We start from the raw sequence: 72,089 nt of genomic DNA on the forward strand, positions 1-72,089 counted from the left end.
TTTGATATACTGGGCTGTAAATACACCTGTGCTCTGATCTGGGGAAATCTACCACTTCTGCCTCCCAAGGCTATTCCCGAAACAAAATTCCTTTTAAACAGACCAGGAATAAAAGATGAAATGCCTCTACTTGCAAGATGTGCAGGAAAACAGAAGACTTATGGAAAATTGTCTCCCAACCACACTTTATGGAGATATATTTTTACAGTTCCAATAATCAAGCGTTCCTGATGAAATGAGACTATTTTATTTTATCTATGATACGAAGGGACTGAATATGCAAGTGGACAGTGGCCAGATCATATATGAAAATGGACTCTCTCTTACTCTCAACCTTTTCAGGAACCAGCCATGGAAGCCAAACCACAACTTCTGTACAAATCAGCTGCAAATGGACAGGACATGGTCAATGACTGCAAACTTTCCTATTTTGCTTCCCGGCTTCCAACTCAGGACCAAACAGAGAAAGCCAAATAAGATCCCCAAAGCAACTGTATAAGAAGCACCACTTCTAGTTCACCAGCCTCCAGTTTTCCTTTGCCACCGACCTACAATCAGGTATCCTTAAACCTTTCTTTTCCTGTTCACGATAAAACCTCCCCACCCTCCTGCCTGCCTTGAGTCCCTGCCAAATGCAAGTGATGGACATGGCTCTCCTGTGACGGGAAGCTCTGTTTTCATCTCTGAGGTCTTCATTTTTCCACAATTTTTAAACAAATATAAAAATTAGAACTGGATCCAACAGCTTAATTTCTGTACACGAGACCTAATTAAGTCCTTATGGCTGTGTGTTTGTGTGTGTGCTTTAAAAGATCTGAATTACAATTCAGGCTGAAAATCTAATCTAAATAGTATAATCCTTGTGGACTTGTATATATTTTTAATGTAGTGCTAGTGCTCACCATTAATGAAAAAGCAAAAATCTCAGTTTTTTTAAATTGCATATTTAATCTCTAGACACTTATAAAATGCCATGAAGCCAGAGATACTCACTATGAATAGCTTTAAAAAATGCCTCTAACATATAAATATTTAAAGATATTTAAAGTTGTATTGCTTTTATAACCTTACCATCATGAAATGGTTTAGATGAGATAACCGCCGATGCTGTTGTTCTTTAGTGCAAATGAAGGACGAGTTTTGGGAGCAATAGCTGGTTTTATCAATAGTGATGACATTTTGCAGCAAATGGAGAGCCCATATAAAATGTACAAGCTGAAAGAAAGGTAAGAGGCAGCAAGATTTTCAAATAGGTTCTTACTGTAAAGACCAAAGAAATGTGGTACAGAACTTGCTCTCATTATGGTTTTCAAGCATGTTTGTTTAATAGATAAATGAGAATATTTTTAGAGGCAGAATTGCAAATCCCTTAACTAATTGTAAATTCAAACACTGAGGGGGCAGGGGGAGGCACAGGGCCGGGAACCCACTGGCTTTTGTGCGAAGTTCAGTGGAAATTTCACTTATGTCAAGAAAATCACCTCTGTTAAACACAAATACAGATAGCTCCGCTCCCTCATCTACAAATGCTTCTACCCACAAGGAAACATCTCCACCAGAAGTAAAACTACCAATATAATTGGGCTAATTAGAGTTGCACACTAAGGCATTCTAGCTACGACTGTCTAAACGTGGACTGATGAAAAAGGTTCAAATGGCTCTTGCGCATGATTCAGAAAACATTAAGAAATGAAAGCTTAGAAATAAAGTCATTTCAAGATCCATATCTACAGCATTCCTGACGTGGGATGATCAGCCTCAACTTCCTGCTCAGAAAGCTCATTTCACTTCCAAATAACTATCTGCCTAATAATGAGAAAAAAATGGCCATTCTATAGTATCCACCTGTTACTATAAATTATTGATAAGCATGTGGAAAGTAAGAGGTCCTGAGTACGGCTCTGACAAAGCCCCTGCGCCCCCTGAGCAGCACTGCCCTTTCCTCCCCACCCCACCCTGCTCACAAAGAACAGCAGCTTGTTATTAGAACCCCATGGTTAGCACGTGGAAGGGTAGCAGTGTTCTGCAAAAAAAAAAAAAAAGAGAGAGAGAGAGAGAGAAAAAGAGAGAGAGATATGTACATTTCCTAGAAGGTGGGGAAGAACCACTTCCATACACTAACAGAGATGATTCTGTATCTAGCTTAGGTTCTGGAAAGAATAGTGATATGCCAAGATGAGGTAGATGGTGAGTTAGGGGTCGTTTAATGAGTTCACTGTAAATCATGTTGTGCTTTAGACAAATCTTATATCTAAGTCTTTTTGGCAGTTGGCTCTATAGGAATGGCAAGATATGTGAAACTTAACCAAAAGATGTGCATCAACACAAGAGCAATCACTATAGAAGTGATCGCTGGCCTACAGGAGTGGTGCGATCAGAGAGGGGTTATGGGTACAGAAAGCTGAAGAGAAGCTGTTTCATTGGAGGACTCCTAAGAAGCAATGCCTTGTACTGACTATCGTAGCCAGTGATGGAACTAGAGTCAGGTACACAGTGCAGCCCTGAGTGATGCCGCCAGGCTCACCTGAACTAACACCACACAGTGCCCGGTTAGAGACCATGGCCTGTATTGTAAGCCAAAGACCACTCTGTTTCTGTATTTAGGCAATCCTTGAAATTCACCTAAAGTCTGACTAAAGTGTATCTTGGGTAGATTTTTTTTCATATATCAATAGATTTGTTTCCTTCTTGTGTCTGTGTTATGAAAAGAAAAGCTTGCTCTTGATCAAGGGACAGTGTAGGATATAGAATATAGACTTGGAAAATAAAACTAAAAGCAAAAAACCTCCACAACATGGTGATATAGCATGCAGAAAGAAAAAAAGTATTTATTTTTATACTTCTAGAAGAATTCACTGCTGTTTCAAAATCTTGTTCTAGAGTAATAGAAGCCCAGTGGTCAGATAAAAATGCTAATTAAATTGGCTTTTAGCTCTGGCACTGGGAGGTCTGAGATAATTATCAGCCATTGTCTGTCACATCAAGTGAATTACATTTAACCTTAAGACTATCCGAGGAAATCCACATTCTTAGGAAGCTGCTTCAGGTCCAATTCTATTCCTTTTTTTTCTTTCTTTCTTTCTTTCTTTTTCTTTTTCTTTTTTTTGATTAGGGATTTTCAAAGGAGTTCCATTTGATCTCTTTCAGGACACTCAAGTTTTATTCCATAAAATGGCCTCTGTAATGTCGTTGCTTTTCTTTTTTTTTTTTTTAAGTAACTTTGTTGGGCATGGGAGACGGGGGAGGGCAAAGACTGGTCAGTGTTTGTGATACAATCTTTGGCTGACTTTGGCTGATGTTTAAAAAGTCTGAGCAGTGTTTATTACCTGTCTATACCATAATGCTATAGACAGGTAACAAATGGTATACCATCTGTTAATTCTGTATTGTTGAACAGCTGCCTATTAACATTTTTATGTTATCATGTGTGTTGTAGCAATAAAAATACCTTACTCTTTACCCCAAAAAACAAATGCTTCTAAGTAGAATCGCTGTATATAAAAAAGCTTCATATTTTAATACTGTTGCCAACTAAAACAGTAGTAGAGCATGAAAGAACAACTCTCTGAGATCAATATATATTTAGGACAGATCACTTATTCAATAATTTGCATTTGTTTGGTCTCCTGAGAAAGCAATTATATCTAATTGTATTTTTTATCAGCTACTTTTCCCTTTCTTCTATTTTTGTTGTTGATGTCCTATTTTGGTCAAATGTGCATAGATTACCCAAAGTCCATGAGTTCAAAAGTATGAAGAATGGTGTAGAAATAGATCAGTGATTAATGATGATATATTTAAAACATGACACATTAGGGCCATGCTTATGCTTTGAAGGTATAATTTAACTTTTTTCATATCAAGTTATTTGGAGCCCACTTATAAATCTTGAGTAGTTGGTATTGATTTTATTTGACATTAGAATAGTGTTTCTGCATCTCTGACAACTTAAAAGTAGAAGTTTAAGTATAGTTATTATTTATAATGCATTTTCATAAATTAAATGCTATTACTACTTATCTTGCTTCATCATTATCTCAAGCTATGGTAGCATTACTATAAATGCAATTCAGGAACACATTTATTTATGCCACCTAATTGTATACCTAAAGCATTCTTCAAGATTTAATAATTTTAGAAATTTCATTATGTGGTAGATGCTGCTAACCGGTTCCAGAATTCCAAGTTCTTTTCTTCCTTAGTAATAAAAGTGTAATATAATTAGAGATGACAATGAGCTTTGTTAAAAGATTAGATTCTTATATGTCCTCCATTAATGGAGCCCAGAAACCAACTCTGAATTGTCTATATCTGGCTTTGTTTATACAAGAATGCATAACCCTTTGTGTTAGAGCCAAATTATTTGTTATGCTTTTTTATACACAGCCAAGCCTAAATTACAATATAGTGATATTTATCCCCAAATCCAAACTGTACTCAGGAATAAGACTGATAATTTGTCTCCATTGTCTATAGAACATCTATGAGTTGCCCAGCTGTAAATCCTGAAGTAGAAGAGACGAGACTGGCCAATTGCCTAGGATGGCAGGTCTGATAAGACATCCCAAGGAAGCCCATGCTTTTCTTCCGCTAGATACTCCTTGTTTAAATTTCCTATTAGTGTGTAACACATACTATCAACCAGTGGTTTAAACCAGTGAATCGTTATTATCTCACAGTCTCTGTGGGTCAGGAGTCTGGTCATGGCTTTGGTGTGTTCTCTGCTTCAGGGTCCCACCTGAGAGCTACAAAGTGCTGGCCACATCTGCAGTCCAATCTCAAGGTTCATCTGGAGAAATGTCCAAGTTCATATGGGTCCTTAGAGAATTAGTTTCTGTTGTCTATAAGCCAGAGGCTGTTCTCACTTTCTGGCTTTGCCTTGGCCAGTGGCCACCCTTGCTACCTGGCTACATGGACCTCCCTAACATGGCCACTTACTTCAACACAACCAGGACAAGAGAGATTCTCTAGCAAGACATGTGTAGAAATCTTAAGTAGCACAATTACTGCAGTGACATCCTATAATTTTTGCTGAAATTTAGAGGTTAGAAGCAAGTCACAGGCCCTATGCACATGGAACAGAGGGGCTGCAGGAAGGTGTGGATGTTGGAAGGCAGAGGTCAGTGTGGGTCATCTCAGAGTCTGTATGCCACGGTGCTCTGGGACATCTAAACACATCTCTCCTATCCCCGACATGTTTCTTCTTACCTTTAGTACTTACTGTATGTTTAACACTTCTTGTTTTTTGTAGAATGTTATTTGGCAACAATGTCTTTGGACTGTATTATTTTCCAAGAAGTCATAGAATCTCACCTGGCTTTGGTACAATCTGCAAACATAAAATGTGCTTTTCTTCTTTTTTTTGAAAATATTTTAAAACAAGTTACTTTTATATCTTGACCTCTTTAAGAATCAATCTAAATCCTAATTTTTTAAAATTAATCTTTATTATATTTTTTCCATTACCATTTATTTCCCTTATACCCCCTCCCCCTAGCAATCACCACACTGTTGCCCATGTCCACGAGTCCTCTTTCCTTTTTGCTCAATCCCTCCACCTCCTAATCTCTAGCTCCATTAGCTGGCATCCTTCAACCAAACCACCACAGATATTAAGTAATTCTGATCTGAGTGTTTTCTTCTATTGTTTACAATTGAATCAGCTCAAGAAAATGAAAATCACCCTTAAATTCATTGTAACCATTTAAAAATAAATAGTATATGTATAGTGTACTAGGTAAAAATATTCATATAAACATTTTCCACTCTATTGTTTTACAATGATATTAAATACAAAATAAACAAGAAGGTGAACACTTTTCATCCAAGGTAACAGTTATACAATGAAGTTAATAATGGAAGCCAAAGTTTACTTTTGTTCCTAGATAACACTAAACATTTAAATCTCGGTCTGGAATATTACATACAGAGGTATATGTATATATTTTCTAGCACAGTCCCCACATTTGGAATCCTGGTTGCTGTGTATTTTTGATGTGTTTTAAATATGTGAAACCTTGTTATCCTGTTTGGAAAATTAGTGATAATTGGAAAAAAAGAAGTAGGGATGTTTAAAAAATAGACAGGATAGAGATAGAGAGTTTCACAATGCAACTTCGAAAGGGATAAGAAACGTGGAGCTGAGCGTGCTGCTGTCTTAGGATGATGCTCTCCTCGCTGTTAGGGGAGAAGGAGTGAATCTGTATGTGAAGAAGCCGACCTTTCCACGTGGTTTGCTGCTGCAATGTGCTAAGATCTGGCAAGAGGCAATATATAGTAACATTTACAAGAGCAGATTATGTGGAATACTGAGCTGAAATTTTCACTCCAAATTAACTTGCTGGATGACTATGCAGGATCATTTACTATATTTGAACCTCAATTTCCTCATCTGGAAATTGATACTAAGATTCATATGCCTCAGGGGTGTTGTTGAGCATTCAATGAAATCGTGTCAATAAAGTACCAAACCAGTTCCACAAACCATGGATAACTAAAACAGAAAAAGTAATAGTGTGCATGGGTGTGTATGTATGTGTTTGTGTTTTAAATAACTTTTTTAAAAATTAATTTTTAAAGAAAGAGGAAAGGAGAGGGGTGAGAGGGGGAGAGAGAAAGAGAGACAGAGACAGAGAGAGAAAGAAAGAGGGAAGGAGAGATAATTTTATCCCACTTGTTTATGCATTCATTGGTTGATTCTTGTATGTGTCCTGACTGGGGATTGAACCCACAATTTTGGTATATCAGGACAACACTGTAACCAAATGAATTACCAGTGGGTTTATTTTTGATAGGTAGGGATGGTAAATGAAAACTCATCCCTGAGTATTACTCCTGTAGTTATCCATAGTAACATACCTAGCAAGCTTATTTTCTTGTTAATATTGAAGTTCATTATCATGTATCCCTAAAGCTGATAAAAGACTAAAAATGGAGTCTACCTATTAGATATTGCATTTGAAGCACTCAGCACATTTATTGTCACTAGTAAGCCCTCAATAAATAATAATTCCCTTCTTAACTATCCCCTCTCCACTACTGAAATTCAGTAAATATTTCTGGACACAAATGGTCTTAATTATACAGTGAAACATTTCATTTTTTTTTGCCCAAAATGTGCTCTTAAATTTTCCAAGGAAGAATCCTTGTCTAATTTACTCTTATTATAGTAAAGCTTTCTTATGGATAAAAACATGAGATGACATTCTTTGGAGAAACACTGTTTGAAATTAAATTTTGTAGAAAAACTCATAACTTGACAATTGACAAAGTTTGTAACTTGGATATTAGGTGAATTCTACTTTCAAAATTATTCAAAGAACATATTCAGCATATTTATTAGAAGCATTTGAATTATTTTAAAAGTCATATTGCATAGCCTTATCTCAGTTGCTAAAAATAACACTCAGAAATTTTATAGAAACCAGAATCTGATTAAACCTGCTCTTCAAAGCTGTTTCTTTCCATCGCGAAATTGCATTAACATTTTATAGTTTGGAAACTTAGTCAGTGGTGTACATTTATTTTTTTCTTTCTTGTCTTTGCATGTTACCAAGTATATTATTTTAAAATCATGTTATACTGAAATTAAATTATCCCTAACCTAATTCATTTATAATAAATGTGGCATAATCTTTGAATTTTATAGGCATGTATTATCTAACTGCAAATATCAGTAATATGTCGAGTGTATCTCTTTGGAATAAAAAATGAAATTGAATATGTTTTCTGGTACATTTGTTTTTTTTTTTTTATCAGTATGTGTGTAGAATGTGCCTGAGCACAAATTTCCAACCTACATGTTGAGGTTATGGAAGAAATGTGCTAAGTAAATGGTGCTTATCAAATTCGCAATATCTTGCATAAATGACTGTGGTAACACATGGTAATACATGTATGAATTGCTTGTGGTGTTTGGAATACTACAAAAATCATGAGAAACCTTATTTCTCTAACTAATCCTTGAAAAATTTTGGAAAACATAGAAAGCCATACCCGATGAAATAATTCAGCAAGAATCTCTCAGGCAGCTATCACATAGAGAAATTGCATTAAATTTGTAGTCAAGAGTCATGAGTTAAGTGAATACAAAATGTGGAAAAATGATGGGAGTTAGATTCTTTTTGTTTATTTTTCCGGTGATTATTTTCCTGAAGGAGCATTAGCTTACTTCCATTGTATTATTGTTACTACTAATAATCTGGACTCAGATATTTATGTAGACACTATGAAAACCTGAGAAGGATGTAACAACTTTGAATCTTAGTTCTACAATAAATCAGAAAAAATGATATTTACTGTAAAGTTTGTTTTGAGTATTCATTGAGATATTATTTAGTCAATATTTTTATAAAAAGTCCCCATCATTCTACCAATACATCCCATATCAAGGACACTCCAAATCTCTATGTGTCTCTATAGAAAGCATGCTTTTTAGTCATCTGAAATTTGATTTCCCATCAGCATGTGATTGAACTGATCATCCTTTTATACCCAAGACACTCTCGTCCATTAAGCATCCAAGACACCATACTTTTCCTATTTTTCCTCTGCTTCTTGAATCCCACCATCTCATTCTCCAGAATCATTATAATTAACCTAGAGAATAAATAGAACTTCTGGGCTGTCTTTCTTCTCACTTTGTTGTGTCATTTCCTGTGTTATAATGTATCAATGTAATGATGACTCATCAATGTATATAACTTGACCAGACCTAACCTCTGAGCATGAGACCTGTGTACCCAAGTATCTACTCAGAATTCTCACTCTATGATGTTTGATTTCATCTCAAATTCAATATGTCCCACAATTAAAGTCCTGATCTTGTAAATATTTTTCCCAAAATAAAGTAAATAAGAGGGCATCAATTAAGCATTATTGTTTGTTTCTAATCTAATGTTTCCTGTGTTGGTGAGTTTTACCAACAAGACCTAAGCCTAGGAATTATCATCAACACTAATTTGTCTCTCCTCATATAACTATTTCACTATCAAGTTCTAACAATTTTATGTTAATATATTTTCTACTTACCTACTTTTATGCCACCATCCCCCTAGTTCAAGTTACTATTTTCACCCATCGAGTATCCCCTGGTCAAGGCTCTTAGTGTCTGCTCTGGTCCCTCTCCAACCTGTTCTTCAGACTGTCACTGCTGTTACAATCTCAGGACACAAATCTGATGCCATCACACCCCTTCAACATCACTCTATTGCCTCTCCGTTGTTCTTAGAAAAACGCTGAAAGCACTCAGTGTTGCTGAACCCCTGCCTAGCTGCCAGTCTCATGTGGTGTCGGCTTTGTCTTGCTCTCCAGTCTTAAAAGTTTTCTCATGTGTGCTCCTGCTGCAGGGCCTTTAAACCTTTTGCGCCTAGCCTTGAGTGTTCTCGCTAACCTCCCTCTCTGCTGCTCAGATCTTACTCCTCTGCAAAGGCCCCAAATACCTTTTCTGCAGGAAACTTGCTCTGCTACTCCCATCTGTTCTGGTTGTTAGTTAAAAGCTATCATATTTAACACCCCTTTCCTTCTTAACACTCTACTCAGTCTCATTGTATAATTGTGCCCTTTTTTTCTGATTATTTGAATAATGGCTGAATTTATCTGTAGACTCTTCTGCTGTCACTCACTCTGCAGTACCCAGAGTATGATAGCCTAAATAAATATTTTAGAAATATTGTTATTAAAACTAAAAGGCTCCACAATATCTAAACCAACTATAACATTGTTCTTTTATGCCTGTGCACTGATTTATTTTTGTCCTTATCTACTTTCTTGATTCACATCAAGTTGATCAAGCAATTATTTTGTGAAGTGTTCTTGATAATAATTAGAGTCAATTTGTATGGCACTTCTTTGAAGACGTACCCATGCAACTCAAATAAGTATGATTTATATATGAGGGGGTGTCCCTCAAATCAGGATTATCTTCTGGAGTGTGGTTTACCCTGTTAGTACAGGTTTACCCTGTTAGGGGAGTGTTCTAGGAACCCATCTATATCAGTGCACCAGCTGGAGTTGTTGTGAGAGGCTGCATTTGGCTTCAGTGAATCTTTTTTGAAGGCTTTTTCAATGCATTTACTCATTTCATGATGGGTGATTTATGAACACACCTGCCCACACCATGCTGAGTGTTCAGCAGTTTTTAACCAAAAACAGCATGACCTCCATGTCCCACCCTCCCTAGTCACCCAATTCACCTCCTGAACACCTTATTTTTTGTTTCCCCAGATGAAAAAAGTCCTCAAAGGGCAATGTTTGGCCGATGTGGAAGAGGTGAAACAAAACACGGCAGAAGCATTAAAAGGCATTGACACCGATAGGTTCAAACACTGTTCTGAGCAGTGGAAAAAACATCTTGATAGGTGTATTGCATCAAATGGGGAGTACTTTGAAGGTGACTGAAGTTTAATCATATAAGAACTAATACACAATTTTTTAAATAAGTTCCAGGTTTTGGAGGTTCTCCTTTTATGCTTCTTTTCTATATCTTTAATTCACTTTGCTTTAAAAGAAGGCATTTAAAAGAAAAAGTACCTTGGCTTGCATTATACTAATATATGCAATACAAATGAAATACCATCATGCTACCTTGTCCTTTAGGGCCTATAGGGAATGAAATCAATACTACCATTAGCTTAAGTACAGTCAAATATTCTTCCCAACTTCTGTTGCTTGCTCTCACCTGCATTTTCAATTTCATAACACTTTTCTTTCATGTACTTTCTTTCTGCATATTTCTGCAAAACTCATATAATCATCTAGAATTATTAGAGTCACTATCAGGCTGAATAGGTTTAAAATTAGAATAAAAGATATGATGTGTAACGGGAACATGCAATCTCACTTTTCTTTTTCACTCTGCCTTTACATCCTGTTCCCACAGAAAAGTAGGTTAATGGAATTACAAGAATTCCAGCATAAAGCAGGATTCAGCGCTGTGAGGAATAATTCCGTTACTGACAGCAGTGTGGCACACTTGACGAGAATGGTCCTGGAATTATACCACAGGCTGGAAGAGGCAACGACTTAGAGTGAGGAGACACTGAGCTGCCCGTTGAAGTCCAAGGGGATGATAAGAGAAATAGCCTAAGAGAAAATAGTAAATTGAAATATTTCAGTCATGAAAAAAATGAAAGGAAATTTCAGAGGCACAGAATAATTTAGACAAAACAATATGCATCAAAGTGAATGTTAAATAACCAAAAGAATGAAAGAGAAGAGACATTAAAATACAAAAAAACAAAACAAAACAACTTTCACCACTTGAGATAAAACCAATATGCTTAGGTTGAAAGAATCTACCAAGGGCTGGATAGAGTGAATTTAAAAGGATTACATCTCTAGATATATGTTGGAGCAAAAGTCAGAATATTGGTCATGGAAATGAACTCCTAACCCTTTTCCAGTGGCTATTAACCAGTTTTGGTTTTTAAAAACATGCAAATTAGATTATCATCACACTTCTTATTGGTGATGTCAGGTAGAAGAGAACAGTAAAGAAACACAATAACATTCTGAATAATAATTTTAAAATTGCCCAATTTCTAGAGGGTTTTAAATACTTTTGTTTCACATTTTACTTTAAAATTAACTATCAAAGACATGGTTTATTAGTTTAACAAATTAAAATTTAATAGTTGTCTTAGTTGGTTGGAGCATAATCCCATATACCAAAAGGTTGTGGGTTCAATCCCTGGTCAGGGCACCTGCCTAGGTTGCCGTTTTGTTCCCCTGTCGGGGGTGTATTGGAGGCAATTAATCAATGTTCCTCCTTCTCCTTCTCTCCCTCTCTTGACAAAATCAATACAATCATATCCTTGGATGAGGATTGAAAAAAATATTTTAATTGAAAAAAGATACAAAATATCAAAGCAAAAAGGAAATATTCATTTAACTGCATAAATTTTAGAAACTGGCATAATAAAATACTGTATTAATATAATTAAAAGATAAATAATACACATAAGGAGGATAGTTGCAATATTTATACCCGGAAAATGACTACAAGTATAACACTTTCATAGATTATCAAGTTGGATTAAAAGTTGGAACTATCTGTGCACCCCAATGTTCATAGCAGCACAATTTACAATAGCCAAGTACTGGAAGCAACCGAAGTGCCCATCAGCAAACGAGTGGATCCAAAAACTATGGTATATTTACACAATGGAATTCTACGCAGCAGAGAGAAAGAAGGAGCTTATACCCTTTGCAACAGCATGGATGAAACTGGAGAGCATTATGCTAAGTGAAATAAGCCAGGAAGTGAGGGACAAGTACCATATGATCTCACCTTTAACTGGAACATAAGCAATAGAAGAAAAAAGCAAACAAAATATAACCAGAGACATTGAAGTTAAGAACAATCTAACAATAGCCAGGGCGGGGGTGGGGGGTGGGGGCGGGGATAGTGGGAAGAGGGTATTACAGGAACTACTATAAAGGACACATGGACAAAACCAAGGGGGAGGGTGGAGAGGGGGGAGGGAGGTGGGTTCACATGGGGTGGGGTAGAGGGATGGGGAGAAAAGGCATACAACTGTAATTGCATAACAATAAAAAAAAAAGTTGGAACTAATTTGTGGTATAATTTGACATAAATAAACATACTGTTTAATCCATAACTCATCAAAATCATGGGAATACCCATCACAGGGCACGGCTGCCTAGAGGACAGTATGGGCACACTATGCAATGCTAAGCAGGAATGAAAAACAAAAGATGGACCTGTATCTGCTGATGTAAAGAGCTTTAAGATTTTAAATAAATAGCAACAAGTGGCAGAACAATGTCTACAGTATTTCACCACTAATACAAAATACACTAACACACATAAGCTCTACTTTCTATGGGCTCTACAGAGTCATGTAAAACATTAAAAATAAATTCTGAAAGGATACACAGAAAAATGATGTTAATAGTTATATATGGGGGATGGTCTTAATTGAAATGTAGTAGTAATTAAAGGGAATATGTACTATATCTGTATTGTTTAAATATGGTAATAATTAAATGTCTTAATAAATATTAATGTTGTATACTTGAAAATTAAAATAAGATTGATTGGATTACAAACAAAAAGCTAAAAGCTGAAAGTGAAATTTATTGGCTGTCATAAGGGGGGCTCAATTTGCTTTAACTCTGGAGAGAAAAACAGTTTCTAATTCTTATAACTAAAAGTACAAGGCTCAGAAGAACAAGACCCAGAAGAATAAAAGAGAGAGGAGCCAAATAAATGAAATCAGAAATGAACGAGGAATTGACACTACAGAAATACAAAGGATAACAAAATATTACATAAAATCATATGCCCACAAATGGACAAACTAGACAAAATGGATGCATTTTTACAAAATGTACAGTCTTCCAAAACTGAATCAGGAAGAATCAGAGAATCTGAACAGACAGATTATAGCAGCTGAATTTGAAGCAGTAGTAAGAAACTCCCAGAAAACAAAAGTCCTGGAATGGATGGCTTCCCATCAATAGAGAAGTAGATTTAAAAAAAACCTATTATATAATGTATAATGGAATATTCTTCCTAGGCCATACAAAAGAATGGAATCTTATCATTCTCAACAGCATGGATGGATCTAGAGGGTATTGTACTCAGTGAAATAAGTCATTCAGAAAAAGACAAATAACATATGATTTCAGTTACATGTGGAATCAAAAGAACAAAATAAATGAACAAACAAAACTGAAAAAGACTCATAGATACTGAGAGAGATTTGGTGATTGCCAGAGGGGATAGAGGATGGGGCAGTGGGTGAAGGAGGTGGAGAGATTAAGACATAGAAATTGGCAGTTCTAATACTCATGTAAAGTGTAGCACAGGGAATACAGTCAATAATATTGTGCTAACCACGTGGGGGGCCAGCGGGGTACTGGCAATACGGAGGGAACACTATGTAAAACATGATTGTCTAACCACTAAGCTACACAAACCTACACCAATACTAAATAAATAAATACGTAAATAAAAATTAAATGAGAGGATAAATGTGAATATGTATCTTAATATAAAGTATTTGAACATTCAATCATTCACTAGTTTGACAAATATTTACAAAGTACCAGGCACTGGACTATGGTTTCAAGAAAGAGGATTAAATCACAAAACCTGTCCTTTTAGGATTTACAATTTAATTATTAAGTCAGTTATGTACTCAGAATAAAATATAACACGGTGTATGCATATGTCTGAAATATATTAAAGATGTGTAGTTGGCCTAGTGGTGACTATTTTTCTGAGACTTCTTTGGATGTGTGAATTATGGGCTAAGTCTTAAGGAAGAAGTAGGGTGAGAGAAAAGATGATGTAATAAGCAGAGAGTTTTAATGTCGTGTCAGAATTCCCCTCTCTTTTCTCCTTCTGTGCCTTCAGTCATACTCTGTCTGTTTGGAAAGGCCTTCCCTCCGTTGTCACCTCAGTCCGCACTTGATAGTCCCATACAGTTACTCAGGGCCACTTCACATGGAAGCTCTTCAAGACCACACCCCAGAATTAGGATTTCCTCTCACCTCATCTCATTGCCCCTATAAATGGTTCATCCTTGATGTATGAACTGTGCATATGTCATATTATTTTAGCATGATCATGTTAGTTATTCTCATGTCACAAATCCTTGCCCAGTTCTGTACTCAAACTGGGGACTAAATAATACTTGCTGTGCTGAGTTTTCCTCATTTAGTGACCTAAACTTAAAACATGATCAGGCCCCAAATAATATCGTCCTGTGTGACAGTCAAGGTTTGAGTCGAAGGAAGGATACCAGGTAAGAGGGGATCACTGTGGATGTACCTGATTGTTCATTTTAGCAATTATGTAAAGAAGCAATGCCATATGTATTGAAAATAAAATTAAACCTGGCTGCTGGTGTGTGGCTCGGGTGTGGTCTGAGCATCATGCCATAAACGGAAAGATCATGAGTTCAATTCCTGGTAAGGGCACATATCTCAGTTTTGGGTCCATTGCCCAGGCAGGATACAATGATCAAGTTCTCTCTCTCTCTCTCTCTCTCTCTCTCTCTCTCTCTCTCTCTCTTTCCTTTCTCTCTCTCTCCCTTCATCCCTCCCGCCCGCCCTTCTTCCTTTCTCTCTGGAATCAGTGAATATATCCTCCGGTCATGATTTAATTTAAAAAGCTAAAACAGGCTGGTGCTTAATTAACAACCACACCTAAAACCAAAACAAAAGAAAACTAAGCAAACAACTAGAACAGAAACAGAACCACAGAAATGGAGATCACATGGAGGGTTATCAATAGGGGATTGGGAGGGGGAGAGAGGGGGGGAAAGGTACAGAGAATAAATAGCATAAATGATAGGTGGAAAATAGACAGGGGGAGGGTTAGAATAGTGTAGGAAATGTAGAAGCCAAAGAACTTATAAGTATGACCCATGGACATGAACTATAGGGGGGGAATATGGGAGGGAGGGGGTGGGCGGGATGGAGTTGAGTGAAGGGGCAGAAATGGGACAACTGTAATAGCATAAGCAATAAATAAATCAAAAAAAGATTGATAACAAACAAACAAACAAAAAGTTAAAACAAAGTAGAAGCAGGTGTTTCTCTTCGCTGGCATATGCAGTGTTTTCTGTTTAGTAAAGGTTAGAAGGGACAAGAAACAGAATAATCTAAATTCTTTCTAGTGGAAAGTTGCTTGTTCATAGTATCATGGGGGCCACGTCGTGCCATGTCTTATCCAGGACCATTAACTGTCCCATCAAGTGGTACTTCAGAGTTGTCCTATTGCCATTCCCATTGTGTCACTTCAGGATCCACATTGGATAGCTTTTACTACCATGATTTTTTTATTCTATAAATGATATAACGTGGTTGGCTTAATAATCACTGAGTACTTATTTGTCTTATTATTGAGTAAGGTGTATTTTTAACAAATTATGATTCTTCAGAATTAAGTGACTTCCTATATTTTCAGACCTCTCAAGTATGTAGTTAATGTTTATACATGTTATTTCTAATTTTGGAAAGGTGTCCAGATACCTCTAAATAGTGAAGTTGAAATTGCTGCAGTCACATTTTTGGACTGTGATATTCAATGTAATAATTTCCTGAATAAACAAAATGAGCAGAAAAAATCATATCTCTGTTTAATTCAATGACTACATCTTACCAGAATAAAATATAATGCCCAAGAAATTGCTTACAAAATTTCACAAATCACTTAATACCTGAAATAAATAAAAGGTATACTAGATACAGAAGCACTGACATTATTCTTACTTGTTAAAGAAAAATCTTCATAAATCTTTTAAACAACAAAGAAAAAATGTATGGCATTTTGTCTTCAAAGAAAACTTAGGAAAGTAGGCCTTGAATCAATTTATTTTTGGAAGTTGAGCTAAATTAATTCTATTCTAAACTTCACCTGTGCTCTGAGTGAAAAGGAAAAGCTGCTATCTGAAATGAGGTCAAGTTCATAGCTGGCCCAAAGGCAACTGTTCTCAAGTATTTGAGTTTCATTCCTGCACCTGCAGTGTGATAGGGCTGTGCTGCTGACTTGCCAGACCAGCTGCCCTGTGTTGGATGCCTCTGCTCACCTTGTTACCACAGCACATCTCAAAAGAAGGCCAAGACCGTGAAGGGAACATATTGTCCATGTGACCTTGGTTTACATCACTGTTTGCTCACCAGAGTGATGTTCTATATCTAGGCTCCTGGGGTATGTAAAAAGATGGTTCTAGAGCAAATATTGCAGCATAATTCATGATCACATGGCTTTGTAATGCCATCCCCATTTTAGCAACACTGGGGAGTTCTTCAAAAAGGCATATGCCGACTTTGATGAATTATTTTTTGTGGATTCACAGATACGAATTTAGGAGACATTTAAACAAAAACAAAATGTGCTTTATTCCTCAAATTACTATATAATGATAGAAATCTCAGAGCCTAGCTCCAGCTGAAGGTGTTTGTGTTGTGAATATTCACAAGGTCAACTTGTCAGGGATGAATGACCAGTAGTGACCCCTGCTGTCCGAAAATGTACACTGCCCTCTGATCCTGCCCTCCTTGTACCAGAGACATTATCGTGGTTTACTTTTTAAATTTTTTAATCATTTTTTATTTTTTTACAACTGACGTATAATATTATAATAACTTCAGGTGTAAAGCCCAGTGATTAGAGATTACATAACTTACTAGGTAATCATCCTGACAAACCTCACACCCATCTGACACCATACACAGTTATTACAATATTATTGACTGTATTCCCTATGCTGTACTTTACATCCCCATGACTATTGTTACTACTAATTTGTACTTCTGAAATCCCTTCACCATTTTCACCCAGCCCCGCACTCCTCCCATTTGGCAACCATCAAAATATTCTCTGTGTCTATGAGTCTGTTTCTGTTCTGCTTGTTTCTGCATTTTGTTTTTTGGGTTTTTAAAAAAAATTTGATTCAATTGTTGCTAGACCTGTATTTATGGCCATTTTATTGTTCATATTTTTATTTTTCCTCTTCTTCTAGAAGACCCTTTAACATTTCCTACTTTATTGATTACCTTGCTCACTCTTCTTCATTAATGTTTCTCACTCTTTCTGCAAGAAATGAGGGCACCCAAGGAATGGTTCAAGGTTCTCTAATATTTCTCTACCTTCATGAAGACTTCTTTACTGATGATGTTAGTTAATAAAATTGATTATTTTTAAAAATATTTTATTTATTTTTAGATAGAGATGGGAAGGAGAAAGAGGGAGAGAAACATCGATGTGCAAGAGACACACTGATCGGTTGCCTCCTGCACGCCCCATCTGGGGACACCGCGAACAACCCAGGCATGTGCCCTGACTGGTAATGGAACCAGCGACCTTTCGGTTCACAAGCCAACACTCAATCTACTGAGCCACACCAGTCAGGGCAATACAATCGTTTAAAACACCCAAACTCTTCCATCCCCCCATGTGTATTGGTGTCAAATAACAGTTTACTTGTATTTTTCTCTCCAGAAATTGTAGAAAATAATATTTCGTGTAATTACTCAGACATCTGAAATTAGTTAAATGGAGATTCTTCAGCATTATTGTCTCTGGGTTTTCTCATCCAATCTATGAGATGCTAGAAAGAGCTTCCTTTTCGTGTGATACCTGTTTCAAAATGAGGGCTTCCTCCTGGAATTGCCTTCTCTTAGTGTTTGCTCTGTGTTCAGTGGGGGCTGTTCTCCTTGGCTTTGATTTGGTGCTTCACTAGCCACACTCCTTCAGTGGGGGTGAGGACAGAGGAGGAGGAGAGAGAAGACAAGAAACAGAAGTGGAAGGGAAGGGAGCGGTATAAAGTGAGATTGTACAAACCTGCAGCTTATGCTAGCAAAACTATTTCCAGTTTATACACTGACTAAAAACATTTTTCACTGTCTATAATCCTAGCTCTCAGAGTCTGACTACTTTGAATGCTCCTTGGAAAACTTTTTTCCCCTATGCATAAATTTCTGAGACTGTGACATTCTGTGCAGCATTTTTAAGCATAACTAACCTCTTTATCCTCAACTAGCAGCCAAGGATTTTATTGTAAGTCAGTTTATTACCTTTACAACTAGGCCACACTGACACAGCATGTGTTTACAATAATATTGTATAGAATGATAATGATAAAAACCATTTCTCCTCTCTAGCCAATACTAATGAAGTCCCACATTTTACTGTGTTCACCGATTCAGAGAGCTGCAGTTGATCTTTATACACTCTACTGAAGTGAGCACAAGTAGAAAAAAATGCTGTGGCTTGTTGTTCCCATCTGAAAGAAATTAGAAACATAATACTAACAGAGCTTAGTAGATAAGAATTGCTAGAGCAACAGCTAATGAATGCCCTGCTTTGCCTCCCAGGGAGTCATATCACTGTATTTCACTCCTCATTAAATAAAAATAATGGCATGTAAATTGTTCCAATTTGTATACCGGGTGATTATTTCGTAGCTCCGTCTGAGACCAAAGATTGCTAGAATAATCTTTTGGTATTTGTAGATGCGCACACTTACACGTACGTGTACCCAACACGTACACAGCTCCCTGAGATAACTGCCAAGAACGAATGTGCAAAGTGCTTTTTTAAAATAAGCACAGAAGGTTTAAAATATCTCTCTTCAATTTCAATGCATTTACCAATCCAGCTCTTTTTCTTTAAAGAAGAGCTGATTTATACTGTAATGAATTGATACGTGGTCGATAAACAGGCTTTTTGAATTCCTTTCTTTTGGAATGTGAGAGACTACGAGGATCTTTTATAGAAGCCTTGAAAAGTCAGATTTCTCCCTATTCGTGTATTATCCCCCCTAAATTTTTATTTTCTTTAAATTTCAGATGATCAAACAAAATTGTAAATACGCCCTAATTTATGTAGCTGCTGGAATATATAGGTCTTAGATCTTACCTCAGCAGAGCTTTGATTTATAATGGCCTTAGTATTGGTTTAGTTCTCACAAGCTTTGACAAATATGGAAATGACATAGCTCCTTAGGCATTTCAACACTAGAAACATGAGTTATTATTTGAGCAGGAAACATATTCACACAGCGCTCTACTTGCCGCTGAGGAGCACTGTGGCCCCCGTGGGGCTGTGCTCGCTCACTCACTGTGGGGTCAGAGTGCGGCGATTCTCCCACCGTTCCCCACGCTCCACGCTTTGGCATGTTGCCTCGCAGTCAGAAATGTTTTCTTTAAACAAGTGTATATTACTTTGGACTGATGCTGGTAGCCCTTTTTTGGTGGCAGGGGAGGATGCTGGTAAAGATTTTTTTTAATCCAGATATGCAAGGTTAGGAAGCCTTTATAATTTCTGAAAAATAAATGAACAGGACCAGCACATACTTCAAAAATGACAGTAATTGCACGTTTCTGCCGGTGTGTGAAAACGCTCATAGACAACTGGGGTCATGGTCTAAGGTCGCAGGCAGGCCACAGTACCACGCTGCTTACCGGTCAGGATCTGAGTGTGAAACGTGCTGTGCTAGAACCCTGGATGTTGTATGTCCATCACGGCTAGTTCTTACGACACCCTATAAGGTCTACTTTATTATCATTTCAGAGCTGAACAAATTGACACGGGAGATTTGGCGAAGGGATGGATTTATGTAGCTAATAAGTGGAATCTTATAAATAAAGTACAAACCTTTTTAGACCCCAAAGTCCTGCACTTTCTGTACTAAAATTCTTCTCTTTCACAAATTTATTTCCGTAAAAATTTGCTGAGACCATGTATATGCAAGACACTATATCAAAGAGTAAGAGTTATATAAGATCATCAGATATATCCCATGTATATAAAGAAAACGTACTGTGAGAGTACATTTAAAAGTAATTTATTTAGGGCAAAAGAAGCAAAGAAAAAATAAATAATTTCTGAACAGGCAGATAAATTCTAATTCTGAATTCACGGCCTGTTTCAGTGAGTTTCATGTGAGCCCAATCTAAAAAGAAAGAATTATTGCTATAGGTCAGATAGGTGGAGAGGCCATTTTTGGCTACAGAATATTTGTGAGTTAATGCGTGAAGGCAGTGGAATTGAGAATATATAGAGAGAAGGCCCATGCCTCAGTTTGGCCCAGTGAAAAATATGTAGTAAGAATAAAGACCAGGATAAAAAGATATAACCAGATTTGTTACATCCAGAGAGGACTGTAATTAATCATCTTATGGATACTTAATGTGACTTCAAGATGTTGTGAAAATATTTTTTAATCTTCATCCAAGGACATACTCTCATTGATTTTAGAGAGAAAAGAAGGTATCAGGGGAGGCAGAGAGAGAGAGGGAGGGAGGGAGAGAGAAAGAAAACATCAATGTGAGAGAAACATGGATCAGTTGCCTCCCATACATGTTCTGACTGGAGATCGAACCCACAACCTAGGGATCAAACCTGCAACCTTTTGGTATATGGAACAATGCTCCAACCAACTGAGTCACCAGGTTGGGGTCTGGTTTGAAAATATTTAAATGGTCACAATCTTGGTCTGTGATCTTCAGCTCTCATAGTCTCCATCACACCCTCTTATATGACATCCAGCTTCATTTGGCCAGTGTACCCTGACTGGGATGTGACAATGACCTTGAAGACTCTGAACATTATTCTGTAAAGTGACTGTGGAGGCCATAGAAGTTACATGATCTCAACTGGTTTGACATAGGTAATTCACGTAACGGTATGGAAGATATGTAGGGCTACTAAATACATTAACATTAAGGAAGCTAGTCCAATAATATGGGTTTCTTTTTTAAAATTAAAAAGTCATGAACTAGACTAGTGGTACCATGAGTGGAAAATATAATACTAATTCCAGAACTCAGCAGAGTAGACTGAACAGGACTTTCTGTTTGTGCATTAAGAGAATGAGCAAAATAAATGAAAATCATTGAGAAAACCCTTAAAAGGGCAAATGGATGCACACATATAAACACCACAAACTACTTTTGATTTATAGGAAGATATCTCGGATGGATAGCCTGTATTCCACCAATGCCTCCTAATTTTTTAAATCAAATGGAATGTGTTAATTAACATAATGAATTGCTTGCTGTAGCCTAGGACTTTAAAATAGCTATCTTGAAATAAGTACTTTCTACCCCTTGGTATCAGGCTGGCAATTTTTATATTTAGAGTGAACTGCTGTTTGTATTATATAAGTTCTTTAATGTATCAGTTATTTTTATATACATATAAATAGCAAAAATGCAACCCTTTATTGGAAATTTTCATTCAAATTCTGACTCAGACATAATACAAATTCCGTTACTTCAGACCGAGATGTGCTGAATGTCCTGCACTTTGTGTAGGAATCTAAATCTGTTCAGAATAAATGAACATTAATACTTCTCCACTGGCTCTGGTCTCAGCAATTAATCTTGAGGATATTAATCAGTATTAATTTTGTGCTTTTTATCCAACTACTCCTGTGTTGATAAAATTTGAATAACGGGAACTTCCTAAGTTATTCATGAACTCAATTTATTGCCTTCTTTTTAAAGTGCATCACTCGGGTTGCTTCCAGATGTTGGATGTTATAAATAACATTGTACTGACAGAGGGGTGCATATATATTTTTGAATTAGTGTTTTGGGTTTCTCCAGATAAATTCTCAGAAGTAGAATTGTTGGATCATAAGACAGTTGCAGTTTTAATTTTTTGAGAAAACTCTACTATTTTCTACAGTGACTGTACAAGTCTGAATCCCCACCAACAGTGCACGTGGGTTCCCTTCTCTCCACATCCTCGCCAACACTTGTTTGTTGACTTATTGATGATAGTAATTCTGACAGGTGTGAGGTGGTATATCATGGTTTTATTTGCATTTCTCTGATGATTAGTGACATTGGACATATTTTCACATATCTATTGGGCATCAATATATCCTCTTTGGAGAAGTGTCTATTCAGGTCCTTTGCACACTTTTTAATGGGATTTCTTTTTGGTGTTCAGTTGTGTCCATCAATACATGACTGGATTAAAAAAAGCTTTGACACATATACACAATGAAATATTACTTGGCCATAAATAAGAACAAAATGTTAGTATTTGCAACTGCATGGATGGACCTAGAGGATATTATGCTTAGTGAAATAAGGCAGGGAAAAATTTATACTGTGTTATTTCATTTGTGTGTGAAATCTAAAGAACAACATAAATAAACAAAGCATAAACACACTCATAGATACATAGAACAGATTTATGTTTGCAAGAGCGGAGGTGTGTTGGGGAACTGGGTACAAAAGTTGAAGGGATTAAGAAGTACAGATTGGTAGTTACAGAATAGTCATGAGGATGTAAAGTACAGCATAGGAAATATAGTTAATAACATTTCAATAATTCTGTATGGTGTCAGTTGGGTACTGGAAATATCATTGTAAAGTATATGATTATATAACCACTATGCTGCACATCTGAAACTTATAAAAATAACATTGATTGTAAACTTTTTGAAAAATATAAAAAATAATTTAAAAACTAATTAAAAAATAGTAGGTAGAAATGCTATTCTTAAAATAACTAGTTGTGAAAACAAATGAAAAAGTCCAGGTACACATCATATAATGCTAAGTGATTTTTGTCCTTTTTTTTCTTTTGTTTTTAATAAATTTTAATTTTTCAATTATAGCTGATGTACAATATTATACCAGTTTCAGGTATACAACCCAGGATTAGACATTTATATAGAACTTCTGAAGTGATCACCCCAATAAATCTAGTATCCATCTCACACTATACATAGTTATTACAATATTATTGGCTATCTTCCTTATGCTGTAATTTACATCCATATTACTTCTGTAATTACCAATTTGTACGTCTTAATCCCTTCACTTTTTCACCCATCCCCCCAATCCTCTTCTGCTCTGGTAACTGTCAAAATGTTCTTTGTATCTGAGTCTGTTACTCTTCTGCTTGTTCATTTATCTTGTTTTTTAGATTCCACATATAAGTGAATGTATAAGGCATTTGTCTTTCTCTGTTCAACCAGCACAATACCCTCTAGGCCCTTTCACGTTGTTGAAGATGGCAAGATTTCATTCTTTTTTATGGCTCCATCATATTCCATTGTATGAGGTGGGCAAAAGTAGGTTTACAGTTGTGACTACATGAAACAGTTTATTCTTACATTATCATTTATTAATAATTGGATTATTAATACAATTGTAAACCTACTTTTGCCCACTCCTATAAATATGCACCACTTTTTTATCCACTCACCTATCTTTTTAGTAAAGTTATTGGGTTGACATTGGTTAATAGGGTCATACAGATTTCAGGTGTGTTTCTATGATATGATATGTGTATTGTATTGTGTGCCCACCACCCAAAGTTAAATTGTCTTCCATCACTATATATTTGGCTGCTTTACCTTCACTATCCTGCAACTCCCTTTTCTCTGGAAACCTCCATACTGTTATCTGTGTCTATGAGTTTCAGTTTTTTATCTCATGTATGAGTGAAATTATATGGTTCTTAGCTTTTCTTGATTGACTTATTTCACTTAGCGTAATATTCTCAAGGTCTACCTATGTCGTCAAAATCAGCAGTATTTCATCTTTTCCTTTGTCTGAGTAGTATTCTGTTGTATATATATATATATATATATATATGTATATATGTATATCATATATATATGTGTGTATATATATATACATATATATATATATATACACACTACATCTTCTTTATCCAATCACCTATCAAAGGACATTTCAATTGTCACCATGACTTGGCCACCATGAATAATATTGCAATGAACATAGGGGTGCATAGATCTTTGCAAATACATGTTTTCAAGTTTGGGGATAGATACCCAGAGGAGAGATTGCTGTGTCATATGGTAACTTTATTCTTAATTTTTTTAGGAAATTCATATGGTTTTCTATAGTGGTTATGCCAGTTTACATTCCCATCAGCAGTGAGTGAGGATTCCTTTTTCTTCACAGTCTCTCTAATACTTGTTACTACCTGTCTTGTTGATAATAGCCATTCTAACAGGTATCTCATTGTGGGTTTTGATTTGCATTTCCCAATAGCTAGTGAAGGTGAACATCTTTTCATATATCTATTGACTGTTTCTTCATTCCTCTATTGATATAAACTTAGCTTGCTTACACATTGGCCTTATAAATAATGCTGCAATGAACATATGAGTGATAGATATGTATTTATTGCCATTTTAGTATTCATATTTTTAATCTTTTTTCTTCTTTTTTTAAAGAATACCCTTTACTATTTCTTGTAGTACTGGCTTGGAGGTGATGAACTCCTTCAACTTTTTCTTGCCTGGGAAGTTCTTTATCTGTTTTCAAAGTCTAAATAAGATACTCTACTCCGCTTAGAGATAACTTTGTGTAGTAGAGTAATTTTGGCTGTAGATACGTGCTTTTCATCACTTTGAATATTTCATGAAAATCCCTTGTGGCCTACAAAGTCTGTTGAGAAATTAGCTGACTATGTCATGGGAGCTCCCTTGTAGGTAACAAACTGCTTTTCACTTGTTGGTTTTAAGATTCTCTTTGTCTTTAACATTTCACATTTTAATTATGATGTGTCTTGGTGTGGGCCTCTCAGTTCATCTTGTTTAGGACTCTGTACCTTCTGGATTTGTTTGTCTATTCTTTTGTGAGGTTAGAGAAGTTTTCAGCCATTATTTTTTTCAAATAAGTCTCCCATTCCTTGCTTTCTCCTTTCTCTTTCTGGCACCCCCATGATGCTAATGTTGGCACACTTGAGATTGTCTCAGAGGCTCCTTAAATTATCTTTCTTTGTTTGGGTTCATTTTTGTAGTTTTGTTGTTCATAAAATAGCGTTTTCTATTTCCTTATCTTCCACATTGCCAGCTTGACCCTCTGCTTTATACACTCTACAGTTGATTCCCTGTAATGTATTCTTCATTTTAGTCAATGTATCCTTCATTTGACTGTTCTTTTGTATGTATTTTCTCTCCATTTTTATGTGCTCTCTCTTTGTTGATGTTCTCAACTGTGATCATTGACTGTCCATGCAACCAGTGTTTTGAGCTCTGCATCTGGTAGATTGCTTTTCTTGATTTTGTTGAGTTATTTTTCTGGAATTTTATTCTGTTTCTTCATTAGGAACATGTTTTTTAGGCTCCTCTTTTGACAGCCTCCATGTGTTTGTTTCTATGTGTTAGGTAGAGCTGCTGCGTCTCTTGGTATTGCTAGAGTGGCTTTATGTAGTAACTGTCATGTGGGGCCCCGCAACACAGCCTCCCTAGTCACCTGAGCTGGGCTCCTCAGGTATGCCTCCATATGGGCTGTGTGTACCCTTCTGTTGTAGTTGAGCCTTGATTGCTGTCAGCAAATCGGTGAGAGGGATTTAACCCCATGTTCTTTGTCTGCAAAGAGGCAGTGACCACAGCAGAGGATCTGTATAGGGCCACCCCATGGAGCAGGACTAGCCTCAGCAGGGCGCTGGTGCATGCTTAGTCCCCACACTGAGTGTGCCAATTGTGGAGGTGGTTGGTGGTGCTTTGACACAGTCTGAAGCTGTCTACTGGAGCCTCTCAGGAGGTGCAGGTCAAGGTCTGCTGCTTCCTGTGCTCCGCCCAGGACCACCTGACCTGAAATGCAAGGTGACTTGCAGATGGCTACTACTTGTGCTGAAGTGGAGGTGCCTGGGAGAAGCCATAATGCTGCTGATCAAGGCTGGCTGCTGCTGTTACTGCTGGGCCTGGGCCACTTAGGAAGAGGTACGTTGCTTGCTGAGGCCATATGCTGAAATTTTTTTAATATTTGTAAAACTTTGAGAGATTTTAGGAAAGTCTGAAGCATGAACCAGGATAGAAGCTTGTTTGGAAAAGCCACTGAAAGCAGTTTGGGTGTGCCTGTAAGTTCAGTGAGGCAGTGTCTCAGGGAATCACCGGGGCTAGGAAACAGTATTAGCCAAGGTAATGGAGACAGATATGATGCTTGACTGCCTGCTCCGTGGGGAAAGGGCTCAGAAAAGGAGCAGTGACCTGGGCCAGAATTTCTGTCTGGGAGAAGGCTGTGCATTCAGCCCTTGTCCTGAAGCCTAACACTGTAGTTCCTCCCCTTATGTTCCTGGTGCCTTTCGTCCTGCTGCCCCAGCACCGGAGCTCGGAGCAAGTGAGTTTAAGTGGGTGTGTGTGAGGGCCTCTTAAGAGGAATGGTTGGGATTCTGGAAGGCTCTCTCTCCCTCAGCCTTAATCCCCACTGATATTTACAGCCAGGAGCTGTGGGGACTCTATGCCTGGCACTGAAACCCTGGGCTGGGGCATCTGGTATGGGCCTGGGAGCCCTTGCACCTCCAGGAAGACCTCTGCAGCTGAGGCATCGCTCCCAATTTTTATCTTCCACAGGTGGTCTTGGAACCAGGTGTTTCCTCATCTCAACCTCTTCTACCATCCTCTATGTGGCTTTTTCTTTCCATCCTTAGTTATAATTCAGCTAGATTTCAGGCTGTTTTGAACGATTTGTGTAGCCTAGAGAGAAGTAGTAAGAACTTCCCTAAGTCACATTCATTCAAAATGTATTTCAAGCACTCCTTTATTTTTTGTTAATTAAAATTAGTTCATAAAATATATTGAGATGTAAAAAACAAATAAATAATTAAAGTGTACAACATCCTCTCTATCTGCATTCCCCTACTTCACTTCAAACTCTAATAAATTTCCACATATTCTGTTGCAACAACTTCTTAACTCACCTCCTTTTCTCTTATCTCTCCCAACTCCAATTTCTCTTTCCCAGCTACTGGTTAGATTCACAAGTGACTTGATGGTAAATACGCTTGTTATTCATCTATTTAAAAACAAAAAAAGAAAAACATTAACTTTATAATCCTTAGTAAAGAAACTCAAATGGCTTTTCAGGCCATTTACATCAGAGATTGGCTGATTTTCAGAGGCATGAGTTATTGTCAGCTGTAGACGTGTGATTACTCAGGTGAGACTGTTACTGACAAGGTGGTACAGTAGCCTAGTCATTGGAAGCAATCCACTTCTGACTGGCTGACTTAAACAAACAAACAAATAAGGTGCTGTTACTAATTGGCTTCCATAGGCTTGTTCACTGAGACAAATATTTTTATTGGTTAAATAGCAATTCAGACTGCATTTTGGTAGTTCTATAACTACCAAGTTAAAATTTTTAATTAAACAGGCATCTAACTAGTGTTTACTTATTGTCTTGGCTAAATAGCATTCAGTTTTCCCAGGGGCATAGGAATGTCTATTTAATCTGACCCCTTTCTTTTTCACATTTCTTTTGCTAAAACTGCAGTAGAGAATATTAACAATTAACTAGATTTTAATCATCATTGTCAATTCTGTTTGAGCATGATCTTTTAAATACAATTTATTGGGGGTATGATCTTATTGGTTAGTATGATCTTATTGATTAATAAGATCATGTAGTTTTCAAAGGCATATCATAGAAATATATGATCTGGCACTGACCATTGTGGCTCAGTTGATCGGGCATCATCCCACAAAATAGAAGTTTGCTGGTTTGATTACCAGTCAGGGCACATGCCTGGACTGCGGGTTCGGTCCCAGTCAGGGTGTGCTATCAGAGGCAACTGCTCAATGGTTTTCTTTCACATTGGTGTTTCTCTCCCTCTCTTTCTCCCTCCCTTCCCCTGTTAAAATAAAATAAAATAGTAAAGTAAAATTAAATTAAAATTAAATAAAATAATAAAATAAATATATGACCTGAATATTGCTTTGTGTGAATGATTGTTTTGTTGTTGTTTTTGATAAAGGACTGATTTTATGCTTCAGTATTTACCAGCATAATTGTATTCTGTTTCTGTCTTTCATGAATATATAGATGTATTTAAGACTTCATATGCAGAAACTGAATAACTGTGAGAAAAACAAGAAAACTAAAAGTATTATAAGACAGTACTAGATGCCTCTGTACTCGTAATTCACAGAAGGAGGCAATTACATAAACTCCATCTACAGAGGCTCAAAGTATCCTGTAAGATATGGTTCAATTCTATGCACCACCATTATAGTTTTTACATAATTAAAGTTGTGACATATTATGACTCATTCTCTATTATTTAAAATTTTTTCCTTATTATTATTTAATATCATGTACCAATTGTGACAGATAATCTCATGGAGAATTTTTAGCAAATGACAACTAGGAGTTATATCCAGTGCTACTAGGCAGGCATTCTGGCTTTGCCAGATCTTATTTTACGAACCTACCAATGCAATCATTTTCAAATGTTTATCGAATTGAGGCCACATATTGTGCATATAAATAGGATCCCTAAATTTCTATATAGGTACATCTTTTTATTACGTCAATGTAGCTTTAGTTATAGATGCCTGTTTAGTATGATTATCTAAGTTATTTTCTGTAGATAACATGGTGTCTTTTTTCAGTGATCATCTACCTTTATTGGAACAATTTCTCTGGTAGTCTCAAAGCATCAAGGAATAATCATTTGATAATACACTGAATGTAGATCAGTGTATATACTGACACGTTTTAGTAATTTGGCGTGCTCTTAAAAAGGCCATAATTGTGGCTATTGGAACGATTAACTTCTGGTAGAGAATAGAATTTATAAAATATTAGTTATTGCACCCCCAAACTGGCATCATCACTTTTAATTTTTAAAATAAGATGTCAAAACAAAAAACAAGTTACTTCAGAATTTGTTGAGAGTGTTGAAAATATCATAGTATATGCATGGATATTTCCTAATCTTCAGAAAGAAAATTAATTACAAAGTATACCTTCTTAGGTAAAGAATGAAAGGAATGATGGGTTCAGAGTATTGTACCTGTGGATGACAATAGAAGGGGGAAAAAAGCAACTATTTTTTATAAACGGCCAGTCACTTAGCTAAAGCATATTGACGGTTTTCAGTTAGCAATAGGAGTTATATTACATAGAGTACCACCAGACTTAATGAATTTCTAGCATGAGAAGGCTGTAGTTTTTATGAGTCAAGGACAAAGAGTTGTGGCTACTTTATCAAGAGATAGACTACGGTATGCAACCGGTCACCGCTGTGTGCCTTGTTGGTGGTAATCCTGGATCAGAGCCCAACCTTGCATGGTGAAATGAAAAGATTATGATAACCTTGGGAAGATCAATCTGGGTTCATATGTGCTCTGCTCCACATATTTGTTTGTATCCATTTTTACCTTAGAGATTCTAGAGCCATAGGTGATTCTTTTGTTTTGTTCATTTGCTCATTTTTTGAACCACATATATTAATGCCAAGACCTGCAATAATCTGATCACGTTTAAGAAAACTTTAAAAACATTTTTCATATTTCTATAGTATGTTATTGGAAATATTTATTTCAAAAATAAATTCTACCTACTACATTTTGGTTGTTACATCACATGATGATTATCTTTTTGATAATTGTCACCAAATGAGTTACAAGTTGACCTTGGGAAAGAAAGTGGAAATTCAACCTACTTGAATGTTTTAGGCAAACCAAGGAAACAATTCATTTCTCTGGCAAGTCTTCTGCAACTTACTATCCATATTCAAGTTTATCTTTTACTCTGTTACTTCATATTCTGGCACAATGAAGCATGTTTATTTTAAAGAAAATCCTTTTTTTTCTTTCTAATACTGGCTAATTTGCCTTCCTACTTTCTATTTAAAATCACTTCAAAATTTACACTGAAGATCAGATGGTCTGTGGCATCCTTTCAGTAAGAATGCTGAATGATTGTCTACTTATATTTATAAATAATATTTCTTGAAAATTTAGAGAAAATACAGAAACTTTGAGTGCTAATGTTGCCTCCAAAACATAATTGGGCAAATTCTGTACAGATGCACCATGGGACATTGCTACTTCCAATGGGACTTTGCAGTTCTGTCCAGGCCCTGACTCACAGGCTCGCAAATCTTAAGAACAGAATACTTATTGTTCTTGTTTTTATTGGAGAAATTGTTTTATCTAGCATGCCATAACTTGTTTTTATTGCTATCTTGTATTCTAAGAATTCTTTAATACTATCCAGCTACATTTTTATTTTTTTTATAATTGGCTGTATTATATTTTTATTTTATTTTTTTAGTTTCCTATTTTCTGAGAACAGAGTCAAACGCTCCCTTTACTTCAGTTATTAAATTCACAGCAGAACACACCATAAAACTATTTGAAAGTTTCCTGAAGTCAATTTCTTATCTTAATTTTCTAATTTTGTGGAATATGCCCTTAAGTGAAAAGCCTTTGAAATGGAATTAGATAGTATGTTTCTTTTAGTTCCCTTTTTAATGCATTTTTTAAAATTGTAACTAGCTTGGCATTTTTAACCTCTTTTTTACTTTGATTATCTTAAACATTTCTCTCTTTCTCTCTCTTTCTCTCCCTAAAGCACCTCTCCCCCCAATCCTTTATGACTCCCTTCCTCCCTCTCTGCCTCCCTCCCTCCTTCTAATTTGCAGGGCTATTTATTTAGTGACTTAATTGGTTAAGATCCAGGACACTAGACATCTAATAATCCTGAATTTTTCAATAATCTCTCTGTCTTTCTGAAGTTTAAGGAAGTCCTCAATTAAAACACTTGACTGAGGGCTAGAGCTGGGTTTGAATTCAATTTATAAAGATTTGTCTTAGAGTGTAACGATTTTACAGTGGATTGTTATTTTTCTGCACAGACTCTAAGGAAAGAATAATTCCTTTTGGAGGTCAGAAGCAGCAGCATAGACAAAAGAAGGAGCGTGGGTGAAGTGCATCGTTAAAGCTGAGGGAGAAAGCAATGCAGGAAGGGTAGGATTCAGAATATTAAAAGGAGAATGATTGAGAGAGACAATTGTGGAGTTATATTTCTCTTGATTTGATTAAAGAAGCTGACTACTATGCATTTTATTACTTAATTTTCTTAGAACTCTGTTTTTATTGTATCAGTTTGTTGATATTCACATGTCAAGATTTTCCTGTAACTACCACTGTTATTTTAAGACAAAATTTATAATTTTTACCAAGTTCAAAAGTTTGATTATACTATGAGTTTATAAAGAACCAGAATTTTTTCCAGATATTTTGGATATTAACAAGTCTATGATAAATAAGAAAGAAACTACCACAGTTGGTAAAAATGTATGCTTATGAATAGTCCTCAGCTTACTCGGCTAGGCAGAGGCGAGGAAAGTGTCCTATAAGCAACAATTCAGCCTTTGATCCCAAAATATTAACTAAATTGTGTGACTCTTCTTTCATAGGTTGACAGGTGCACCCTTGTGAAAATTTTGTAGGGGACCCAAGTCAAAGTTAGACCAATTGCCAATCTGTTCCTGTTGAAACTTAAATATTGGAATTCTGAATTTCAGGTTGGAGAGATAACAAATTTCTGTTGTTTTAAACCACTAGCTTTATGCAGCTACAGGGAACAAATATAATGATTTTATGCAAAGATCTATTTGGCTACATATTCTAGGGTCATAGAATATATTCACAAACAAGTGCTCAGTAAAAAGTCTGGTCAAACCATAGCTGACCATTGACCAACTCGCAGCCAATGTAAAGGACAAACAAAATAGAAATGTCATTATGGCTTAAGCAGTCTTTAAACCAGTTCTGAGGGCTAATTGGTATCATGGTCATAGAACAATTAGCCTATTTCTAGGTGTGTGAAAATTTCTTTATATTCTCATGAGGGATCATGTCTTACTCATTTTTATATAATTGAATAAATGTTTTCTTAATTAGTCTTTGAAAAAAAAATTTAACTAATGAAGGCTAAGGTCAGAAAAAAGTGTTGCTTTGTCAGAATGGCAAATTACTGTTGTCTCACTAATAAAACATTTTATAGAAATGTTTTAGGTGGCCAGCAGAGAATTTAAATATTTAAAATTGTCTGCTTCTATATGCAGCATAAACCTTTCATGGGTCTCATACCCCACTAATCCCCATTTTGTTATATTATACTGGGCAATTTCGTATGTTTCCATTAAGTATGTAGATTCTGAAAGTACAAAAAACAACGACTTTTAGAAAACCATCCCCTGTCAGCTTTTTTTCTTGATGCCACAGACACTCAGTGGAGTGTGTGAAAGGACATGCGTGTGGACGTAATGGCTGAACTCAGCTATTTGCTCTTCCTAGGAGTCTTCCTGTAACCTGCCTCTCTCTCCCAGCCAAGAGACTCGACTGAAATATGAGAATGAACTGCTAGCAAACTGGAACCAAAAGAATTAGGACTGTACTTTCCAGGGGATTAATGTTTCTGGGAAGAAAGGAATGAAATGGCCATGCCATATATCTGAGGATATTTGATATCAGAAAGATAATGGAGTCCTCAACTATAAAACAAAATTAACAGGAATGCTTGGGCTCTGTAGCTTGCCTATGGCAAATAAATCTAGAATTTATGAATTTCTGAGTCATAACCTGCTAGGAATGTCAAATCTTTTATATAATTATTGGAGCTGTTTCATGACTGAAGCAGCTTTTTTGTGTGTGTGTAAGTGATATCCCACATTTATCATTGTGAACCTCATAGGTTAAGTATGGACTGGAGTGAGTTCTGAAGTAGCAAGAAAAGATCTGGAGAACTATGTCAATAATTGCAGACTTCTCTAAGCTTTTGCCTGTGTCTCACTATATGTGTCATTGGAATTATTAGTTAAGTTTTATACTAAGGAATATATCTGTTTATTTGATTTGATAAACTGAGCCTTTGTGTTATCAATGAAATAATTTATGCTTTAATTTTATTAGCAACAATTGGTTACTGTTTATTCAACACATCCTTATGTGTATATACGTCATGGTTAGGAATTATGACGATAAAGAATCCAGTCTGACAGTATTGGAGTTCATTTGGAAAAGTACTGATATAAATAACTTAGTAAAGGTATGCTGAGCATAGAGACTCTGAAGTTAGAATTTTTTTTTTCCTTTGTTAAATGCATTTCTATTTTTTTAAAATTTTTATTGTTATTCAATTACAGTTGTATGCCTTTTCTCCCCATCCCTCCACCCCACCCCAGGTGAACCCACCTCCCTCCCCCACCTCCACCCTCCCCCTTGGTTTTGTCCATGTGTCCTTTATAGTACTTCCTGTAATCCCCTCTTCCCACTGTCCCCGCCCCCACCCCCCCCCACCCCCTGCCCTGGCTATTGTTAGATTGTTCTTAACTTCAATGTCTCTGGTTATATTTTGTTTGCTTTTTTCTTCTATTGATTATGTTCCAGTTAAAGGTGAGATCATATGGTATTTGTCCCTCACCTCCTGGCTTATTTCACTTAGCATAATGCTCTCCAGTTTCATCCATGCTGTTGCAAAGGGTATAAGCTCCTTCTTTCTCTCTGATGTGTAGAATTCCATTGTGTAAATATACCATAGTTTTTGGATCCACTCGTTTGCTGATGGGCACTTCAGTTGCTTCCAGTACTTGGCTACTGTAAATTGTGCTGCTATGAACATTGGGGTGCACAGATTCTTTTGGATTGGTGTTTCAGTGTTCTTAGGGTAGAATTTGAGTTTTGTCATCATGGGCAATATTGTTTGGTACTCTTGTCCTCACGTGGTCATACAAGCGATATTTTAGATTAGTCGTATAGCCGTGCACATGGAGGCACGTTATCGATGTAGCTGAGGCGATGTTGCAGTCATCCAGACACTTTGGAAAGAACAGCCGGACCTATGGAGGCTCTTAACAGAGGCAATGATGTGAATATAAAAATTTTAAAAGATCAGAGAAAGAGTCAATAAGACATTATTAAATCACATTTAATAATTTTACAAATTCAGTATAATCAAGCTGGTGCTCTCACCATTATTAAATCTGATTTAATAATGACTCTATATATTTTCATGTTGTGGAATAAAGACTTCTAAAATCTTCCCTTCTTATTTATTTCAGGGATACAGTAACTATTTTAAATTAGCAGCAGATGATTGAGTACATAAACTACAGTCAGAAATGATCAAAGATTTCTATCTAGGATCTGAAAAGGCTTCTGTGCAGTTGTCCATGGGCTAAAGGGTCTTAGGTGGGTGTTTTGTCCCAAAGGTAAAATTTAAACCAGATACTTATGGAAAAATTGAGGTTGCTGTGAGTAAAGTGTATAAAATATGATGTGAATAGCTACTTGAGAGATATTATGTAATTGATATTTTAAAAATATTAAATGAGAACACCAACTTGATTATATTGAATTTGCAAAATTATAAGACTTCTTCCAGGTTTACTTCCTTTTTACTGAAGCCTTCTTCCAATTTTAATCTTATATCACATTAATTTAATTTATGTATTTAAAATTGACAATACTTTAAGCATGATTATAGGCAGTTGGAATTGGTATCACTGATAAGACTGCATACTCAGATTTTAAAAGGCACTAAGCCATCTACTAATCACTGCATTATCTAAATAAAAGAAGAGCATCCAGTGTGCTTTGCAACCCCCAAGCCCCAATTTTTAGCACATAATAATGTTATTGTTTCTTTTATAGACACAGTCTTTGGCCCATTGCAAAAATTGCCTTGTTGTTAGCAAAGGGGGAAGTGCCTCCAGGACACTTAGAAGAGGAGATTTGACTTGGCCACTGTGAGTTAGGAAGTTTGTAGATGTTATTTGAAAGAGGTATTAAAAGTCCCCAATAAAACCTGTCTAGAAAACCTGTCTGTTTACCCCAGAAAGTAAGTGGAGCTATCGTTTGGCTGATATTTTGATTTTTTCCCTGCTATATAATGTAGAATTGTCTTAGTGAAGAGAGGTTGATATAAAAATAGAATTTCTTTCAGATCTAAGAAAAGAAAAAAAACCTAAAATATACTTCCTTTTTCTTCATGCTGCTATTACTAATGGTAAGAAAGTCTGGCTAGGTGTGTATGAGGGGGAGATTGCGTGAATTTGCATTTTAACTGTTTGATGTCACAATGCAGTTCACTGAGTGAAGCACGTCATTTGATGACATTCTAACCAACATGTGATTTAATAATTCTTTATATCATTTCATGTTGTGAAGTAAAAAATTCTAATTTTTTTCCTTTTTATTCATTTCAGTGATACAGGAACCATTTTAAATTAGTGTAATGTAAATACTAACAGATCATCGTCAACAAGGCTGCAAACAGAATAGACACACACTCACTGAGAACAGACGGGCAGCCGTCAGAGGCGCATGGGGTGGGGACTGGGTGAGAAAGGTGATGGGATTAAGCAAAAAATGAAACAAAAACCAACAAACAAAACCTTATAGACAGACAACAGTATGATTACCAGAGGGAAAGGAGGTAGGGGGAAGTAGAAGATAGTAAAAGGGGGAAGAACGGTGAATGGAAGGAGACTTGGGGTGGTGAACACAATACAATATACAGATGATGCATTTTATAACTCTATGCCTGAAACCTATATAATTTTGTTACCCAATGTAACCCCAATCAATTCAATAAGATGAAGAATTCTACACATTTTACAGATAAAAAAGCCTGCAGATATTAAAAGAATAACATGTAAGATGCTGGTATGGCCCTAGAGACACTCATTCTGGAGTCATTCTCTGTGTCTTGAGGAAACACTTTGGCTCACTCCACACAAAGTGTGAGTCATAGAGCAGGTGAGCTAGTTTCTGATTGACAGAGCCCTGAAAATGTCACCTGTCCAAGCTGCTCAGTGAGAGATGTAGAAACCCTAACTGTATTTCCAACAGCAAAATAGGCCCCGAGACAGGCTTTCCTATCGTAGGACACAGAGAAAATGATGAGACATACAGTATGTGGCAGCTGGGTGCCCATGGACCAGACTGCCCGTGGGTGGAAGTGACCCTTCCGGCCATTCAGTGCCCACCCGGCTTCCTCGAAGTGTGAGGGCTGTTGCGCCTCAAGCGAGTCTACTTCAGTCATTTAGTAATGACTGAAGTGTATTCTTATGGTGGAAAATCATATTTTGACATAAATAAATGTCAAAAAGATGAATCAATAATGTTATGCTCCTGTCAAAAAAGAAGCAAAATATTAGTGAAAGAAACTTATGTGATCAATTTTTTGCCTATTTTCGAAATGGCAGAAATTTCATGTATCTGACTGACACTCTAATTTTGGAATCAAAATTGATAATATCTAGAAATCATTACAAATTTTGCTGTTAACATACTTGTCCACACATAGTATAATCTGTATGCTCTCTTTTATTAGTATATAAAAATAAGTCTTCTAAAATTAAAATTAATATGAGAGCTCTCCATTAGTACACGAATAGCTTTGTTTCTATATTGAAGACTTTTTCCCCTGTTAAGTTACAGACCCATAAGAGCCTTCCACCGCCAAGAGCTGAGGTCGGGTTACTGTCTACTTGAAGATAGTGAGTGCAGTAGTCTGTAAATCCCCTGGTCTCTGATGCTATGGTTGCTGCTGTTGAAGGGGGTGTCATTTTTCCTGTAGAAAGGGTATAATTTGTTTTCTATCTGTGGTGACAGATGCTACTCTGTCAGTATCCAGATGCAGAGAAGAGAACATCTCTTTTTCAGTATAATTACAACCAGTCCTCACCATGTTTCATGAGTTCCCAAGGCTACAGCTATTTGGTGACATGTTTGTCCATCACAGCAGACCCCCCTCCTTATTCAAGGGGATGCATTCCAAGACCCTCAGTGGATGCCTGAAACCACAGGTAGTATTTAACCCAATATTTACTGTGGCTTTTCCTCTATGGTCACATGCCACACAACGACGTTTTGGTCAAGTACAGACCTCATACACAATGGTGGCCCCATAAGATTATGATGGAGCTGAAAAGCCCTGTTGCTTAGCGTTGTAGTAGTACAATACATTACTTACTAGTTCGTGGGGTAGCTGGTGTAAACAAACCCACGTGCTGTCTGCTGGATAAACGTATATGTGTACAATCATGTACAGTATATAATACTTGAAAATAATAATAAATGACTATATTACTGGTTTATATAGTTACTACACTTACATTTTACTGTTAGAGTAGCATCTTTCTATTTATAAAAATGGATATTCTGCAGTAATATGCAGAAAGCAGCCTCATACATCTATTTACCACTCTCCTGATTGCATCATTTTTTCTGTTTGACTTAATCTTGTGTTGTTTTGTACAACATGTTGCACCGGTTTGTAGCCTAGGAGCAATAGGCTACACCAGAGAACCTCGGTGTGTAGCAGGGTATACCATCTAGGTTTGTCTACATGCACTCTATGATAGGCCCACAGTGATGAAATTGCTTTACAATGTGTTTTCCAGAATGTATCATCATTGCTAAATGGCACAGTAGAGTTCAACAACAGTAACAAAAATAAAATGCAACAATTGTAACAATATACTGTAATAAAGGTGAATCTGGCGTTCTCTCTTTCACTATATTGTATTGTTCTCTAGTCACATTTTCACTGAAAGGAAGCACTTTGCAGCTTCTTTTTGGCATATCCCAATTTCCAGCATCACTACTCCTGCACATTGGGACAATTTTTAAATAAAATAAGGGCTACTGGAACACAATCACAGCAATAGAGACAGCTGATCTGATAAGCCAGAAGCTACTAAGTGCCTAACAGGCAGAGTGTATACAGTACAGAGATGCTGGACAAGAGCATAATTCACATTCTGGGCAGGATGGAGCTGATGGCACAAGATTGCATCCTGATTCTCAGAATGTTGTTCGACGTAGAATTTATGAATTGTTTATTTCTGGAGTTTTCCATTAACATTTTAGGACAGCAATTGACTATGAGTAATTAAAACTGTAGAAAGGAAAATTACATACAGATAAGGGAGAGACTACTGTATTTATATTTCTACCAGCAACACCCATAAGTATATCACTACCTAGTCCTATTCCTATGTCTATAATTATAGCTTTCTGATAAATAAGCCACTTGATTTTTAAAACAAAATGTATTTTAAATAACTGGAGAATAAGGTGATTATAGGGACATTTCTCTCAGTATTTCCTTTTCAAGCAATTTCCTCTGCCAAATTATTCTCTTTATATTTCCTAAAGAAGAAACCTTATAGCCAGCTCTCATGGACCCTAGTGATCTGAATTTCAGTTGCCTCTTCAAGAATCTAGTTTACTATTTCTTGTGCATACACGGTTCAGCTGTTCACTATTCTCCGGTAAGAAATTATACCAAACTCAGCAGTTGAAGTTTGGTGGGCTCTGCTGGGGTTTCTGCCCAAGGTCTCACAATCTGGAATTTTGGCTGGGCTGGATCAGTGTTCTCTTTGAATTTCCAATGGTGTTCGCAGAATTCATTCCTTTGCAGATGTAGAGTTCACAAAGCCTGGGTCTTTGTAGCCAGCAAGAAGGTGTATTTCTGAGTTTGACTCTCCTGTTGAAGAGGTTATCTGATTAGGTCTGATTTACCCAGGATAATCTCTTTTTTGATTAACTCAGATTAGGGCCTTTAAGTATGTAAAAGTCCTTTTCAACGAAGAAAGTAATATAATCATCTGACTGATAGGCTTTTTAAAAATTTGTATGTCTTCCTCCGCCTAGCAATCACCACACAGTTGTCCATGTCCATGAGTCCTTTTTCTTTTTGCTCAGTCCCTCCATCTCTACCCACCCCCACCCCCAGATGTCATCTGTCCTCCATCTATGAGTCTGTCTCTGTTTTGTTTGTTAGTTCATTTTGTTAATTAGATTCCACATATGAGTGAAATCGTATGGTATTTGGCTTTCTCTGACTGGCTTATTTTGCTTAGTATAATGTTCTCCAAGTCCACCCATGCCATCATAAAGGATACAATGTTCTTCTTTTTCACAGCCAAGTAGTATTGCATTGTGTAAATGTCCCATAGTTGTTGTATACACTCATCTACTGATGGGCATTGGGGCTACTTCCAAATATTACTTCAGTGAACATTCAGGTGCTTATTTTCTTTCAAATTAGTGTTTTGGGTTCTTTTGGATATATCCCCAGAATTAAAGTCACCGGGTTATAAGGCAGATCCATTTTTAATTTTTTGAGGTATCTCCATACTGCTTTCCACAGTGGCTGCACCAGTCTGTACTCCCACTTACAGTGCAAAAGGGTTCCCCTTTCTCCACATCCTGGCGTTTGTTGATTTACTGATGACAGTCATCCTGTCAGGTGTGAAGTGATAGCTCGCTGTGGTTTTAATTTGCATCTCTCTGATGATTAGTGACATTGAGCATCTTTTCATGTCTATTGGCCATCTGTATGTCCTCCTTGGACATGTATGTATTCAGGTCCTTTGGCCATCTTTTAAGCGGATTGTTTACGGGACTTTTAGTGTTAAGTTTTATAACTTCTTTGTAGGTTTTGGATATTAACCCCTTATCACATGTATTGGTAAATATGTTCTCTCATTCAGTGGGTTTTCTTTTTATTTTGTTGATGATTTCCTTTGCTGTGCCAATACTTTTTACTTTGATGAGATACCATTTGTTTCTTTTTCTTTTATTTCCCTTGCCTGAAGAGATGTATCATAAAAAATATTACTATGAGCAACATCCAAGATTTTACTCTTGAAGTTTTCTTCTACAATTTTCAAGGTTTCAGGCCTAAGATTTAAGTCTTTAGTCCATTAGACTTTATTACAGTGTGTGGTACAACAAGGGGGTCTAGTTTCATTTTCCTGCATGTATCTGTGCAATTTTCCCAACACCACTTACTGAATAAACTATCTTTAGCCTATTGTATGTGCTTGATTCCTTTATCAAGTATTAATTGACTATAAAGGCTTGGGTTTATTTCCAGACTTTCTATTCTGTCCCATTGATCTATGTCTGTTTTAATGCCAGTGCCATGCTGTTTTGATCACTAAAGCTTTATAGTGTAGTTTGATAATAGGTAGCATGATTGCTCCAACTTTGTTCTTCTTTCCTAAGATCACTGTTGCTGTTCAGAGCCTTTTGTGGTTCCATATAAATTTTTGGAATATTTGTTCTAGTTCTGTGAATTATACCATTGGTATCTTAATGGAAATTGCTTTGAATATGTAGATTGCTTCTGGTATTATGGACATTTTAATGATGTTAATTCTTCCTATCCATGAATGCGATGATAAACCTTTAACCAGACTCATCAAGAAAAAAAAGAGAGAGGACCCAAATAAATAAAATCAGAAATGAAAAAGGAGAAATAAGGATTGACACCAGGAAAATACAAATGATTGTAGGAAAATTTTATGAACAACTATATGCCAACAAATTGGACTACGTGGATAAAATGAATAAATTCCTAGAAACATGCAATCTGCCAAAACTAAATTAGGAAGAATCAGAGAACCTGAATAGACAAACTACACCTAGTGAAATTTAATAAAAAAAAAAAAAAACTGCTAACAAACAGAAGCCCTAAGCATCTTAATGGCTTCAAAGGTGAACCAAGTATTCCATGAAAAACTAACATCTTTCCTTCTTACACTATTCCAAAATACTCAAGAGGCTGGGGGACTCCCAAGCTCATTTTATGAGGCCAACATTATCCTAATTCCAAATCCAGAAGAAGACACTAGAGAAAAAAAAAAAAAAGACAATTAGAGGCCAATATTCCTGATGAACATAAATGTTAAAATCCTCAACAAAATAGTAGCACACCAAATACAGTAATACATCAAAATGATCATACACCATGATCAAGTGGGATTTATTCCAGGGATGCAGTCAGTACAACATTCACAAATCAGTAAATGTGATACATCATATAAATAAAGTGAAGGATAAACAGCACATGATAGTATCAATAGATGCAGAAAAGGCATTTAATAAAATCCAGCACCCATTTATGCTAAAAATTCTCAGCAAAGCAGGAATAGAGGGAACATACACATCAAAAAAGCAGTATATGACAAACCCACTGCTATCATCCTACTAAATGGGCAAAAACTACAAGTGTTCCCCTTAAGATTGGGAACAAGACAGGGAGGTCTGTTTCACCTATCTTATTCAACATAGTACTGGAAGTCCTAGCCATAGCAATCGGACAAAAAAAAGAAAAAAAATGAGAGGGGAGAGAGAGAGAGAGAGAGAGAGAGAGAGAGAGAGAGAGAGAGGAAGGAAGGAAGGAAGGAAGGAAATGAAAGAAATAAATAGCATCCAAATTTGAAAGGAAGAAGTAAAACTGTCATTATTTTCAGATGACATGATACTGTACATACAGAACCCTGAAGATTCTACCAAGAAACTATAAGAACTGATAAATAAGTTCAATGATATAGCAGGATACAAAATACATATCCAGAAATCAGTTGCATTTTTATATGCCAATAATGAACTATCAGAAAGGGAAATTAAGAAAATAATTCAATTCACAATTCCTTTAAAAAGAATAAAATACCTTGGAATAAATCTAACCAAGGGTGTAAAAGACACGTACTCAGAAAATTCTGACACCAAAGAAAGAAATTGAGGAAGATACAAATAAGTGGAGTGGTATGCTGTTATATTCGCAGGTTCTGCCACAGGGAAGAGGGACGTGCTCCACAAAGTAAGCCGCACCATACTAACAGGCTGGCCAAACTGAACTACATGCTTTTACTTATTCATGCCTCACACATTTTCTCAATACTTTTATTTGTGTGCTTCCTTCCATCTAGAGTGATTATTTTTCTCAAGTTTTCATGTATAAATATTATAGTTTAAAAATTTAACAGTTAGCATAACATCATTTTAGTGATGAAACTGATTCTCTGAATAGCTCAGTGGTTTTGAACTGCATGTTATCTATTGTGTTGAAAGCAGCCTATCAAGTGAACACCCAGTATTAAAAAGAAATACAATAAAATACATCATATTACAGAACAGTGCATAGGATAAAGTGAAAATATTTATCTTTTGATGAAGTGACACCCTTGTTTTAGTTTTGTATGTACACATGCAGTGTAAAGGAGCTTGTTACTGTGGATTGTAGTGAAACCAAGTTTGAGAAACAGCACCGCAGCAAATCCCCACCGCCATTTGTCACATTCTACCTTGAATTACAGTATCCGTATTGCATAGCTGTTCTGTGTAATCCATCCCTGCAAGAAGAAACTATATCTATTTTACCTTTGTATTTCCCATCAGAGCAAGTATAATGACTTATACATAGTATGAATTCAATAAAACATGAGTAGGACAAATGAAAGTAAAGGTTATGTTTTATATTTTCAATTTTTCCAACAAATAATCAAGTTAAATACAAATCTTTTTATAAATTTTCCTGATTTCATATAAAAATTTCTTATTATATACAAGAAATATTTTTATCAATAATAAATTACTGTAAATTTTTAAGTACTAGCAATATATAGACAACCAAGTGATTGATTAAAAATTTCCCCCTATTAATAATGGATCTCTAAAAAAATGCATCTTAATTCAGCAGATGTTTATTAAGTATTAATCAGTTCTGGGCCCCAGAGGTATAACACATCACAGTGTAGTAGAGCCCTTGACCCTGGGGAGCCTGCATCTACCTGGAGAGGTGGTCAACACATAAATGAAGTCATTGCACTGTGACTCCCATTATCAAAGGCAGAGCTCTCTGACAGAGTGGTACTGAGGGGACCTACTATACAGAGGCAGTCAACACAGGTGATTTTTAGGAGGAGCTCAAGAATGTAAGAACCTGGAAATTGTAGGATATCTTGATTTAGGACCAGAATATAAAACATTCAAGGGTAATTTATTGTAAAATCATATGATCATGTCTTAGCAGAAAATACTAATCATTCACTAGGATTTTTCATACTATCCAATGGAATATAGAGTCATTCAATGAATATTGTGTTATTTTATGTAAATATGTATAAATATGCATTTGTTAAGAACAAAAAATATAAAGTTCAAACTTTATATGTATAAAATATATCTGGTCATCTTTCAATCTGCCACTTTCTTTGAAAATATTAATAAAATGCTAAGTATATTTTTCCTGTATATTTAACAATATAAATATGATTATGTTTTATTTAACTCACATCAACTATTTGACCTAAGTAATTTTAATTGGGAAGCCACAAAGTTGGTGTCACTATTCTGCTTTTATACTTTCCTCAGTTCTTTGTGATCTAACTGAAAGTTTACTATTTTCAAAAATCCAGCCCTGACTGTTGTGGCTCAGTGGACTGAGTGCCAGCCTGCAAACCAAAGGGTTGCCTGTTCAATTCCCAGTCAGGGCACATGTCTGGGTTGAGGGCCAGGGCCCAATAGGGGATGTGCAAAAGACAACCACACATTGATATTTCTCTCCCTCTCTTTCTCTCTCCCTTCCCCTCTCTCTAAATCTTTAAAAAAATCCAGGAGTAGCAAAAAAAAGAATCACCAAATCAATAAATAGAATTTAGTGAGTGTTTATGGAGCATATAAGAACATTTCTAGAACTGTGAGCTTGCACATTCAAAGACTGACGTGAAGGTCCGGGGATGAAGTTACAGAATGGTTTCTAACATGAAAATGAGGAAGCTAACATTTACAATAGATTATTAATGAGGATTTCCAGACAGCAGGGAATTAGAAGATGATATGTTTTTATTATAATTGTCAGAGGCATTCACAAAAAATAACCTTAGTTAAATTTTGGTTATATTTATGAAACAAGCTAGATTTAGTTTTACTTAAGTGGCTTAAATGGTTTTGTCTTCTCAGGAAATTCTCAAGTCTGATCTCCATTTTGCATTTAATTTAACACTATGATTGATGAGGCAGAGTTAATAAACATATTTTTTAAAAGTTGCATTTTCAAAAGTGGAGACTTTGGTATTAGTAGTATATGCTTTGTCAGTCATATTTTTGCCATAATATATTAAACAATTTAAAGATTACATTCCTAATTACTTTACTCTTATTTTTTTTCCAAAATAAAAGCTATTCTTCCTGAAGTATTATAACCAAATTCAGAAATTGCAGTATTCACAAACCTTATCAAATCTTGCCATGTACCTTAAAACATACCCTTTCTCCCTTTGGTTAGAATTTCCAGGTAAATGTATTAAGTGTTTGTTTCTAATAAAAATAATTATAAATAGTATCTATGTGGTACAACATTAATATGTTGTTTATTTGAATATTTCTTTGATGGTATCCTTAGTTTCACTTTAAGACTTAAAGGAATATTGGTGCATCAAAGTTGTTATTAATTGTCGGTTTCCACCATCATTTAGAATTTGGAACATACTGATTCACTCTTTAGAGAATTTTAAGGTCTATTGAATTAAATGCAAACAGTTCATCATGGGATCTCAGGATCTTCAGAGCATGGCTCCAGCATCCCATCTCAGCCTACTTCTCACCCACCACCTGCAGAGAGCCTGAATTTTGTTCAAAGAGGAATTCTTGCTCTTTTTTAAGTGTGATCCCTCAACTCCAGTGGCTGTGATTTTGCTCTCACTGCTCCTTTGCTCATGAAATTTCTTACCTTTCCATCTGGTTTAATTTAACCCATTCTTCAAAGTCCAGTGCAAACACAGTCTTTTCTGGGAAGACTGGATCCCTTAGAACACAAGTGGCAAACACAAGGCCCGCAGGCCGAATTCTACCCTCCACTTTGTTTTACCTGCCAGCACCTTGTTTCTACCTGGCAGCAGCGTGGAGCTCTCGCTTAACTGTTATGGAGTAGTTACATGTATACAGTCCTAAAATTACATTCGGCCCTTTGAAGGCAACCGCCAGGCTAATGTAGCTGCCCAGTGAAAATGAGTTTGACATCCTTATGGCTTAGAAGGAATATAATCATTTCCTCTTTCATGTTCCATAGAAATCTATTCTGCATTCTGACAACTGTTATTCTCTGACTTGTGTTGTTATTTTTGTGTATTTATAATTCCTCTACTGCTAAATTGTAAATTCACTATTCCTTGTCTTTGTAGACAAAGTATGTTCAATGGATATTTTCTGAAAATTGTTCTTCTGTCATAGTTCTGAAAAACACCATACATGTTTTGATTTGTAAGCTTTAAAATGTATTTAAACACTCTTTTCTCATGCATTATTTAAACTTATACTTGTGCCTAAATAAGTGACTCAGATGTTAGGCAATTATTTGGAAATATTACTAACTTTTACCCAAAAGTCATTTGCGGATTATCTTTGTTTCCCTTGTGCTACATTGTTATTGGTTGCCTTGGGCAAATTACAGAGCTAAGTGTTACATTAACGGACAGTACTCTCTGTGTTATTCTTAACCATTTTCTCCTCCAATGATGCAGGTGTTTTTAAACTTTTTAAAGAAAATCTATGGTGTGAATAACACTTATTGATTAAGTCAGTAAGCTGTTGTAATTCTAAGTAGATGTGAATTTGTATGATCTCATATTTTGGCATTTTTATAATTTTGTAATTTTTTAATATAAATAACTGAAACTAAAGTGAGTTTGTATTCTGGATTTATATTAGTTTTCATAAGAACTTATTTTTCTGTCTATATCGAGAAATAAATATACTTCGGTATTATACTTTAATGAGATTAGGGGCATACTGGAAAATATGCACAAAATATTCTTTTCACTGTGTGTGTGTGTGTGTGTATGAGCTATACTAAGAACATTTTATCCTAGAAAACTGGACTAGATTGAAGTGTGCAGCCTGAGACAGAATTTATAAAATTCATTTTTATTAATTGAACTTATCAAAGTTTTGGGCCTTTTCTTGGTTTCATATCTTCCACTTCCATCATAAATCTCCACCAGGTTCTTTAAGTATAACTTTTTAGATTGTATATTTAATTAAAAAATGAGTGATAGGCATTGGCAAGAAAATCTCAGACATTCCACACAGACACGTCCCCTAAAGCAAGGAACGTAAAGGAAAGAATAAACAAATGGGACCTCATCAAAATAAAAAGCTTCTGCATGGCTAAAGAAAACAGCATTAAAATAAAAAGAGAACCAACACTATGGGAAAACATATTTGCCAATGATACCTCAGACAAGGGCCTGATCTCCAAAATATATAAAGAACTCACACAACTCCACTCCAGGAAGACAAACAACCCAATTAAAAAATGGGCAAAGGACTTGAACAGACACTTCTCCAAGGAAGACATGCAGAGGGCCCAGAGACATATGAAAAGATGCTCAGCATCACTATCCATCAGAGAGATGCAAATTAAAACCACAATGAGGTACCATCTCATAACGGTCAGAGTGACCAACATAAAAAAATCAACAAACAAATGTTGGAGAGGATGTGGAAAAAAGGGAACCCTAGTACATTGCTGGTGGGAATGCAGACTGGTGTGGCCACTGTGGAAAATAGTATGGAATTTCCTCAGAAAACTAAAAATGGAACTGCCCTTTGACCCAGCAATTCTGCTGCTGGGATTATACCCTAAGACCCCCAAAACACCAATCCAAAAGAACCTACTCACCCCAATGGTCATAGCAGCACAATTTACAATAGCCAAGTGCTAGAAGCAGCCTAAGTGCCCATCAGCAAACGAGTGGATCCAAAAACTATGGTATATTTAAACAATGTAATTCTACACAGCAGAGAAAAAGAAGGAGCTTATACCCTTTGCAACAGAATGGATGAAACTGGAGATCATTATGCTAAGTGAAATAAGCCAGGTGATGAGGGACAAATACCATATGATCTCACTTTTAACTGGAACATAATCAACAAAAGAAAAATGCAAACAAAATATAACCTGAGACATTGAAGTTAAGAGCAATCTAACAATAGTCAGAGGGGAATGGGGAGGGAATAGTGGGGAGAGGGGTTTTCAGGAACTACTATAAAGGACACATGGACAAAATGAAGGGGGAAGGTGGAGGCGAAGGAGGGAGGTGGGTTTGACTGGGGTGGGGTGGAGAGGTGAGGAGAAAATGCAGCCAACTCTAATTGAACAACAATAAAAAAAAATGAGTGATAGCAGCCTGAAATAAATGAGGTAAGAAGTACACATAATTAACCAATTCACCCCAAACAAATTTAAAAAAAGGGGGTTCCTATGCCTCTGTGTGAAAAGAGCCATGTATTTTCTGGATGAAACATAAATATTCCCTTACCTGAAGTTATAGCAGTACACATTAAATATATAATATTTTATATATAAGCTTCAGGGTCCACGATGTTTCAAATTATTAATGACATAGGTTTGCTTATTCAGGTAATAATAAGTAATTTTTGATATAATTAATTTCAGCCCTAGAACTTTATGATTTTCTATGGAAATTATTTGTTATATCTTTGTGGCCACCAGCTGATGTTCAAACAATTCAATCTAAATAAAAAGCTTTTAGTAAATTACTAGACTTGTTTGTAGCTTATGATTCCAATGGCATGGAAAAGACATCTGTTTGAATGAAAGGTTTCTTAGCAGAAAATCTGCATTTAAAATTGATTATCATAATTCATTATAATTTGCATAACATTTGATGGGAAAACATTGTCTTAGAAATTCTAAGGATTATAGTCTGCAGAAAGCTATCTAAAATTGCATTAGTTTATGGGCCGTGTAAACATTCATCAACCTTTGGCAAATATAGGACGTGGAGAATTTTTTATTTTCAGGGGAATTATACATAGACATTGTTTCATTTTTTTCAGTTTAATTTTATTTTATTGTTGTTCCAGTACAGTTGTCTGCATTTTCCCTCCACAACTCCCCCTGACCCCAGCCATCCCCACCTCCCTCTCCTGATTGCACCCCCCACCTTGGTTTTCTCCTTGTGTCCTTTCTGGTTGTTCCTGAAACCTTTCCCCCCTTTTCCACCATTATCCCCTCCTACCTCCCCTCTGGATATAGTCAGATCGTTCTTAATTTCAATTTCTCTGGTTATATTTTGCTTGCTTGTTTGTTTTGTTGATTAGGTTCCAGTTAAAGGTGAGATCATATGGTATTTGTCTTTTACCACCTGGCTTTTTCACTTAGCATAATGCTCTCCAGTTCTATCCATGCTGCCCCAAAGGGGAGGAGATCCTTCTTTCTTTCTGCTGTCTAGTATTCCACTGTGTAAATGTACCATAGTTTTTTGATCCATTCAATTACTGATGGGCACTTAGATTGCTTCTAGCACTTGGCTATTGTAAATTGTGCTGCTATGACCATTGGGGTGCATAGGTTCTTATGGATTGGTGTTTCAGGGTTCTTAGGGTGTAATCACATACATAGACATTATTTCTTTAACATGTTAACACATCTACTCAGAAAGATGGCTTCAGCCTTAAATGTACCATCTAGTATTACAGGTAATTTACCATAGAAACTATGAGATTTTTGAGAAACGATTTTTTTGGAAGTGTGGTAAGCTATTCTGATATGACCAATGTACCTGGTTGACACTTGGAAATTTTGACGAGTAGAAATTCTGTTATTAATTCTGCCAAACAAAACACTGTACTCTCTCCTCCTTCTTCTTTTTCTTACCACTCCTCCAGCATCTCACACCCCTCTACCAACCCCGTGACCCCACAGGGACAAGATGTTTCCTTTTGGCAAACGAGGGGAGACTTCCTGAAGATCATCCCTGAACAGAGTCTTGACAATAAAAGAGATCGGAACTTATAAAAATTTTATATAAATACCCTTACCCACACCTCTCCACAATTCACCCATAATGAATTACTAGTACAATTATGATAAACTAAACATGTCTTTTTAACTAATTACTCCATCTGTAGTCATTCATTGATTAATTCATTTACTCATTTTACATTAACTATACATTTTTTGTGTAAAGGACATGGAAAGATGCACTATACAATTAACACAAGCAACCAATTATAATAAAAAATAAAATCATGCTTTTTATGCAGTGCATTGAAAGCTATGAGAGTATAAAAGGAAAAGTCAGTAGGAGGATTAGACCATCTGCCCAGTGGAGAGACTTTGAACAATTGTGATTAGAGAGTAATGAGAGGGGAAGAGGCACAGAGAAGCACATAAGCATAGTTGAAAAAAACAAGACATATTTCAGAAAACGTAAGAAGAATAAAGCGATAAGAGATTTGAGAAAGCAGGAGAAACCGTGGCTGACTTTGGAGGCCACCCTAGAGTAGACTCAGTCAGGAGCTGCCTGTGGCCCTCACTCACGTCCCAGTTCATTGGAGAAGGTCAATGACACTGCATTGACTGTGGCCCGTGGAAGGTCTATGGACCAGGACACAAAAGTCCTGGGAAAGAACTTTGTGTATTGTTTTGTTTGTTTAATTTTATTTTTATAGTTTTAATTTGGATTTAGATATTTCTTTTGTGGTTAATACACTAGGACAATTTCTAGACCAGTTGATACAAATAAGTCTGGGAATGGGTGGGGGGAAATGTGGAAGAGAACTTCATCCCAGTAAGTGACATCACACAAGGTGACTGAGACAGATGCATAGTTAAGAAAGTGAGTGGCCAAAGATGAACAATTTTCTACCTGCCTCCTGTACTGAACAGGTGGCAGAGAAGGCTTTGAGTGACCAAGAGAAAAACATTAATCTTAATTAATAAGTAGCAAGTGTTTACATATATCTGTCAGAACATTTATTTGAATATTGGAAATAGATGAAAGAGATTACTGAGTGCCAGTTTCCTGTAGCCATGGACTTGACTTTTTATTGACCAGACAGTATCCATTTCCATAAGGGAAGGGCAAAAGTCAGATTGTAGGTGTTTGTCCAGTGAGATATAAATCATTTATCTTCAGTAAAACAAATTAAACATCAAACATTATGGTTTATAGTTCATTCCATTAGATATTAGCAACTTTAACAGTAATCTAATATAGCAATTATTTTTTAACTTTTGATATGTTGCCCATGTATAACATTTCTAAAATTATCTTTGAATCATTTTAAACATCTTACCAGTGGTTTTAATAAAAAGCATAATACAATATTTGATGCAGCCTCATTTTACATTTGCATGAGAATCACAATGTTACCTTTTTTGAAAATTATACTTTAATATATTGTTATAATGGAGAGGACATTAAACTGTCATTATTTCCCATTAATGTTATTCGATCTCTTTAGTTTTATATTCTGCTTTACAAACAAACTGTGACATTAGTGTGATACTTACATTAGTGAGAGAACTGGTTCTGCTGCCGCGTGTGATATTTTCTGCTGAGAAACTGAGATTCAACTGCTTGGGGTCCCCCATTCCCAGTTCTTCCATGAGCTAATTTTAGGACATGGGAAATGACTGAATTTCTCTGATTTTTCCATCCCACTGGGAAAATAAAGGTACTATGACCTGTTGCACAGTGCTGTCACGTGAATTAAAATAAAACCTTTCATTTTGAGTGTCTTGCTCTTCTGACAGATCAGAGGAACACTCACTTTCTAATATTTTTATTTGTGTTGAAGTTAATGCCTGCCTTTGACTTTTCATGAAGAATTCAAGTTTAGTTTCCTCCGTTGTGTTTATCCAATACATCCAAATTTCAACCATTGTCTGTACTGCAGTTTTTGCATTTTTTTCTTTTTTCTTTTGGACATCTTTTGTTTTTCACCTAGATATTTCTATTATTTTTGCTTGTTTTTCAATTCTAGGGTTTATAGAGTGATGTTTTCCTTTCTGAGAAGCATGTTGCGGAAGAGTCACCTGGCATGCTAGGTTCAGCCCTGCCTTCTCTCCCTCCTGGGAGCCCAGTGCAGGGAGCAAGAATTTTCTTGATCCTTTGGAGATGGACACTCTGTACCCTTTCCTCCTGGGGTGGGGGAGTGTGTATCTTTGTCCAGGTTTGTAAATCAGCCTAATTCTGGATCCAGTAACAGACCTGTTCTGCTTCACACCCAGCTACAGCTCCTGGTTCATCACTCACGAAGGTGATCTTTCAGTCTCCACCGCCATTGCCACTTCCTTATCTTATTTCTCAATTTGCCATGACGTGCTGGGAACCAGGGTGCTTTATGGGGGGACCTAAGGTACCTAATACCTATCTGAATGTCTTCTTTTTCCTTTAAGACATTCTCTTTGCCTTTCCCTGGTCTCCTGACACTTTCTGTCCTGTGCTGTATCAGAAATAGTCCATGGCTATCTAAGGCAATGATCTGTCCTGGGGCTTTTCCAATTCTAACGTAACTCAGGTATTCCTTTACTGTTGTTTATGAAATAATTTTATCTAGAAAAAGACCTTAAAGCAGGTGGGCCAGGGTGTATACACACACACACACACACACGCGCGTGTGTGTGATCATTACAATGATTAAGTATTGTTACACAAAATTCACAATAAAAGCTCTATTTACAGAAGAGAAAAAAATTGAGTTACCAAGTAGAAAAGTGATTTGGCCAAACTAATACAACCAGAGAATCCAGCAGGATCAGAGTAGAAATTCAAGCACTTAATGCAGGAACTTTTAAATTCTTAACAGTGTCTGTTTAGAGAAAGCAGAAGCAAAAGAGGCTAGGAGCTTGCCTTAGGTTAAGAAGATATGTTTATCTGAGCTCTAATGTTTACTAATTATTTAAATTTAGTAAAATTTGTGTAATATTTTTGTACATCAAATTTTTCATGTGTTCAGTAGAGATATTAATATCTGCCATGCATTTTTGCCAGACTTACTGGGAAGGTAAAATGAAAAAAATCTTATTTACTTCATTTTTTATATCATGCCTTGTTCCAGAAATTTAATACGGTGTGATCATTCATATGGAAGCTCTGTGCAACTGTCCAATTTTGTTTGTAAACATAAATCCCAGCAAGGTGAGCACATTCAGCTCCAAGAACGGAAAGCCTGCTCTGGTGTCACACATGTCCACCTGCTGGCTGAGGACTATTTTATGGAACCCAGCCATCAGGACTGGGAGAAGAAGTGGGAACTCTACTGCATCCATCATCACCATGCCTGGTGGATTGACATGATCCAGAAGATAAGGCTGAATAAAAGTGAATCACATGATTGTAGAAATTTGAAAGCAAGAAGCTGAAAACTGTACCACAGAAGAGGGAATGGAAGAGCAACACCCTATAATTTGTGACTAGATGGATGAATATGATTTTAAGGACAGAAAAACAAAATCTGTGACCTATATGTGAGATAGAAAGTGCTGAGAGTTTTTAGGTAAAAGGGAAAAATAATTTAAAGCTGTTCTGTTTAAAAGCTATATAGCTTTCTGGACATTTCTTCTCAACTGCCATGTTCTTTTCCTACAGACAATCTGAAGAAATTTTTAGAGTTCAACAATACATGTAAAAATTATTCTCTGGAAATAAAAGATCCATTTGTATTCAAATCACTGATGTTAGTAATGTCCAGAGTAAGTGAATCATTCCAGCTAGTGGGTGTTGGAAAACAATTTAGCTACAAGTATTGCAGTACAGCGAATAAATGCTAGTTTTAAAAGCACAGAAAAGGGTCTGAGTCTAGCAATTAATATTTGTGTTTCATACTGGAGTACTTTATTAAATACAAAATTGAATAAAATCAGGGTACATTTCTTATGTTTTTAGACTGGATGTCAAAATGCAATTACACACATAAGTACATTTTTAGATGAAATGCATTTTGAACTAACTTAAAATTTTTATATAGAGCTAACATTAAATTGATAAATAAAAATATAAGGCTAATACACTTAAAATCTTATGTTTTGCTACTAGAAATTAAGAAAACTTTGATTGTTAAAAAGTATAGGCTGCCCTGGCTAGTGTGGCTCAGTGGACTGAGCATGGGCTGGAAACAAAAAGGTCACCAGTTTTACTCCCCGTTAGGACACACGCCTGGATTGCAGGCCAGGTCCCCAGTTGGGGGAGTGCGAGGGGCAACCTGTTGCTGTTTCTCTTGCACATCAATATTTCTCTTCACCCTTCCTCGCTTCCCCTTTCTCTAAACATAAATAAATAATTTTTTAAAAGCACTGGCTTATGAGTCAAAAGACTTAGATTTAAATCTTTGATCGCCCATTATTTTCCAGTGACAGGCTCCTGTGTAAATTATTAAAATCACCCATGTCAGTTTCCCTATCTGTTATATGAATGTCAATTAATAAGAATTATAGGTCTGGAATACTAAATGAGATAATGTGTGGGGAATAAATACCATAGTGTGTGGTTCATTATAAAACTCAAAAGATGTGTATTCTTTGAGCAATATTGAATGTTGCTGTTATAATTTTGATATTTCTCTTTTTGCATATTTGATTGTTACAGGGAAGACATTTATAAAATAAAAGAAAAATATAAATCTCATGGTAATAAATCTGTTAAAACTAAGGGATGTGAATAGGTTCACTTCTCTGGTATGTACAGAAGATGATTCCTAGACACATTTTCATGAGAGATATTTATTTTATGCAAATGAAACTGGCATTTTTCTAGCATCTACTGCATGCCAGGGACCTTCTTTGGTGCTTTGTTTTTAGTATACTGTGATGCTGATGTTATCATCCCCATTTTATAGAACGTGATAGTGAGTACGAGTATAATTAAGTGGGTCTCCTAGTCTTTGCAGAGGCAGGATAATTGGCAGTGGGTGAAAAAATAAATTCTGAGGTTATACCACGTGGACTCACATCAGGTGCAATATCATTAAAGGTTATAACATATTAAGAGTGCCTGTGATATAATAAGCACTCAATGAACAATAGCTAGTATTAATACCATACCATACTATTAGGCTTATAAATGATATTGTTGAAAGGAGAACTAGATTTATAGCTTTACCTGAAATAACATTCCAGTAACTGCCTGTTCAGTGCTATTTGGTGGCCAAAAGGAATCTTCCAGCTGTGGTTCACGTCCACCAGGTAGTGGTCAGTGTCCTGTCTTATTCTTACCAGAAGCGTTGTAAGAGATATTGGATGCTACCTATCCTCCTGATCATTTGCCATCTGGCAGTGTAATCAATACTGATGTGCCCTGGGGGGCGTATGAAGGAGACAGAGTCGGTAGATATTTCTTTACTGCTCTTCTCTTATGCACCCAGATGTGCTCTACTAATAAGGCAGATACACCATGCATGAGATCAGGAAGGTCAGCACAAATAAGATCACACATGGAAAAAATGACACTTTGCAAAAACAAATTTTAAGAATTAAAACAAAAGTCTGCTATGGAATTATACTAACCAGTTACACAAAGATGGGTGGGTAATTTCTCCTTTTCTCTGGTCGTACAGGAGATATTTCTACAGGCCACCAAGATCTTAGCAGCTATTGTCATGTATTTGACAACTAAAAAAAACAAACAAACTACTTACACTGTTGTAAAGCCTTAGCTGTGAAAGTCAACTTAAGCAAATATATATAAAATATATAAAAACTTTGTATATGTTAGTCATATCACATATTCGTTTCCAATTCTCTCCTTAATGAATTGATAATGCCACAAGGAATCTACCTTTATCAATGTGATGTCAAGTTCTGACTTGGGTTAAAGTGTAGCCATGGAAACACAGGGTTTTCACTAAGTGAGTAAAACCCTTTGATAGAAGTCTAACTAATGGGAAGGGAGACAAACTTATCCAAACGAAGTTAAATGTATGATGCAATGTTATAACAACCTTTAATTTGAAAGTCCCAAAATTATTACAAAGCAAGTGACTGTTCTTCCTTATATTTAATAGTTCATGGTTCTATAACAATTTCATATTAATTGATCTATTTGGTGAGGAAGAGAACTGATCCCTTAACAGGGGTGTATAGAAATGTTTTCATTTCTTGGTTGTTTTGTTATTTCTTAGTAATCTTAGTAATCTAGAGTCTTCTTAATTCAATCTTTTAAAGCCAAAACTTATAAGAATTTTTTAAGTTGTTAAGACAATTCTATAGTCATACTTTTTTAAAGTTATACAGAAGAATCCCAGTATTTCACAATAGCTTATATATCTGCGTATATACAAATATACAAACACATACAAACAAAATAAATAAATATAATTTTATTTTGTTTTACACTGAAATTGTATACTATTATAATGCATTAGAAATTAAAAATATTAAAAAGGCAAACTCTTTTGCAGACAGACTACACTTTTCACAAAAATGCTTTCATATGCCTGGATGAATTTTATTAGCTTGATGTTCATGTTTCCTAAGTTGATTGATACAGCATAGAAATTAACATTCTCATTTATATAAATATTTTTTTAATTTACAAAAATCTACTCTTATGTAAGATAAAGTAGTAAAATATTTGTTACTCTGCAAAATTCTATGATTATTGCATATTATAGAACTGAATCTCTTTGGTAGTCAAGTAATTTGTTAGTAAATAACATTCTTAAAAGAACATTCATGAGATCAAAGTACTAATTTAAACTTTGGACAAATACATAACAGTTATATTTTTGTTATGAATAGGTTATAGGCTTTTTTAATGTCATAAATCATTGCCAACACCATATTAATTTTGAAATCCACCTTGAGGTATCCATTCAAAGAATTTTGGTTAAAGGCAAAATGAAGATGGTAATGTGTTTCAAATTGAGACACTTTGCTGATAACAATTTTAATATATTTTCAAATAAACCATTACCTAGGTTCACAGGTGGCTGAATGTCATTGGAGAGTGTATGACTTACTGTTTCTCGTCATATTATTTTAAGGCTTCAGAGTGTCTAGATCCATGTGTTTAGGTAATATGGGGGCATTCAGTGGGTTACCTTTTCATTTTGTTGATGATTTCCTTTGCTGTGCAAAAATGTTTTAGTTTGATGTAGTCTCATTTATTTATTTAATTTTCTGTTGTTTCCCTTGCCCCAAAATAAGTATCAGATTAAAAAAATATTGTTACAAGAAATGTCTGAGATTTTACTGCCTTTGTTTTTTTCTAGGATTTTTATGGTTTGGAGTCTAACATTTAAGTCTTCATTCTTGTATAAGAAGGTGGTCTAAGTTCATTTTTTTTTTGCATGTATCTGTCCAATTTTCCCAACACCATTTATTGAATAGCCTATTTTTACCCCATCGTATGTTTTTGCCTACATTGTGAAATATCGATTGACCATAAAGGCCTAATACATCTGACAAGAAGTTAATGTACAAAATTTTAAAAGAACTTATACTACTCAACACCAAAAATAATACAATTTAAAAATGGGCGAAGGACTTCAATAGATACTTCTCCAAAGAGGACATATAGATGGTCAATAGACATATGAAAAGACACTCAACACCAATAATCATCAGAGAAATGCAAATTAAAACCACAATGAGGTATCACCTTACATCTGTCAGAATGGCTATCATCAGTAAATCAACAAACAACAAGTGTTGGCGAGGAAGGAAATCTTATCCTTTGAGACAGCATGGATGGACCAAGAGATTATTATGCTAAGTGAAATAGACAGTCAGAGAGAGACAAGCATCATAGGACTCCACTTATATATGGAATCTAATGAATAAAATAAACTAACAAAATAGAAATAGATTTATAGGTACAGAAAACAGACTGAATCTGTTAGAGGGGAGCATATGCATAAGTAAATTATGTAGTAAATTAAGAGATAATAAATGCTCTGAGAGAAAAAAAGTGATCAGGATCTGGGGATGAGGTTGGGGTTAAAATTTTTAATAATGCGACAAAGCTAGATCTCACAGAGAGTGTGAGATGTGAGCAAAGAATTGAAAAGTTGAAGGATGTAATCAACTGAATAGATAAAAGAATCACATTCCAGGGAAGGGGGGCAGGGAGCAGCCCAGAGAAAGAATGTGCAAAGTAGTTGATGTGTTTTGAACAGAGCAATCACATAATCCAATATTTTTTTATATTTCTTTATTGATTTTACAGTGAGAGAGGAAGTGGGAAGAGAGAGAGAGAGAGAGAGAAAGAGAAAGAAAAATATCAATTTGTTGTTCCACTTATCCAGCATTCATTAGTTGATTCTTGTATATGCCCTGACTGGGGATTGAACTGGCAACCTTGGCATATCCAGAAGATGCTCTAACCAACTGGGGTACCCAGGGAGTTCCCAATAATGTTTAAAAACAATTATTTGGTTTCTGGTGTGTGAATAAAATGGAGAAGGAGAAGGGAGGAAGATGAAGCCTGAGGAGCTAAGTGTGGAGATCCATGTGAGAGATACTGTGGCTCAGCCCTCATGTTAGTTGTGGAAGTCCCGAAAGGGCAAGCCTAAATCAGCTTGAGCAGTCTGGTAATGTAACTCTGGACTCTAGGGCGGTGCCGTCCAGGACTCAAAAAGAAATGAGGAACGTGTTACCATTTTGCCATTGAAGCTAACACCCCTCTGGTTGCCACACTGCCCTTCCATCCTGAGCTGCCTTGCACACCGTACATGACTCAGTGAAGGCACCAGTATCAATCATAGATATTAAATACCATTATTACAGGTTTTTCAATTTAATTTCCATTTCAAGTTTATAATGAAATAAATCAATCACACCAAAGAATGTGTAAAACATACACACAAAAAGCTCATTTTAAGAATGCATACATATGAATCTATATATGATACAGGAATATATATGTATAATTATACATATATTATGTATATTTTCCCTCCTGCATTATAATATACCCATTATCTTGCTTTTGGAGTTATCATTTTATAATTTATGTAAATAAAACTAACTGTATATTACATAGATTTTCAGGTTTTACATTTAATTAGAATCAATTATTTTAGACATTTGTAATTTGCTTTTTAAAATGATTAATAGAATATTTAAACACCAATATATATAATTATCATTGCTAGACTTAGTATGAGATGTTACATGTTCAATCCAATTTTTCTTCCTGGATAAGTTTTTCTTTCCTATTTCTGTCTGTTTTAAAACACATAAAACAGAAAAACAAAGGTCCAATTGGAATCATGGCTCCTAAGATTGAGGTTTTGGGAGTGGGTCTGAAGTGGGCATAGGCCTTGATGATCTTGTGTAGGTCCAACAAGGGTCTTCCATGGGCCCTTGGAGGTGGGATCATCGCACTGAATGAAGCGGGTGCTCCCTTCTACGCTGGGATCTTATGGCTGACTGCATATCCAACTGGGGTACCCAGGGAGGAGCCTTCCCAGTTTCTGGAGAAATGTCTGATAGCACGGGTTGACTGCATTTCTCTAGGTGTTGCTAGATAAATTCCTAGTCACTTTTGCTAAGATGTATACAGAGAAGGCACCTGATACTTTATAAGATATCTATAACTAAATACAGAAGACTAAAATACTGATGATAAAATAACATTACCCTGTTACTTCCTTTTACATAGAAAGTCTGTTTTGATAAAGAATATAGTTTCCTTTACAGTTATTTAAAATATTACCATAATATTTTACTAAGACTTTACCAACATACAAATTATTCTTCTCTAAACTACATATGATTAACAATAATAATCAAACATTTTTAATGTTCTTGACTACTTCTTAGGATACAGTCAGCCTTCATAACAATCAAACTGTTATTGAATCTGATATAGTCCATATTCAGGTTGTATTTTTCAAGATAAGAAGTTCTGCCTGTTTATCCTTTTTACCTGGTATTTTGACAGACTTGAGATTTAAAGTTGAATCTGTTGCAACACTTTCAATGATCTGACATCAGTTGTTATGATATGTCATTATAAAGAAATAAAAACAAGAAACAATCTTGTTAAAACATGAAACATTTTATGACATGTCATTTAGTGGTTCACAGGTGGCTGAATTCAGTATAGTTACCAAAGATGAGTATACTCTATTAATACTTAGGTCATAAATGGATAAACTATATAGCATGATATAGGGGCTGAGTGTGGACATCGGAAAAACTAAAATAGTTGCAAACCACATATATCTAGAAATTTCTTGTTACATCAGTAATAGACAACTAAAAGAATGATATATGCCATAAACTGATTTATTTGATATATTAATAGGTTTGCAAAAATTTCAAAAAACAGACATAATTTTGCAGATGTAAAATAGGGAAAACTAAATGCTATGGAGAGATAATGAATCCATGTCTTTGGATTTTGAAAGAAGTTCAGCATTTTTCTAATGTATGGCTCAAATGTGTTTCATTTCCCAAAAGTTAAAGAAAAATGATGGATCGAATTTGCCTTCAAGGTGTGTTTAATTTTAATCTCATGTCAGAACCTCATTTCACAAATAGCAATCTCTTGTGTGTTTATAAACACCAGGTTCATAAAGAATGACTAGATCTGAACATTAAAAGGTAAAATATGTTTAAGAAAAGTAATATGTTCACATCTATATGATAATTTGACTTTTGATAGTGTATTTTATAAGGACAAATAATTTCTGTGTGTAGGGGATTTCTTGCTTCTAGGTGTATTTCAGGAGTCCTTCAACTGGATACCTATAAATTTGTACACTTGACTTTGTTAGCTTTGGCCTAGACATCTTAGAACTCACCTTAAATAAGGACACATATATCAGAACTTTATCAGGAAATTATTCCACTGTAATAAGAATTATCACTTGAAAACTTTCCAAAATGATAATTATGAAGAGAAAACACATAAAACTGTCCAGGTGGAAGAGTTATTGCTGCTGAAGCTCTTTGTCAAAGTGTGGATGCTATTTATCTGCAGACATTAACTGTGGATGGTTTTTCCAGGTAGGTTAATAGATAATTTTCATTGACCATCTCTTGTAACAGAGCTCAAGAACTATCATAATGAGTAGGTTTGAGAGTATTTGCATCTCAGGTGGGGCTAGGTTACTTCAAGATCTTAACTTCAAGATCTTTATTTTACACAAAATGTATAATAAAATTACATTTTGAACCTATTCTAAGCTTTAAAAGAAAAATAATGCTGTATGCATTATTTGTTAAATTGGTCACTTTAGTCAAATTGTAAACATTCCAATTTTGACAAGTGATTGTATATAGAATATTTTTTAGAAAATATATTTACAAGATATTATTCCCTAGAAATTAATACCCTTTTAGAAAGGGATTATAGAGGGTAAAAGAAAGTGAAATATGTATTATGAGATTGTAATTTTTGAAAGATTTAATTTCTTTACTTTCAGAGAGAGGGGAAGGGAAGGAGAAAGAGAGGGAGAGAAACATTAATGTGTGGTGCCTCTCGTGCACCTCCTATTGGGGACATGGCTCACAACCCAGGCATGTGCCCTGACTGGGAATTGAACTGGTGACTCCTTGTTTTGCAGGCCTGTGCTCAATCCACTGAGCCACACCAGCCAGGTCTGAGGTGGCAATTTAAATTGCCAATGTATTTGGAATATACTTGGATCCTCTCAATAATTCTGTGAGAGTTATCTCAATTGTGACTCAATAATCTCAATTGTAGGATTACTGAGTTTCATAATCAGTAATCAAGTATGACATATTATTAGTATAAATACACCTATAAGATTACTAAAATGATGTTTTATTTGGGCCCCTTATTATCTTACTGAATCTGCTTTATCCAAATTTGTTATCTCTTTAACCAAATATATCAAATAATCACATAAATTGCATTTAAGTAAAATTAAGATTATATTTGAGTATTACTTACTTTCACACACACACATTATATCAAGTGAATAATGTTCCTCACACACAAGTTCAGATGTTGGAATTAAAAATGCTTGTGAAATTAATTTTGAATAGTGATGCTTCCATAGTGGTGTCTCTCTCCTTCCCTTCCTCTCTTGATTTTTATTTTTCTTAATGAGAGGCAGTGACCTAAAGAACACATGATTAGACAACTTAACTTTATATGTTTGTTTTCTTTATAAAACTGTCAAGAAATATAAATATTGCATGAATGTAAAGACATCCCAGGACATCTCTGTTAATGGATTAATCTAAGAAATTTCTGATTCCCTTAAGCGTAAACTACAGATACTTATTGTTGTTGTTGGTTTCATAAAGGCTTTATTGGGGAAGACCAGGGGACTGGGAGGCCCTGCATCTAGAAGAATGCGTTGGGCCTCTTGGTCCTGAAGCCGGGTTTTGCTGGAGGTGAAGGACTGGGCCAGGCAGTGGGCACATGATCTTGGAGTCATGGAACTGATTGACTGCGGGTGGGCGGCGGCACTAGCTGGCCGACATCTCCTCCACCACATCAGCTGGATTGAATGGGGACAGGCACGGTGCTGGCCCCCATGTCCCTGTAGCACTGGACGACGACACCCACGGTGGTCAGGTCCCAGTCCTCCCGGTACATGCTGTGGGAGTCGTAACACAGACAGTTGCCACAGTTCTTTATCTGAAAGAGGGGAGGGGTTCTCAAACACCGGCCCCCAGGAAACAATTTCCCATGAAGATTTCTTCATCTTCATCAGCTGAGACAAAACATACCAGAAGCAGGACTTGGCAAAGACGTGCATACGTGCAAAGATGCGCAGGTGATGGAGGGGCGGTGTGCCGGCTCTTGGGGGTGGGCCGACAGCACCTCGCCTCCTTGTACTCTCGCAGCTTGTGGAAGCCTTCCTCGACGTCCTCCCCGCCTTCGCCACCACCCTCAAAGGGCTTAAACTACAGCTTTGTTTAAAATCACCTATTCTCTTCTAGAATCTGATGGGCCAACATAGGACTCAGCTGATGAAATGAAGATGAAATGAATATGAAGTGAGAAAGTAAAAATATCTCTCTCCATAGAGATATACTGTGAGCAGCTGACTACTCAGATTTCTCTTATGCAGCTATATTTTTATAGAGATAATTTTATCTTCATAATACCTGAGGATCTCTTATGGACATTGCTTTCCATGAGGTAAAATTTCACAGTACAACACTTTCTTTAGAATATTTTATAAGATCTCAATTTTATCACAAACATTTTTAATGGTGTAAAGGATCAATTAGTCAAAATTATTTTTCACTTTATTACATTTCCACTTGAATGAAAATTATTTTAAATGTTCTTAAGGAATATCAAGTTGCTTTAGCCTCCTAAGAAACATTCTATACTTATTTTTAATTACAAAAGTTATAAGTGGTCAAAATATGTTTAAAAATCCAAAAATACAAAGAAAAAGTAGCGCAGATTAATTATGCTTCTTTCCATGCGCTTCCTTCTTTCCTCATTCTTTACTCTGAAGTTAGCAATGTTAATAGCACGGCATGCATCTTTCCATAAATTTCTCATGCTGATATTAACATACTTGTAACAGTATTCCTTTTTTGGTTTAAAGATTGAATTACACTATGAACATTAAGTAACTTTCAAAGTTATGAATGCACCATGAACATATTTTTAGATTTATAGGAAAAGATATAATTATTTGTACAGCTTCATTATATTTGGTAGCATGTATAACTGTAATGTGTTCACTTATATTTCTATTGATATGCATACAGGTTGCTTCCCAATTCATGTCATTTATCAATAATGCTGTTATAGGGGTTGGCATATCTGTATTTCTCTATGTTTTTCTTTACACATTGCTGCTTTTATTTCCACAGTACAAATTGGTACAGGCAGAATTTTCTGTGCCATGTAAACTCTCCGATAGATGCTGATGATGACCTTCCAAAATTACTGCAATTCCTTGTTAAAACAGCAGTGTATCTGAAGGCCCTCAGTGGGCCAAAGATAGGGTATTCAATAAATGGTGTTGGGAAAATTGAACAGATACTTGCAGAAAAATGAAACTAGAGAACCTTCTTATACCACATATAGAAATAAATTCAGAATGGATCAAGGACTTAAATGTTAGGCCTGAAACCATAAAAATCCTAGAAGAAAACATAGGCAGCAAAATCTTGGACAGTGTTTGTAGCAACTTTTTATTGTATATGACTTCCCGGGTAAAGAAGAAAAATAAATAAAAGGGTCTGCATCAAATTAAACAGTTTTGCACAACAAAGGAAATCATCGATAAAATATAAAGACAACCCACATAATGGGAGAAACTATTCATGCATATACCTGATAAGAGGTTAATATCCAAAATGTACAAATTCTTTCAAAACTCAACACCAAAAAACCCCCAAACAACTGAATTAAAAAATGGGCAAAGGATCTGAATAGACATTTCTCCAAAGAGGACATACAGGTGGCCAAGAGATATATGAAAAGATGCTCAGCATCACCAATCATCAGAGAGATGCAAATTAAAACCCCAATGAGATACTATCTCGCACCTGTCAGAACAGCTATCAATAATAAATCAACAAACAACAAGTGCTGAAGAGGGTGTGGAGAAAGAGGAACACTTTTGCACTGTTGGTGGGAATGCAGATTGGTGCAGCCACTATGGACAGCAGTATGGAGATACCTCAAAAAATTAAAAATGGATCTGACTTTTGACCCAGAGAACCCTAATTCTATAGCTGTTGAGCCTGACACAATAAAAAGGCAGAGTAGTTGTAATAGCTGACGTACATCAACAAATGTGAGGCAGGATTATGACTCAGTATTTTTCACCTGAGCTCACTGATATTTATAAAAATATAAAAATTATAGTCCTGAGAATAAGGCACTAGAAGAGAAGTTGCAAAATTTTTCTTGTATGGCCAATTAGTATGCATTTTAAAATTTGCATGACACATTAGACCCCTGTCGTATATTCTTTGTTTTATTTTACAACCCTCTCAAAATATAAACTATTTTCAGTTTCAAGGCAATGGAAAAACAAACCGCAGGTCATATAGAGCCATAATTTTCCTAACTCTTCTTTAGGTAAAGCCTCGGGTCTTGAAAACCGCCTTGAGTCAAAGGCAGAAAAAGAGTACTGAAAGGCCTGATTTTCACTGGGTCTCAGAAACTGTTCTGTATTGGGAGATAACGATTGACTTAGAAAAACAGTCAAACAGAACAAAAAACACAGAAAATTAAAAGCCATGGAAAACAAAATAATGAAAATCTAGTTAATGTTTGTCAGTTTTATTTTCTCTGGCATCAAAAATTCAGTGGTGTGTTTGAGCCAACTCCAACAAGATCACCGGAGGAAACTGTCAAATTTTCAGTTTTACAAGCCAGTTAGTTATTCTGGGAATATTTGTATCACAACAACTGACAAACACTACAAATCAGGCTTTTCTTCTTCTAAAAACATGCTTGTGAAACATTTGCCAGCACACTACTAAAATACTCTCACCATGACTGGCTTTAGGCTGAATGATGTCATGAATGAATGACATCATTGAATGTGGAGTTGGCAACACATAGTGTAGCATGTCATTGCACAGCACACAGCAAGCACTAATAACATAGCAAGACCGGCAACAATAACAAATTAGGAAGTGGTAAGTTTTGAGTACTTATTGCCCATGTTTTCAAAGTAATTTGTTCAATTGTAGTTTGTATAATTTAATTTCTATCGATGTTTAACGATTGGCTCCTAAACGCGCTGAAAACTTAGAAGAGTTGATTCTAGAGAATTGGCATGCACCGCTCTAGCCACCACTCAATGTTTTGCATCTATAGAGAGGATAGAGCAGCCCTTTTTACAAAAGGTCATGTCCGGACTGGGGAACAGGCAGAGTTGTTTGGAACCTCAGGTTCAAGTTTCTGACAAAATAAAGCATGCCTCTAGTAGCATGAAAATGGCAAGAGGGCATGGCCACAGAGAAGAATGAAAATTTTTTAAAAGGGGGGGAGGGTGGTGGAGAATGTTCCTGAGAAAGAATTGGATTGGAAGGGGATTGAGGAAAAGGGGGTTGGGTAAGGGATCCTAAAGATTTTTATTTGTGCAGTTGGGGGAAGCAGTCAGCAATATTAGGACGTAAGGCTAATATGAATTCATTGCCATCACAAGCTCTACAGGCCTATACAGATTTGGATTCTATCTGAAGGACATAGTACAGTTTATACAGCTCTTTTCCTTCACATATTTTCCATTCTTATTTGTTAGTGAAAGTACAGTTCAGAAAGGCTACATGACTTCTGCATGACAAGAAAGTTGTATTTTATGGAAAAAACAATTTCCTGCCAACTCTTTTCACTAGTATTCTTTGAATTTATTTTGCCATATAACAAATTTAAACTGATGTTATTACAATCTCTCAGGACAATTCCAGTGTTTTGCTTTTGATTTTTTTCTCTGGTGTCCTGAATAAAACCTTGCAACAAAGTTCCTTAATGAAACTGGATGCAATCTAAAAAAGATGACTACAATAGAGCAGTTCAGAAAGCAAAGATGTTTCTGCAGGCCCCATGCTGCATGCAATCAGATTATTGCCACTGTCTGATTTTATCCGATAAGGGGAAAAGCTACAGCAAGGATCTGCCGTGGCGAGCATCTGAAACAGTGACCTCTAAAGGCTCCTACTGCTTGATAAATTTTTCTGTTAAAATCAGGCATGGATATCTACTCAATCCAAAGTCTCTTATTCTGGAAAATTGGATATTGGACAGTGACTGGAACATGGAAACATATATTAGAGGCATAATTAATTATGCACATCAGAAATTTATGACTATGATACATATTAATTAAAACAAAGCAAAGAACTTCCAGAAACAGTCACCATCCTTTAATGGCTGATTTTAGTACGGAGCACTGCTCTTTGCAGAGAACCCTGTCAAATTAATTTAGTTGTCTGCCCAAATATGCTTTATTCAGTGCCATTCAGGATGGTGAGAACATTGTTTGGTTAATATGTATTCCTCCTTTAGAAGACCATTATTAGATATCAAAGATGGTATTATTTATAAATAATTCTATCTTATGTAATGATAGAAACTCTAACCAAAATTTTTTTGAAGATAGAACACCTCCAATATATAGGCTTTATTTCCCATTTTGAAAGAATATCAGCTATGTACATCTTATTTTGACTCTATTTAAGCAAATTTCCTTCTCAATCTTCATACTGTATATAATACATATTAATGTTTGTGTCCATGGCTGTGCATAAATGTTCTTTGGTTGATCCCTTCATCATCTCTCATCCATTCCCCCTGCCCCACACCCCATCTGGCAGCTGTCAGTTTGGTGAATGTGGACACAGGGAGAAGAATACGGGGACAACTATAATAGCATAAACAATTAAATATATAAACAAACAAATAAATAAAATAAAAAGGAGCTACCGGGAAAATATATATAATGTTCATTTATATTTTCTGTTTTATAAATAGATATGTTATATAGTAATATTTTAACAGAAATTGCCTTATTTCTTGTCCCAGTTCCTTAATAATTATTTGTGCCACTTTTTTTACTTCAAATACATTCTGAAAAGATAAGAATTACAGAGATAAAAATAAGATAGTTGATAATTTAGAAAATGTTGACCTGCACTATTTTTAGATGCTTCTAAGAGTGTAAAGAAGTTTGAATTGTTCCGTTCTTATAAAATTTTTATTAGCACTTGCAGTTTAATATCTAATGACATTAAAATGCTGGCTTTTTTGTGAAATTACTTAAATCCATGTAAAATGTGTTTAACTGATGAGCTAAACATACAGAAACTTTTAGTGTATTAAAATTCTATACATTTTAGTCTCTTGTGCACAATTGGAAAATTATGGTAGATAATAATGTATTCATAAACAACCAAGCCATATTTTAAGTGACCTGAGGGGGCACACTATATAAATCTTATGAGCAATCTTTATTTATTTATTTATTTATTTATTTATTTATTTATATTTTTCTAAACATTTTTTTTATTGTTCAATTACAGTTGTCTGCATTTTCTCCCTACCCCTCCATTCCACCTCAGCCAAACCCACCTCCCTCCCCCCGCTTCCATCTTCCCCCTTGGTTTTGTGCATGTGTCCTTTACAGTAGTTCATTTACACAATGGAATTCTATGCAGCAGACAGAAAGAAGGAGCCTATACCCTTTGCAACAGCATGGATGGAACTGGAGAGCATTATGCTACGTGAAATAAGCCAGGAGGTGAGGGACAAATACCATATGATCTTGCCTTTAACTGGAACATAATCAACAAAAGAAAAAAAGAAATAAAATATAACCAGAGACATTGAAGTTAAGAGCAATCTAACAATAGCCAGAGGGGAGTGGGGAGGGGATAGTGGGGAGAAAGGGGTTTTCATGAGCAATCTTTTTATTCAATGACTGCATCTCATGCAATTATATAGATTAACACTGGAAATTGGGTATTGAGTATTGTGCAGTGGCTGTAGCTTGAAAACTGACAGTATGAGTTTTTAGGCATTTTTGTTTATGTTCATTAGAAAAAGCACTTATTTTAATGTAAACATCTTGAGTTCAAAATTACTCCAGCTTTAGGAAGTGCTTCATTTTTACCATCATTTTCAGATAACACACAGAGCTAAAAATGTATGGTTTTAATAATTATAAAATATAAGTATAATAAAATTGAATACATTATTTTCAATGTTCTTTACAGTGTTTGTCCTAATGAAATTTAGATGCCAAGTGGACACTTTTAAGTCCGTGATAGATGATACATTTATTTAACTGTTCTTAGAAACAAAGGCCCAGCTATAATAAAGTATACAGCATGAGAGCATTAAATATGCTAATACTGCGCATCTTCCGGCTGTATTTGGCTGCATTTATGGAAACAGTTTTCTTAACACCTAAATGATTTATAGACTTATTTTAGGGAAAAAATTATGTCTATGTAAAATATTCTATTTTTATTTTCATCTTAGATTCATAATAAAGTTATAGCTCATAAATATTAATTGATTAAATTTAAAAAGATTCGTAGGGATCCAAAATCAAATACTGTCACAAATAAATAAGTTGATAAAATGAATTATTTTTTCCCATTTTAGTAAACACTGATAAAGTAGCTTTGTGAGGATCTTTTCATTTGGGAATTTACTATGCCAGAAAGGGAGCAAATATGATATTTTTCCTCTTTTATGATTCTCAATATCTAGCTATTTTTATAAAGCTTAATTTTTTTCTGAAGGAGTCGTCTTATTTTTTTCAATAGCCTCTGATATTTTGAACTATATAATGAATTTTTTCTCTATGACTCTTGTGTGTTTTTGAGAGGCCCAAAGCATGGGGCTTTTATTAAAACCCTATATCCTGTGTGGACACAGTGAGTAGAGGAAGGCTGGGCAGGAGGCGCAGGGCAGGCTCAGCTGTGGATCTGTCCACATGGTTGATGTATGCAAAGTTCTCAAAGCATGATCATGATGAAAAGATGCAATGTAATCGAAGAGTATGGGACTACATTGTATTAAGCACAATGGGTACAGCCCAGCAGGGTAATTTTGCTCAGAACGATACTGGTTGATAGATTAGAGCAATCAAGAAAAGCTTGTAGGAGGAAGAAGGATAATTAAAAGGTGATCCCTGAATGACAAGAATTTGTACAGGGGTAGGTGAGTGGGAGGATTTCCTGTATGTGACGTCAGTAATTGATTAATAAAGAATTATGAACTCAAAGTATTTCCTGAGTTCAAAATTACTCCAGCTTTAAGAAATGCTGTTATTTAAAGTTCTTTATCTTTACTATAGGCTTTCAAATAACCCAGACAGCTTAAAAGTCTATGGCTTTAGTAACATAAAAAAGTGACTAACGAGTATTAAGAAAATTTATTAAGGCAATGAAGTGTGTGAACTGTTCCCATGTTTGAAAACTAGGACTCAAATAGACACTCAAAAATGAAAAGCTTTATTCATTGAAGAATCATATTGCCTGCTTGAAACAGAATCATAGAAGTTTACAATAGGGGCTTTAGAGTGCATTTAAGAAAACCCTTTTATATAACTTTTATATATTTTACAGGCATGGAAACTGAACCTATAAAGATTACAGACTTGCATTTCCCATAATAATCATGAATGTATCATGTACGAAATCTTCAGCGTGTGAAGCAGCCCAGGGAGGAGCTTTAGAACATGGGCTCAGAAACTACAATGACTGGATTAGATTCTGTAATAGCAAGACCTCCTTGCTGTTTTTTGAGCATTTTTAGACTAGATGCTTTGCAGACATTTTCTGCTAAGTCCACCATCTGTGCCCCTTCAGAGGCAGTGTGTGCTGCTGCTTTTATTTTGTCTGTGTCATACTTTCCTTTTTCTTTGCATTTCTCATCCTTTTGTTTTTAACTGGACATTTTAGGTAATATGTTGCAGCAACTCTGGATCCTGATTCTCCCTTGGGACTTTGTGTTGTCTATTACTTGCCTGGGCTATATTGTAATGAAGCCCAAACCCACTCGCCCTGCAGTCTATAGACTCTGCAGCCGAGGGCACTGTCTTGGGGAAAAGGCACTCTGGGGGACCACGGTTTTAGCAGGACCTCCTTTGTGTTTTTGTGTGATTTTTCTGTTAATATATCTGATGTCACACCAGCTGTTAGCTTTAATTAACTGCCAGCTAATAGCTCTTCTCTTTGTTTTCAATGATGACCTAGGGCATGAATTATTCCACAGTTTATCCAATTTAATTTGGTCCCTGCTTCAGGGGTGGTCTTGAGGCAAGTCTTCCAGCTTTTCTCTGACTCCAAGAGAGTTGTTATTAGCTATACTTTTCCTAGTGCACTCTGGCAAACTGAACGGCCTAGCATTCAGCTTGTTGCTCTCCTGTAGCTAGGAGCCTACTCTTATGCTACCACTGTAATCTCCATTGTCCTAAAAAATGCCCTTATGTGTGAGCTTCCCAATATTCTGTTAGGAATAGAGCCAGTTCTCTTGGAGAGAGCTTCAGAGGTCCCTGTCTTTATGACCAGGCTTTCTGTTTGGGGAATACCTCTGTATCACTGCCCTTGAGCTGAGGATGGAAAGTTAACATTTTTACCTAACAATGCTAACCCTACTTTTTGAGCAGGGCGCCAACTGGGAGAAATACCCTCTGGCCTATTTGGCTTGCCTGTCTGCCCCTGAAATCTCACCCTATGAGTGAGCTGGAGCAAAGGCAATCAGGACCCCAATGTTCTTAACATGCTTTGCCTGGGTTATAGTTTTTGCCCTACCAGTGTGGGTTGGTGGAGGAACAGAGCCCCAGATATAGTCGTTCTTGCTGAAATCCAGCTTCGGCCATATGGGACTTAAGGGGATGAGAAGTTCTGGTGACCTGTTTCTACCTGGGAGACACCATAGCCCTTGACTGGGAGCAGGGGTAGTGTGGTGAACAGAAACCCTGTTTCCTTGGTTCTGCTTACTCATTCTGAGCTGGGGTGGTGGGTCGCAAGTGAGTCATGGTTCCAGTGCCACAGCCTTTTTGTTACTGGGATTTAGCAGATTATTTTAAGTAAAATTTTCTTCATTGGTTATATGACTTTAGGAGAATTTAAAAAAATTAATTAAGAAAATGCAGGGGGTGGGTAAGGCATAAGGGGGATAAGGTTAATGGAAAAACACAATAAAATAAATAAATAAAAATAAAAAGAATATTTACTAATACAGATTTTCTGAGGAGAAGATATATAGAGCTTTTCATGTTACCCTTCTTAAAATCAGTTTTTATTTTTTGTTTGTTTTTCAAATAAATGCATTTTGTACATGTATTAAACATATGAATGTAACTTCTCAACCCTTACATGTACATTAGAAGTTAAAAGTTAAATTAGCTCAAAAATATATATAATTGTAGTTGAGAACTAATTAGAAATTTGATAATGGAAATATAAACAGAATTTTAGAAAAGAAAAAATAAAGTTCTAAGTAGAAGCAACAGAGACGATAAATTTAACTAATAATATAGATATAAAACCTTGCACTAATTATCTTAACTGTCATGTGAAAATATGTTTAATGTAGTCAATACAAAACAAACAGTCTCCACATTGCCAATCCAAATAAAAAATAACATGGAGACATTCAGGAATACACAGTGATAAGTTCTCAAAGAATGTTTGGCCTACATTTCTATATTTTAGTTTTTAATTCTATGTTCATTACATACTTCCTCTTCTATGATCCCTCCAATATTGGGGGGAAAAAAATAAGTTCTGGCTGGTGGTGTTCTGTGGATTGAGTGCAGGCCTGCAAACCAAAGGGTCGCTGGTTTGATTCTCAGTCAGGGCACATGCCTGGGTTGTGGGCCAGGTCCCAAGTAGGGGGCACTCGAGAGGCAACCACACATTGATGTCTCTCTCCCTCCCTTCCTCTTCTTAAAAAACCAAATAGATAAAATCTTAAAAAAAAAAAAAAAGTAAGTTGAGTTAGATGACCAGGAGTTCAGATTGAATATGATTATCTGAGATTATATTAATCCTATTGTTCTAGAAGTGGTTTTCTAGACAGATAATGGTTTAGATGAATTAAAAATATAATCATTTGAAAGAGAATTAATAAAGAACATTTATTTAGAAGACTAAAAACATGCAGCAAGCAAGAGGTGTTCCTAGAGAAAAATTTGTCTGGAGTCCATCCTCAAACTGTATAATGAGGCATTGGTAAAAGCAAAACATTAAAAATTGTCATGGAATATTATACTACATATGTACTATTTTGAGAAATATTTTATTTGACTGATATATCCTTATTTATTTAAAATGTGTTTCCTTAATACTTGCTTTGTGTAAGTTTAATGTTCTCATTTTCTATGACCTACCAAAGTAAACTTGTACATATTATACTGCAGTCTCTTTTCTGTGTTCTCTGTTATCTCCAACTCAAAACATGTTAATTATTTTCTATACAAAACAAGATCAATGTTTTAATTTCTCATAGCCTCTTGAATAGAATATATTGACCAATCAGCCAATCGACTTATATGTTCTGCATATTACTTTGAGTGTTTTCTCACTATATATTACAAATAGTGGATTACTTTTCTCATTGGGAGCATATGACATTTTGTTCTTATATTTATTAGATCAATTCTCAAGACAATTTCTTCTTTGGTAACATGTATATATTTGGGAAATTTCACTACTCTCTACACTATATATGACTGTAATATAATCTAATGAATTTATTTCAGAAATTGATTGTAAATAATCAATGAAAGGTATATTTTAAAAAATATTTGCATTGATAGTATAATCCTATTTAG

The sequence above is a fragment of the Desmodus rotundus genome, chromosome 2 (assembly GCF_022682495.2).
Source record: "Desmodus rotundus isolate HL8 chromosome 2, HLdesRot8A.1, whole genome shotgun sequence".
Lineage (NCBI taxonomy): Eukaryota > Metazoa > Chordata > Mammalia > Chiroptera > Phyllostomidae > Desmodus > Desmodus rotundus.